The 72,089-nt window shown below is 37.8% G+C and overlaps 1 protein-coding gene across 1 annotated transcript; it reads right to left on the bottom strand.

The window, feature by feature from the left end:
• Positions 1–18,421: 18,421 nt before the first annotated feature.
• LOC145998706 (uncharacterized) lies at positions 18,422–69,174 on the bottom strand. The gene is made up of 9 exons (XM_083135196.1): positions 69,089–69,174; positions 61,789–61,912; positions 58,866–58,967; positions 55,947–56,024; positions 46,808–47,119; positions 38,036–38,130; positions 37,201–37,321; positions 30,757–30,977; positions 18,422–21,775 (listed from the first exon to the last, which is right to left on the bottom strand). The coding sequence occupies exons 1-9, from the start codon at positions 69,116–69,118 to the stop codon at positions 20,585–20,587; spliced, it is 2,274 nt and encodes a 757-aa protein (XP_082991322.1). The 5' UTR covers positions 69,119–69,174; the 3' UTR covers positions 18,422–20,584.
• Positions 69,175–72,089: the final 2,915 nt, after the last annotated feature.

The following is a 72,089-nucleotide window of genomic DNA, read 5'->3' as shown; positions in this document are numbered from 1 at the left end:
GATCATAAGCAGGAATTATTAGGTAAAATTGCGATTTCATTAACTTCTTTCGGTATAAGCAAGGCTGCGGAAGAGATATGGCATTGTTTGCATTATAATGTCCCTTTCCACATACGCGTGCGCTACATCAATCACATTGACTCACTGCTGTCATTATCTATGTACTTCTATCCTAACAGATTCTTTATCATTTAAGTGATGCAATTTGTATCAATATGTACTTTAACATTTGTGTATTCAATTTGTATTATTTTGGCTTATGTTGTTAGCATTACGAATGAATGGGGTTAGGTAGGTGCGAATTAGATTTTGGTCCGGTCAGGGGCGGCCCAGGTGGGGCGCTTGTGCATCCCGTTTTTTAAACCAATTTTCACCCGAAAACACTATTAACTCTTAGTGTTATCACATTAAAACCACATAGTCATACTGAGCACAGGTGTTAGGTATTGCAGTGAGACCGCTATTATTGTATACAAGAGGCACGTAACGTCAATCATCCTAACTGTATTTCCTGCATTGAAAGCAGTCTTTACAATATATTCTTCAGTTCCATTAGCACATTTTCACAGAAGCCTACTAAAATTTAATTGGAATTTGATGTAGTGGTTAAAGCATGTATGCATGCATGTTTAATGTTTTCTGTATTTTCAGGGCCTCCCGATGGCGCAGTGGTAGCGTCGTCGCCTTGTAATCAAGGGGTCTCGGGTTCGATACCCGGTGGAGACACAAGTGGTTCGGATCCCACTTTAAACTGTAGGTCCAGTCCCAATTAGCCTTACTGTGCATAAAGTGGGCTTAAAACAACAAATCAATCAATCAATCAATTTTCTGTATTTTCAACATTGCACCCCCTAAATTTCATTCCGCATCACCTCAGCACCCCTAGGCCTAGATGATGAATCCTGGCGCCGCCGCTAGGTTCGGTAGAGGGAAGATGTTGATAAATATGGTGTATGTAGCAAAAATAATATATGCTGCATCTTGGAGAAATACTGCATTTTGCTTATTTGTTGGCAGCTCTACGTATGTCTACTATGCTATATCAGTATGGACATGTGAGGGATGGGGCTGAAGAACAACGCGACATTTTCAATTTCAAAATTGACCCCTTGTACAGTCACGGACACTTCTGGGTTGTAGCAATTCCATTGAAAGTATATGGGGTTGTTACAACCCAAATGTGTCCGTGATTGTACGTTTATTTCTTCAGGAAAGCCACAATTTGTTAGTTATGTCAGTGGCGGCAGTCACAAAGGGAGACAGGGGTGCCCACAGGGGGGTTTCATGACGTGCCTGCGTCATCGGAATTGTTTGGGGGACAAAATTTTATACTAATACTAGTATATACGATTCTATATTCTCGTATCTTCACACAAAAATGGGGGGGATAGTATCGTTTGATTGACTTGTTATTGATTTTTAGTTATGGTTATTATGTATAATTTTTCAACCTACCTGTGGGTGATCGCGGCGATAGGGTTGAAGTGAAACACCACCTCTTATGCCTTTAGAATCGGTTTGGATGGAGGGAGGGAGGGCGTGGTATTCGCATTAATATATGGTTTACTAGCAATGGCAGTGAGCCTAAAGTATCTAAAGTAAACATATATTGCTTAAATATGTCTGTATTATACAGTGACGCAACCACAGGGGGGTCATTGCCCTTCCCAACCTTTGACGGAAGTCAATTCTAGGGGGGGAAAGGGGGGACAAACATTGAAGGCCAAGGGAACCTGCAGGGGGGCACAGAAAAGCAATTACCGCTACGATTTCAAATTTTATGCAAATAAAAATAAGTTTTGTAAAATTTTCTTGATTGCTTCGCTCGCATTATCCGCTTTTCTCGTTTTCGTCAAGTTCAGAGCTGTAGCTAGGGGCGGCGGGGGTCGGCCATGGGCGCCGAATGATCTAAAAAAAAAGTTGTAAAAAAGAGAATGCCATTGCGTCCAGTGAAATTATTTGCGCCCTATTAAATCAATATTGCTTTTAATTGCAAAAATTCGATCTAAATATTTTATTGCTCGCTTCTCTCGCAATCTACTTGTTTTCTGTAATGTAATGTAATGTATTTAAATAATATGTGTTGTATATTTGTATTGAATAAGCTTTGAGTACGTACACAATTTAGTGTTAGCTTGTTGCATATGTATTTTCTATTTTATGTCGCTCCATATTGCATATGTGCAAAACTTATGTTGTACATCAAAGTTACACATGTATCTTCGGAATATATTTATCATTCATTTTCTGCCATTCAAAAATACAGTTTGTGCACTTGATTTCCATTATTAGCTAATGTGAAATTGACGGTGTTGAAAAAATATTTCAAATTGTTTGTTACAAACAAATGCTTTAGCACAGACTTGTACCCCCCTTTTTGCGTAATTTATGAGGATAATAACTACTACTACTACAACTACCACTAGTAGTAATAATAATAATAGCAATAATGTCATTATTATTATTATTATTATTGGTACGTATATTCTGGTACTTGCCCCCCCCCCCCCAGGCAAAAATTCATGGTTGCACCTCTGGTATTATATTTTTCTGCAAATTTTGTCTCAAAAAATAATTTGAGTGATTAATTCGGCATAAACGGGGGGGGGGGGGATGTTCTACCTTTTTGGGGGGAGCGCGTCATGGGCCTTGGGGGGGGGCACCCCTGAAGGGAGACAGTTAATTTAAACTCACAGTAACATGCCCAGTATCGAATCATAAGACAGGAATGTCTGTCGAGTCTTGGTCGACCCTGTGTTTAACCTTGAGTTCTTTGTTGTTGCATTGAATCCCCTGAACAAAACAATATTCATCTAAGATTGACTTTCTCAAACTATTCCAAACGGGGCAATCACAATTGCTGCTTCCAGTCAACGAACTTCTCTCATAAATTATTAAAGCCATTTCTACACTCCGTGTCTTTCTTCATCAAAGTTTTGTGATCCATATGAACGTTAAGGGAGAAGGGTTAATTGGAAAATAAAATTGTGTGACGCCGTACGTCAAGTATCTGGACAACGAATGGGATCCCTTTCTAAACAAAATGGATTGGTTCTTTGAAAGGAGATACGTTTTCGAGACTTGCACAAGGTCCAGTCAAGTCTTGTGTAATCAAAAATTTGAAATCTGCCCGACCAAACATCAAGCAAAATATAACAAATTCTTACCTTATTCCATGTGGAAAAATTGTCTTTGTCCGTACTCGTTTTTTCTCGGACAAACTTGTGCGAAACGCACAGTACTTTTCCACATTTATAAACTTCTAATTTTCTCTTACGATAAACTTTACAATCTTGTGCTGTCCATTTCCTTCGTCTAACTGTACTTCCACGTGTAATCATATCTTTCATAGTAATCGTATAAACTACCGAACTGTACGTTGAACGCTTTCACTTTTGTCACACTGATCAGAGAACGTGAATTATGTTGTTTTCTTGCTGTTAACGCAAAAACAGTAATTATTGATACAGTGGCGTTTTTCTTTTTCTTCATTCAGCGTAATGTTTAAGAAAGCTTACTATTTAACTGGCTCAGTACTATCACAGTACACTTCCGGGTTTATGAGGTGCCATTATTATACAGGGTGTATCATAAGTAATAGCGCAAACTGATACAGTTGAAAGTACACGATAATAGAAGCAAAAAATTCTCAGTAAACATGGGTCTGCAAACGAACAGTTTTCTGACTTCATTGTTTGTAAACGTCGTCCTAGTTGGTAAAATGCTAATAATACAGTAATATTAATAATAATAATAATAATGTTCTCTGAGGCGCTGATGTACCCTTGTAAATGTGCGACTCTCTGGGTGCCTTCGAGCAGGGTATTTTTCTTGGTACAAGCATGCAGCCTCCCGTGCATTGCCGTTAGCCAAACCATACATGAAATGTATATCCGCATACTCTTCGTTGTTGTAAACAAAGAGCAAACCTCGGACCGCGCAAGGAGTAAAGCACTCGGTGTTTACAAAATGCAATTAGTGACGGCTTCTAACCACACATTATTAGCATTTTACCAACTAGGATGACGTTTGCAAACAATGCAGTAAGTGGCGGCTTGTAACCACACATTCGCAATTATCTCGTCTGCAGACCCATGCTTACCGAGACTTTTTTTTGCTTCTGTTATAGTGTACTTTCAACTGTGTCACTTTGCCCTATTATTTATGATACACCCTATATATATCCATGTATGCCAAACGTGCGAGTTGATCTTACAAGCCAGGATCGACAGATTTCAGCAACTGTAAGTGTATACACAAGAGGCAATAATAGATATTCGACGTGAATTCATTAAGTTTTGTTTTAAGTCCAATTTTATATGCAGATCGGCTAATCGGGACTGGATCTAGTTTAAAGTGGTATCCGAACCACTATGTGCCTCCACCATGTATCGAACCCTTTCATTACAAGGCGACAACATGACCACTAATCCATCGGAGAGGCCTTCAGCGTGAATTGTATAACGTTGAATCATTTGTGTTATGTCCAATGATAGGTACAGGCTTTAAGGAAAATAATCTTAGATGGTGTAGCGGTAAGGTCGTAGCCTTGTAATCAAGGAGTGTGGAGGTACATAGTGCTTCCGATCCCACTTAAAACTGTAGGTCCAGTCCTGATCAGCCTATTTGTGCATATCTTCAAATTCAAACTCAGCAGTGATATCTGTATTACAGAACAATGGCGTGCTCAAGGAGCAGGTGGCGGGGTCATACCCCCCTTTGTCCGCTATTCCTAAAAAAATGTCAAAGGCATGAATATATGTCAAAATGAGGACCGTATACGTAAGCCCTTTTTCAAAAATCCTGGGCACTGTTACAGAATATGAGTATTTTAATTACTTTCCAAGTAAACTAGTTTCTGAACTAGAAGATAAGTTGACCTCTTCTTTTTCTGGAAGATTATTCGAACACAAACAATATGGTTGCTCAACGTGTTTAAGTGACAAATCTTCACAAGAGGTATCTGGAGTTCTCAGACTAAACTGGTACTAGAAGAGAAAGTTTCTTGAAAAATAATCAATAATGTTTTAGGCAAGACGTGCCTGTAATGGTATTGCTTTGGTAGGTATTCTTTTTGTGATAACAAAATACAGTCCTGTGTTGGCTTTATCTCCTTCAAATTAACTTACTGCGTGATGGGTTGTAAACACAGTTTCTAAACATGGGTAATGAACGTTTCCGAAACACCTAGGAACATCTGCTACTATATAATTTTGTTTACTGTGTAACGTAGAAAATTTGCACCCAATTTTTTCGTAAATAATTTCATGGTTCTGCAACTCTCACTGTAAAGCTGCACCTGATTCTGGTGCAAAGAAAGTGGTGAGGTTCAATTAACAACTCTTCTCAGGCTGACTCGGTAGCGTTCTTCGAGATTTTCTTTCAGGTGGACTTGTCCTGGCTGCAGAGATTCTCTTTGCCTCAGATACTCTCAGGCCCTCCCTGATGGCATGGTAATGTCGTTGCCCTGTAATCAAAGGGTCCTGGGTTCAGTCCCAGTGAAAGCACATAGTGGATTGGAGCCCACTCCGATTAACCTATTTGTGCATATAGTAGACTTAAAAACTGAAACTCCGTTACTTTAATTAGCTTTTTCTCTCTTCCTGTGTTCCTCCCTTTTCTCATCCACCAATTTAGTTCTACTGTATCTCATCTCCCATGTTCTTTCTTCTCTTTTTCTACTTTCTTGTTTCTTCATCTCTTCATCCCTCATTCAATCCATCTCTGGACCTATTTATACTCCTGTGTGCAGTGCAGGTTTTTTGCTATAGGTCAGTTGCAATCAACCTTCCTGAGCTCGCGGCCCATAAATTCGTTTTTTACGAGTCTATGCCCCGATCCCAACAATTTTACTCATAAATAGCTTTCTATTTTTTAATCTTTATGGGTTAATTAATATGTATCCTTGAAATTCAATATTAATGAATAAATTATAGCATAATCATAGAGAGTATTATTTCTATTATGTCTAGGCTTGTTAACAAATACAATATTTGATTTAAATTAGTTGACGACTGGATGTAATGGAATCTTTTGGTTTCCTCTGGCCAATATAATTAAATTAATTTGGTAAGTGCTGGTTTTCATTGGCACGTTCCATTTCAACACCACAAAATTCCAATTAATCAGAATATTTCAACTTAAAATATATTTGTTAATGAAAATTGCTGCATCAACTAAATTGATCGCTCACTACCACCGTCATGATAGCATTTTCTGCTATTGCAGTGGAACCTCGGACGAAAGGCCATCTTTCCAGGTACTTACCAGCTTGGGCTGCAAGTCTCTCCACCCTTCCGGCCATAAGCTCAAGAACAATCCCACAGTTGTAATTCGAATCTCCTCTCAGCAGCTTTGATTTCTTACCAGCACTAGCCCCATCTTTCCAGGTTGTTTCCAGCTTGGGCTGCAAGTCGAAGGGTACATGAAGGACATGAAGGACTTGAAGGGGGGTACGCGATCAGCTCGGAGGAGAAATGTCGAGAATACCTAAATTACAATATTTTTGTTGCAGATGTGTGGAGCAGACTTCATAGCATTAACACTCAACAGGAAAATAAGGTTGATTTTTTTTTTTTTTGCCACTGATAATTATCTTTCGTTTCATTCGTTTTTAAAAATACTTGTTCGAAGTCTACAATGGACTAAATTTGGAGCTGAATCTCCAGTTGAAAGTTTCACATGCACGCCAGACATCAAGAAACTGTGTAAGGTTATGCAGACACATCCTTCCCACTATAAACTCTGAGGATTCACAATAACAAACTCAAAAATTGTTCTTCACAGTTTGTTCACAAACTTATTTTTGTTCAACAACTCGGGGAAAAAAAACATATGAAAATTACGTTTTCTAATATACTTTTTAGCATACATGCGTTTCACATTTTTATTCTTGTATCTAATCATAAAGATTGTAAGCGTAGGAACACCCAATAGAATAATAAACGTAGGATTCTAATGTTTATTTGTTTACCATCTTTCCACATACAGTCCGAATGCTATTTTGCTCTATTGCAGATACACGCCTCCAACATATCAAAAATGCTCCACCAATGGACATTTCCACTTTGACATGAAAAACGTTTTAAATCCATTCATTTGACAGATAATGACACAAACATGAGATGTGCAAAATATCTCGGCGATATTTGTTTCGGTTCTCGAGAAACACGCCTTCAAACACCTCTGAAATTCACCTACTACGTCACGGATTTGAAAACGTCCTCTCCACAGACAGGAGGTCCTCTGACGTCATCACTTAGAAATGCGTGCAGGCGGGGCTTCTGCTCGTCCTGTCAACTTAGCATGAGCCGCGGGAAGCGACAGAAAATGCACTTGTCACTGTGTAAAACAAGTATCTTATACTTCCAGTGCAAAAATCTGTGCTCCATTTCTTGGAGATGAAGTTTGCCCTAGCAGTATAGCAGTATTTACTATAATTCAGCCACTCGGTAGAGGGTTTTCCCATTAGGGTGACAAAGCAAACCTTGTAACAGTCAACGGCTGAACACGTGAACAGCCTTGTTCATTGCGAATACATAGGTTAGTTCTGACTGGCAAGAACTTAATGTTATAGGAATGCCTTTTCTGGAATTACAGTTATTTTCGTAATAATATTTTCTTCACAAATTTTAAGATAATACTTTTAGAACACACTGGTTTACACGCCAATTTCTGCAATATAGGAGGTGATACGGTATAAAAAGGTACGGTGAGTTTTTAAATTTCCTGCAGTAAATGACAGTTTTCTTCAGTTAATATATATATTGAAAATTTTTGTATTTAGCCTACTTTTACGTCGCTTTTCCGTTCACTTTGTTTAACCGCAACGATGAGAACGCATGGTTAATTTATTATGTATCATCTAACATCACATTTCTTCCCACTTTTGGCTAATCGCTACAATGAAGATGAATAACTACAAGCTGTATTCGAAGTCGGGGTGCAGGAGTTCACCCCCCCATCCCCCCCACACACACACTACCACCAACTGCACAATCTAAGTATCACCCAACCTGCCATGATAAGATACGAACTTTTTCTTCTGTCCCATCTCATTTCGAAAACATTCACTTGTCCCATCTTCTTTTATGAGACGAGACGGAACATGCCTCGTCTCGTGAGCAATACTAACATTAACAATAGAAGCATTCTCCTAGCTGTCCCCAAAGTCTCGAGCAAACATCCTCCCATGTAACAATTTCCAGTTCAATGAAATTTTACTCACAAGGAAACAGTCATGCCCAGGTCGAGAGTCAAACCTGGAATATGCGACTTCCTCAGATAAATCATGAATTTTGTGTATAATAATGACAACGCCAGTTCATTCATGGTAATTCTGAATCTGCAGTTTGGTTTGCATATACGAGTATAAGCAGGATAATATTTAGTTTCGAGGGCTGTACCGTCGAAACGAGGAGTCAAAAAATAATAATAATAATAATAATAATAAATATTAAAAAAGGTTTTTTTTTGTATTTATAATGATAAGCCTCTGCATACGTTGTTAATTCTATATTTTTCTATACTTGAGACGAGAACGAGAATTGCCCTCCCAAACCGAGACGGATGTTTATAAATTGAGACGAGACTGTCAATGAGAAATTTACAAATAAACACGAGACAGACAATTACAACTCTCAACGAGAACGAGACCAAGGCTGCCATGTCTCGTCTCGATAGGATCCTTAGTGGTGAAATTGTGAACCAACCAATTAATGCGTTCGGGGTAACGAGATGAGGCGGCTTTTTTCGCAGTACAAAATTCAAAATAATTATATCGTACCATTTCAGTATGGGATATTGTTATACACATGGGCGTATATATAGTTCACGGGGGGGAGGGATGGATCATCTTTTGGTATGATTAGGGTTGCTTTATTTCGTAAGTGAAAATCCAGGACAGTGCTGGCCGGAAGCTTGTTGGGGAGCATGGGGGGAGGGGATGTTGGACCCGACAAAGTTGTGTGTTTGTAGTCACGAAGTATTGATACTTTTCTGTTCATCTTGTGTCACTACGTTTTTAAGAACCAAATTTCTTTAATATGATTTGAGGGGGAAAAATAACTGATTTGATAGTCTCAATGCAGTTTCTTATCGCAGAAATTCCGAAACTATCAGGAAATTGCAGATATTGGTCTGCAGTCCCATCTGGTGTGTGGAATTACGAAATTTCCTTCCCATCCGTATCCCGTCCTATACGTCTCTAATTTAAGAGAATGAAATAAGCCCGAAGGAATTTTTTATGAACAAGCGGATAGAACAAGGAAACTGGTAATTTTAGTGAACCAAAAAAAGAGGGGGGTTGGACCCGTTGAATCCCCCTTAAATACGCCCATGGTTATACACATTATTTCCTTGTAATAATTATACATAAACTAAGTATAGATTTGTACTGTGCAACTAATGTAATCTTCTCAGTGTATTTTCTCTTGTCTGCAGAAAAATATTTGGTCATAATTTGCACAACAGAAATGGAACACAAACCGAAATTGCTTTATGGAAGAGAAAGTTAAATAAAATAGGCTTTATAAATAAAGTGAAGAATGGGAAAATTCCTATTTTGCACTACATAGGTTACGGTAAATATCGATAAATATAAGTTTAAAAAAGATTTTTGAGTGTCTGGTCAGCAACCAATTTTTTAAGCAATATTTTTCGCATGGCCTGAGAACACACACGCAGCTGAACCCTTTCATTTATCTTGCACGTGAGCAGCACGGATATTTCATAGAAGAATGATCATTACAAAGCATAGCTTTCCTTTCTCCTATCGCTCCGTCTTCAATTATTTAAATCGGTACAGATTTGTAAAACTGCTGCACGTGTTCGCTCACCGTGGGCTACCCATCCGGAACTGGACGCTCGAAGCAGACGACAAACGAACTCTCCCTAAGGAGTGACGTAGTAACATGGCGGCGGCGTGTTTTCAGCGCAACGCTAGCCTCGCAACTTTTGAAGTCTCTTTTCTGCCTTAAACTGGACGCAGAGAAACGCGAGAACTTGCAGGGGTCATTTTTCCAGGGTATAGTTTTTAAAATTGTTGTTAAAAAAAATTGAGTGGAAATGTCCATTAGGCACCCCCAAAAATTCTTCCAAAACGCACTATTCGGAGAAAGTCTATGCTGGGGGTACATTACACGTTTAGTTAGAATTAAAGGGCACAATGAAAAGAAAGTTTAAGAACCACTGCTCTAGATAAATTATTCTGAAAATTGATCGTGTAAGCTGCTTGGGTGCAGACACTTAAGTTGTGACTCCTGCATGTTGGGTTACCTTATGGCCGGTTTTTCTCGGACATGTCCTACATTTTAGACTTATGTCCGGCGTCCGGGAGGAATTTAAAAAATATCATAAATGTCCTACATTTTGAGCGTCACATAATATTAATTAGGAAAATAGGTAACAGAAAGAAATCATGCAAGTTACAAGTCTATGGACTACGCTTCCAAACTCAATAGTGAAATTTATTTTGATTCAGTCATTGATGTCCGTTTGCTCGAACGAAGATCAAATTTTAAACTCGGATCGGGAAAGGATCACTGGAAAATTCCATTGCAGGAAGACGGTTCAACACTTGATCGCGATCTAGGAACATCAAAACGAGTTTATCTTCTAATCGGCCATTCGCCACCGTTTTGGTGTCTGATCCTGGTTCACGATACTGACGCTTCCACTGCAGACAGTTGTTTTTTTAATATAAAAACAGCGGAAAGTGATATCGAGGGCGTGCAAACGCTAGAGATGTTGGATGTACAATGCTGATAATTCGAGAACTATGTAAACTAAAAACTGCCAAAATAATAATAATAATAATTTGTGGTTCTGTGGTGCAAAGTCGTAATGTTTTTAAATACTGTACTTTCTATCCCAGAAAACAAAACATATATAAATGTCATATATTACGTGCAAGGTAAATTAGAACAGAGCAATGTTTACGATATTTCTACATGGTGTTGGAAATATGATTGTATAAATTTACGAAACATACATGTTACTGGCTATTTACACGACACGACAATATAAATATATAAGAATTAAGAAATGAAAAATTCGAATACTTACCACAGTACAGTAATAATAGAAATAATAATAATATATCTTTATTGCGGGCGAGGTTCAGCGTACGCTGTTCTCAAATCGAATGCATTTCGTAAGGCATTAAAGTCCCGTAGAAGAAGGTTCCATGCTTTCTCCTCCTTTTGTGTTGTGCCGTCAGTTCTTTTTTAATATCATTATTTTTTACACTCCACTACATCCTTGTACATATTGACAAGGTTGATTAGTACATCTCTCAAATTCAGAGAAGTTTGCAGCCCGAATTATCTTCTCCTACATGTTGATACTTTACATCACATTACTCTATGGGGTTCTTGATTGTCATTTGTTTCATGGCCGTGTGCACGAACGAAGATCAAATTTTAAACTCGGATCGGGAAAGGATCACTGGAAAATTCCATTGCAGGAAGACGGTTCAACAGTTGATCGCGATCTATAAACACCAAAACGAGTTTATCTTCTGATCGGTCATTCACCACCGTTTTCGTGTGTGATCCTGGTTTACGGTACTGACGCTTCGACTGCAGGCACTTGTTTTTTAATATAAAAAGAGCGGAAAGTGATATCGAGGGCGTGCAAACGCTAGAGATGTTGGATGTACAATGCTGATAATTCGAAAACTGTGTAAACTAAAAACTACCAAAATAATAATAATAATTTGTGGTTCTGTGGTGCAAAGTCATAATGTTTCTATAAACTCTACTTTCTATCCCAGAACACAAAACATATATAAATGTCATACATTACTTGCAACTGCAAGGTAAATTAGAACAGAGCAAGGTTACGATATTGCTTCATGGTGTTGGAAATATGATTGAATAAATTTACGAATATACATGTTACGGGCGATTTGCAGGACACGACAATATAAATATATAAGAATTAAGAAATGAAAAATTCAAATACTTACCACAGTACAGTGATAAATAATAATAATACTATATCTTTATTGAGCGGGCGAGGTTCAGCGTACATACGCTGTTCTCTCAAAATCAAATGCATTTTGTAAGGCATTAAAGTCCCGTAGAAGAAGGTTCCATGCTTTCTCCTTCTCATCTTGTGTTGTGCAGTCAGTTCTTTTTTACACTCTACTACATCCTTGTACACGTTGACAAGGTTAATTAGTACATCTCTCAAATTCAGAGAAGTTTGTAGCCCAAATTATTTTCTTTCCTACATGTTGATACTTTAATACATCAAATTTGTTTTAGCCAAGCAATCAGGTAGAGCCTTACATCTCTCAAATTCAGAGAAGTTTGCAGCCCAAATTATTTTCTTTCCTACATGTTGATACTTTAATACATCAAATTTGTTTTAGCCAAGCAATCAGGTAGAGCCTTACAAATTAATCTCGGATCAGTTGAACGGAATCTTGTGAACGTCGTTTTTCGTTGGTGCAATGCAAATCTTTAAACCAAGTTCATTTAGAGTGGATTAAAATTGATCTCGTTCATCTGAACTTCGAAATGATCGGCGTTTGTGCACGTGGCCATTAGCCAACCAATCAGGTATAGCCTTACAAATTAATCTCGGATCAGTTGAATGGAATCTCCTGAACGTTGTTTTTCGTTGGTGCAATGCAAATCTTTAAACCAAGTTCATTTAGTGTGGATTAAAATTGATCTCCTTCATCTGAACTTCGAAATAATCGGCGTTGGTGCATGTGGCCATGAGTCATTGTCCAAAAAGAAAAAAGTTTGTCCTGCTATTAAACAAACAGGAAAACGGAAGCACTTAATGAACAAAGTTTTGGGACCACTTTCTGATAACGTCACTGTTCAATGCCTGAGCAGAATTTCTTGCCTTAGGGTTTATACTGATGGAACAAGGTGTTGCCCATTCTTATTCAATATTTAATATAATTTGATTGTAAAGCAGGGGTATAGAGAACAAAATTATTCGTGTCTGCCAGTCAAGAAAAAGTAAAGAAATTAACAAGTAGGTCAAGAAGGCAATAAATTATTCATGTGGTCAAGAATTTTTGCTATCATAATGACTGATTGGTTGATTTAGTTTATTTTCTTCACTTTTTTCTGTCCCTTTGGTTAATCACAGGGATGAGGATGAATGGTGGCAAGATAAGATGGATGAAGGGAGTCACAAACATATAGGGACAACCGACACAAGCCCCACATAAGTTTATACTGGCTGTGAGTAGACACCAAAGCCTCGCTTATCTGCCAAACACAGTTCAGGATGGATTAATACGAGAAAGCAGATCTAATTCTCTTCTTAAATTCAGCTTCAGTTTTCATCCTAAAAGGCTCTTTGGTAGGGTTTTTCATTAAATAAATATTTATTTTCTTAATTACTAATTTTCAACTTTACCTAAGTAGGGGTCGAATAAATAGACATTAAGAAAAACGGAAAAAAGGCATAGAAAAGTCCAGAAAAAGTCAAGAATTCTGGATATTTTGAATTTGAATTTGAAATTAAAATTTTGGGTGGGTCAGCACTTACGCTATTTTGCACCATTCACATTATACGGGGGCCAGTCCCTTATCATTACAAATAACAACTCTAACATTGCATAACTAAAAATCTTAAAATCTTCTGACTTCTGTTAAAAGCTGAGGCTGTAAACGGGCACTCAGCACACACAAGGATAAAAAACAGGACAACACAAAAAATTATACTGGCCATAGTGCCAGTCGCCAGAGCCTCGTTAGTCTTCAGTCCAGGGTGTACTATGTGGAAGTGAGGTTGACTTTTGGGCGCCTACGAAAGAATTCTCAGTGTGTTATTTTGGTAGACACCTTGGACACTACTCAAGATGAAACTTCTCGAAGCATTTTCAATTACGGTAACTGCTGAATATTTGTTTGCCATTACAGGTCATAATTCAAATGTTGAGAGAGTACTTTCATTACCAAAAGCACAACAGACTCACGAGAGAAATTATTTTTTCATGAAGTCTGTAAAATGTTTGTTTGGTACTGGTGCCTATAATTTCAAAGAGTTTGACTGTCCACTCGAACATAAATATAGTTTGGCTAAACCTGAAATTTTGATAAAAATTGTCTCCTCTGAGAAGTACCGCTTAAATCATGTAGTGAGAGGTGCATTGATTAGTGATTGCAAGTTTTGAAATTTTGCATTTAAAAATTCATTTTTTTAAAACTGAAAAGTTCACTTTTCAACTACTTTCTAAAGTGTTCTATAGAAATATGTATTATTTATTGAGAATGTTTTGTGTCCTACATTTTGGGACAACATGTCCTACATTTCCCTTACAGCGATCTGGTAACCCTTCCTGCATGGCTGAGTTGATGAGATGAGTTTTAGGTTGAGAATTTCACCTCATGATGCATAATTGGAAGTGAATCTACAGTTGTCGACCATTAAGCTAGAGAGTTCATTAAAATATCCTTAATAAATATGTTTCAACTCCTGTGTATTCTGTATGAAGAATAAAAATGCTTGATATTAAACTTATAATTTTTTGTTAACAGCCAACTCTTCAACCTTTCATCTTTTCATCCGAGTGTTTGCTACATGTAACCTTATCCTTCATCTGCAGATACAATGCTTGGTCAAAGGAAAGGTAACTTATGGTCTTTTATGCATGGAAAAAGTTACCCACACTCCAGAAAGATGTGAAAACTTCGGCAAAACATCTAACAGCACCAATGAGAATGCTTTCTTAATTTAATACAAAACATGATTTATTTTATATTATATACATTCCATATGTTGCTACAAAAGCATTTAATAAACAACTAAACAAACGGTTCACTACTATTTGTACATATCGTAGAAAAATAAATATAGTTTAAATGCAGTTTACATGAACCAGTTGTGTGCTTTCACTATTACACTTTTTCTCTGTATACTTTATGTTTACGACAAAGTATTCTTTTCACTGTACTAGAAAGTGAAACAAGAAAAATACTTAATTTATTGTTCAGTTTGTGTTAACAAGAATAAATTAACAAGGAACACATTCAGAATAGTGATTGTATTCTGTCTCAGGTTTCATTATATATTATGGTTACATTGCCACTATAAACAGCAATTTGTCATTTGGGGAGCTTTTCTGCAAGGTAACAGTTTTAAGGCTCGGCTGGACCTTTGACTGATGCCAATTAAGCAGTTTTCAAATTTCCCCATCCTTACGAAAAACCGATATGATATTCTAAAATCTGAAAAATTACATTTGCTTTGAATTCATTCTGCAGCAGGGTTTCTCAACTGATGGCCCGGTACCGAACATGGCATCAATTATACCGGGCTGCAAGAGGTTCCCCTGAAGTTTACGACTTGCAGCCCGAGTTGACAACCATCTGGAAAGATGGCTTTTTGTTCGGGCTTGAGTTTGACTGCGATAACAGGAAATGCTTTCTGTTAATTCTGACCTTAGAATTTCACTCAAGATCAGGAAAGAAAAGGGCAGTATTGAATCATTTACAGAGGAAGGAAGATTTTGATTACAGAAAACACTCCTAAACCTTCTTCAGGAAATTAACTTTCGAGTACAATTTTGCAAAACAAGTTGCAGTAAACTTTTTGCTTCTCAGAATCCAAGGTTATGCCTCATCCAGTGTTCTCTGCTCTAGACTATCCAGCCAATACAACAATTTATTATGCCAAATAGACATTTTTGAACATCTGGCATGTTTTGAAAGGCTTTGTAAGGTCCTATCGGATGTAATTTCTGTTTCTGTTATTATTTTTGTTGTTTTTTTCTACTGCTATACATTCCAATGTAAAATGGCTAACGCTGTATTTGGAATTCTTTGTTAAATAAATAAATAATTTAATAGGTTTACATAGCCAAAAAAACATTGAGAATATCTAGGCAACAGAGAAAGCAAATCACATGGAGATTCACACGTAAATGTTCATGAACAAATTCTAAGCAGATTAAATTTTTCAGATTTTGAAATATCGTAGCAGTTTTTCGTAAGGAGAGAAAAATGTGAAAATGGCCCAGCCAAGCCTTAAAGCTGTTACCTTGCAATCAAGAGCTTCCCAAATATAATTTCAACCGAGGGCTTATTTCAGTAGTGCAGATCACCAATTTACAGTTTATTTCCTTTAAGTGGACTCTAAGACATTACAGATTGATTTCCTCAAAAGGTAAAGGTACAGTTCCCCATGCATATAGCATCGTTCCATGAAGGCACATTTAGGGGATTCTCGATCTTAGCCATTTTGGAGGTGATGTGATCAGCACCATGCTCCAGCCACGCATTGATTTGAGGCTGGGTGAGCCCGAGAGTTGCTTTACGTTGGGACAAAGCCAGAAAAATTCTGACCTTAAAATGCAATATCAGGAACGAAAAAGGCAGTATTGCATCATTTACAAAGGATGTAAGAGTTTGATTACATAAAACACTCCTGTTTCCTCAGTTTTTGGTCACCAATGGTAAGCATACGTCAGTAATTTTGATACTGGGAAATCTTGTGTAACATATTTAACAGATCTTGGCATAATATATTTAGTGTCAAATTGTATCTGAAAATGCCACAGCAACGTTTTGAACCTTTCAAAATACAGTTATAACCTCATGCTGTTACTCCCTCTAACCACCTCAGTGTAATGTGTGGACTTTGTGCAGTAGGAAAAACATGGGTATAATGAAACTCTGTTGTGTTTTAAACACAAAATCATGAAAATTCTGTATAAAAAGAAGTGTATGAGGTGGTATTCAAAATTTTTGGGAGTGGTGCTGTCATCTGGATGGCAGTTATAATAGTGTGATTCAACAGTAGATGGTAGTACTATTATATCTCGAGTGTCCCTGTACAAATTTTCATTCATGTAGATGAACAACCTGACCATTTACATCATTTTATTTCTAGTCGCGTGTGTGGCGTGCGGCAACTCTACGATGGATCTGAGAACGGAACAGCAAATGTGTATCAAAATTTGTGCAAATCTAGCGGAAAAGTGTGATGGAGTCCCTGGCAATGATTGCACTGGTGTTCTGGGGAAGAAAGCATGAACTGAGTGTTTGAATGGCATTCTTGATTCAGGGCTGATTGAACATCCATTGACGATGAACACACAGGGAGGTCCCTCAGATGCACAATGTCCAACGTTGCTCCCAACTTTCAACATTGTTCATGAGGAACCATTCATTACCTTTCTGATGAGGTAGGAATTGGTTGTGCGACATGCCAATGGATTCTGCCTGCTGAACTGGGCATGCACTGTGTCTGTGCCAACTTTGTGCCAAGGATCGTGACAGCTGATCAGAAGCAGCAGTGTTGACATTTGCAAGGAGCTTCATCAGGTTTCCTTTGATGATACAACCTTCCTGTTCAGCCTTACCATTGGTGATGTGAGCTGGGCACACAGTTATAACCATGAAACAAGCAACAACCCTCCCAATAAAAAAAAGTCCAAACTCACCGTTACTAAACAAGAACAAGACAGGTGCAGTAAGTAAAGAGAATGCTCATCACTTTGCTCTTGCGCACAAAGAATTCATCCCAGCAGGTCAAACAGTCAATTCCACCTCCTACTGTAACACTTTGCGGTGGCTGCATGAAAACGTGTGAAGACATCACCCTGAAGTTTGGTAACAAAAGAACTGGCTTTTGCATCACAACACACTGTGTCACACATCCTTGTTCATCAGGGACTTTTTGACCAAAAATAACATGACTGTTATCCCCATCCACCATACTTGCCAGACTTGGCCCCCCTGTGATTTTTTTTATGTTCCCCCGACTGAATATCAAGTTCAAAGGCTGCTAGTTCGACATGACCAAGATGTTCCAAGCAAAAATGGAGGCATTTAAAAAATAGCAGAATTACTAGGACTGATGTGTACATGCAAAAGAGGGTGATGGCGACAATTGGCCCAAGGTGAGTTTTTGACCGGACGGTAGCACCAGTCTCATAAATTTTGAACACCATCTTGTAAACTAGGCATTATTAAAAGACACTAGATTTGGACTTCAGAATAAGGATATAGAATACAAACAATAGACGTAATTGTATGTACAGTCACTAGTGGTACAAATTCGCTTAGCAATTGTTTGAAAAGTTTGTTTTTAGGTCCACTTTTTACACAGACAGGCTAATATGTACTGGACATAGTTTTTAGTGGAATTCAAACAACTGAAATATGCCCCTGGATTCAAACCTGTATACCTTCATTACAAGACAAGTTTCTTGTCTAATCACATATTCACAGATGATAGTTAAATAAAAAAGAAGGTATAAAACTTTGCTTAGCTAGAAAATCTGAAATTAGGAACTCATGACTACAAGACCAACCATGCTCTCCTGTCCTACAATTTCCACTCTAAACTCATCTAATGTATGAGGAACTAGTGAACTAACAAGACAATATGATATCTTGGTGACCCTACCTTCAAGGCTAAATGATCTGAACTGTGAAATTTAAATGTCCTATTAACTAATAAAGTGGTTAGCAAAAACGTTCCTGTGAAAATGTTCCAACAATGTTTCATATTTTGAGTTGTAAATCCTCTTTGATTCTAATATGCATAGTTAGATGGCTCGAAATGATATTACCTTGATAGAAAGGACATGGTGTGTTTGAATCACTTGACTTTCTATTCTACAAGTTCACTTGGTCCTGAACGGAGACAGATGTATCCTGTATCAGCATTGAGTACCTGAACTAATTATGCATGTGGTGGTGATATGATTTATTTTTTCAGTAGTAGTTAAACTCAATTCTCCATGCTGGATATGATATTTCCACAAGTCAATGTTTATTGTGATCAAAATGGTCACTTTAATATTGAGCAACAAGCATCAACCTTAGAATCTCTCCCCGAAGTGCCCAGCAGGAAAACAGGATTTTGTCAACATAACTGTTCTGAGCTGTGAATGGATGCCGGGAGTTAGCTTGGCTCAACTATACGTAACAGCACGATTGTCCTCAAATTGTGTGTGGGGGGAGGGGCGTTGAATCCCAGCTTGGGCATTGACGTTCTTTGTGAGTGTCCCTTCACCAATTTCATCTGTCAAGAGTGGCAGAAAAGCAACAAAAAAAAAAAAAAAAACCTAATTCAACAAACCAAATTGTGGGGCAGAAAGGGTTCAGTTGCCTACCAAGTTCTCTATACTGTGAATTATGATGGTCCAGTTGGTAGAATGCCTTGAGTGAAGGGAAAAAGGCAAGCGAGTGCAACAATGGTAGAGAAGGTGACATTGTTGCCGAAAAATGAAAGAAAAAGACGTGGAAAATGACTGACTGTGATATAGGACACAATGGTTTGATTCCAAGGGTGAGTAATCTCATGCAAACATTTTTCTTTCAATGTTCCTACATAAGTCGGTGCACCTGAAGACAGTTAGAGCACCGTGCTCATCTCAATATCTTCAATATGGCCAAAACGATGAAATGTGTGGAACCCTACAGCAACCCCTTCCTACGTGACTTCATGGCATGGTGTACAGAGAACAAATTTACGGTTACATTGCTGAATATACTTATATCCAAGCACAGCAAAGCAGTACATAAGCATGTAGCGAGACAGTGAAACGTGCATGATAATTCCATGGAAAAACAAACTATTATAATTATCTTCATTAGTTGAGCCATTTGGGAGTCGTATGGGTGTTGGATTTTTCCAATAATGTCGCTGCATAAGTAGTTCTGGAACGCACTCAACGTCTCAACGAGTACCAGAAGCAACCACAGTGGAAGGAAAGTAGGCAGAAAGAGCATGGTGCTGATCACATAAAAGATTGGTCATTTGTGAAACCTTACCTTCACAAATAAATAAATAAATAAATAACACAAAGCTGTCCTTGCATGTTTTAAAACTACAGATTCCTTAAATTCTTAGCTTATCTGATGACTGACTGTAAATCTTAGGGGAACACAATAATATTCACCTTTTTAATACCTGCTGAAGGATGTTGTTTTTCCATTATCCTTACAATGTTTAATAATTTATTGCAACTTTTGGCTTTAAACATTCCCTTCATTCTAGTCATTGACTTGAACAAACCTTACAACACAGTGTCTATTCAGAATAAAGCATCAACAGTGTGTACCAGTGTCTCAAAGTAATGAGTTACTTGTATGCTAGTTACTTTTTCAAGTAATGAGTAACAAAGTTAAGAGATACCTTGAACATTAAGTTTGCTAAGAAAAAGAAATAACATTGTTAATCTTCATATATGCACATTTGTTGCAAGCAAACATATTATATCACATTTCTTTAAGTGCAAGGGGTTTACTTCTAATTTACTTATCTCGATATTTTCACATTTCAACATGTGGAGTTTATTATAGAAATTAACAACAAATAGTGTTAATTTGAGATGGTCATCAGTAAAGAAAAGACAGCTTGCTTACATGTCATACATCCAACTTATTCTGCATGAATAACAATAACCGTAACTCTTGTTACTTTATAAACACTGGTATCTGCACACCACATAACATCGCAATGCTCACATCATTTCATTGTTGACAGGTCTAATACTTTATCTGGAAACAGTACAAAACAAAATGTTTGACTTACTGCAAGACAGATTTCATGCTAAGTGGTGCATTATTCCTTGCAAGTGACCAAAACTGGATGGTTATTATGCAATAGCATGTTCATCGGGATTTATGATAACAACCAGAGTAGGCTGACCTGATTCTGCGTTATCCTTAAAAGGAACGATCAACCCATCTTCTCCAATGTAACCTTGAATCTCAATCTCCTTGTCTTCAACACTGGTAATTTCAGACGTGGTCCTATTTATTTCTAAAGTCTCCCTATTACTTTCCATTCGAATTTCATCCACTAACTCTAACCCGTCGTCGGTGTGGACAAACCAGTGCACTTTCTCATTATCTGGAACACTGTGAACGCCTTCAGTCTCCGATATAATAAACCTGTCGTCATTTAACAACGAAGTCTGAATCTGAATTATTTTGGTTGCATCGCCTGTCAGCACTTTAACACTATCGATATCCGATTGATGTACACTCTGAATGATTTCTTTAGGAATATTATCGTTGCCATCTAGTTTCAGTTTTGCATACAGGGCATTATCAGGCATTCCTACTAGTTTTGTGTAGTACGAATGTTCAGGGAAGTCCTCCGTTGTAGATTTCGATTTCGAATGGTACGAGTGTTCCGGCACTTGAGTCCTCGTGAGCCGCTTTACGGTAGCCTTCTGTATTTCTTCTTCGAGCCTATCCTGCTTCTGTTTCTCTTTCTCCTTTAGGTCGTCTATCGTTAGGTTCTCCCCCATTTTGGAGGAAAGTTCCTTCAGGTACTGCTCCGTAACTTTCTGTCCCTTTTGCACCCATTCAGGTTCAACACCTTTCTGCAAATTACTTTCCTTCTCCGCCTTCATTTTACGATACGAGAAATCCATCTTGTGGTGAATGCTCTTGACGTGTTTCGTAAGGTTCCCTTGGGTGTTGCACGAATACGTGCACAAGAAACAGCTAAACGGCTTTTCTTTCGTGTGTATGATTTCGTGGCGGTACAAATGGTGCTTTGTTTGGAAAACCTTGTTGCACTGAGAACACGGGAACTGGCGTGGATTGTGTACGCTCTTTTTATGAACCGTGAGTCTTCCCATGCATGCAAAAGAACTGTCGCACTGATCACACTTGTAGGGACGCTCCCCTGTGTGCCTACGCATGTGTTCCAAAAATGCTGTTTTCTGCTTTACACGAGCTCCGCAAACGGGGCATATGTGATTGTTGTATTCTCCATGATGCTTCATGCGCCTATGCACCTTCAGGTTATTGGCTCTATAGGTCCTAAAGCCACACTGGAAAGAAGGAAACAAATTAGATCGAGCTTCTACTATGGGGATGCTGAAAGCACAGTTTCTTACAAGCATGACAACACTTCACAAAGGGTTATTCCATACCATTTCAACCAATTTTGAATTAATTTGTCGCCTCACCATTTCTAAACCTTATTTCTTCATATTTCAAGTGTTCAAAACCTACATTGATTTTTTTTTTTCAGCCTCGCGTTTGGATCTGGCAACCATTTTCAATCAGCAACGTGTGGTGATTTTAGCATTTTCATACCATTAAGAAAATAGCTGAAATTTCTGTTCTATAATTCCATTTACTTTAAAAATAAAGGCCCTTCTGTTTTGCTTATTATCATTTTTGCTTCCAGACTAGTAGTTTCCATGCTATACTACAACAAACCCGATAGAATTTTTTTCAAAATTTCTCATGTTTGGGGAACAAAATAACCATGAAGGGGGCAAAACAATTACATCATATTTCTTATGTTTACTCTGCGGTGCCGAAAGTTGTTAAACATATGAGGTGCCTGGGCCCCATTGTTTCTATAAGCTCCCAAAAATTGAAAATTTTGAAAAATGAAAAGTTTGACGTAAGATTAAATTGACTCAAAAATAACCCCTTCACAATACTACATGAAGCACGTGTAGAACTGAGAAATGAAGAAACTGCAAGACAAAAGACAATTATAAATACATTTAAAATGTATACTTATTAAAATGTATATTAAATATGAAACTATATACTAAATGTAGATACAGGGCGAGTCAAAAGTTGTGAACCATGCAAATATCTTTAAAACTCCTGGGAGTAAAAATCTTTAAAGCATTATCATTCTGTATTAGATTAATTTTTGAGTGTTGAACTATGTAACCATACCATCTTGAACTCAAGGGTACCATTACACATCTAAGTATCCCCTTAACAACTTCAAAACTACAAAACTCGAACATCCAACACAAATCTCCAATGCCCAGCACTAGATATATATTCATGGACATAATTTCTTTCTATATCTAAAGAAAGGCCAATGTTGGATATTCAATATATATATTCTTATCTTTTTCAAAAATGGACATTAATATTTTACGTCATTTTTCAACATTAAACGTGAATTCTGATTGTAATTTATGTAACTATTGCTCAAATTACATATTATATGACGTGCCAGCATTTAAATCATTATATTTATCACATAACAAAATATTGCACATTGTATGTCTCATTATGAGCACTTTATCATTTGTTTATGAATGAAGTAAGTCTTATGTTCACTTATTTAAATAATAAGCACTCCATAATAATAATATAGGTGTAATAAACCTGTAATACAAAGATGTATTAAATTATAAGTTGCCAAAATATCACCCAAGAACTCAACAAGAGCCTCCCGGATTGGTAATGCTGTTGCATTGTAATTAAAGGTATCTGGTTTGATCCTCGGGGGAGACATTGTACGGTGGTTTGAATTCCACTTTACACTGCACGAGAGTGAGTAACAAAGTTGAAGTTGAAACATTCTCCACTTATCAATTAGCTGACTACTTCAGCAGATTCATTATTTTCAATTCCATCTTGCATATATATGGTCAAGTGCTTTCATTATGGCCAGTGTGCATGCTCCTGCATAAATATGAAGTATCTTTCAGAATTGTAGGTAAGAAAATGTTCATGGTTAAGCCAGAAGAGAGAATGTGTTAAAACAAAACAGAACGTGTTAAACAAAACTTACGTTCTTTTGTATCACACATTCTGATGAGATGCTTGATAAATCTAAATCTAATCGCAGAAATGTTTTCGTATCCAAATTATGTATTTAAATAAGTGCCCAGATAAAGACCTACTGTAGTGCAGTTGAATCACAAGGCTACCTATGAAAGGCTTTACAATGTCCAAATCATGCCTAATAAATATCCAGATTAGGTCCAGTTCTAAAGTCGTTTTCACGTTCAGAAGACACAATGGGCTCTTATGGGCAATGCTTTTCTTATGGGAAATACGAGCGCGCTGTTGTCAAATTTCTGGATTTACAAATTTAGCTTAAGTAAAATCGGTACCTGCAGTTTTGCAGGAAATTTTGTAGAGAATACGATGGTGAACACAAAAAACTGGTAACTTGCTTACATAATTTTAGATAAATTAAAAACGCAAATTTTCTGTGAAAACACAATTTTTACATTGTTTTCATTCCTAACGTTGAAACATGCCGTAAAATTGAAGCTTTCATTATGAAAAAAATTGACACTGTTTTTTAATTGTCATAGGTGACGGTGGTACTCAGAATTTATCAATACTTTAAAGCATATTTGCATTAAAAAATATTCAAATAAAGTATGTGGAGATTTTTTATATTCGTGCAGTAGAAAATGTCGTCGCTGGCCATTTTTTGTTCTGTAATTCCAAGTAAAAACTTCCAGCGACAAAGTTGTGGAGAAAATAATGAAATTATTTTTTATAACCACTCAAAGGTTCCCAGAAATATTACTTCCATGCATTTGGAGTTTCTTTTTAACCCGAACCGCGCGCGAAGTAAGGAGACGTTGTCTGGCCATCTTGAGCTGACTCACCGCAGCATTCCGGCTAATCACCACCAAGTTTTCCAGTTGTTATTTTATTTCCATTCAGTAAAAATATGAACTTCATTCAGTTTGTTATAATAGAATTGAAATTACTTAAATTTAATAATTGACAATTATTTCCAATGCTGCTGTTGTGAGCAACATTAGTGCTGTCGCAAATACACGTTGTTTTCGTTTACATTACTGTCGACATTAATACTGAAATGAAGATCACCTTTCAGTTTCCAACGTACACATAAATTCATAGACACCATATTAACCTTTGAAAGGCTTTCCAACACGTGACAAAATATGGGGCTTCAAGATAGAAATATGACATGCCTTGCTTGAGTCATTCACGTCTTATCAGTTCACGTGGGCCATAACTTATTTGTTTGTTTGGGTTGCAACTTAATCTAACCCATGTGCCAGGTTCCCCTTATTTGAGTGAGAGATCTGCTTTGGTCTGTTTAGACTTTTTCCCTCTCCCGAAAAAGTGTTTTCAGTTGTGTGAGCTCTCAGTGATTTTTACTTTTTTAAGTGATTTCTGAAGTCATATTCGTGCATTACACTCGCGTGTGTAGTGATCGCAATGGATCATAGTAAGTAAAAAGGGTAACTGTAACGTTCACAGTATAATATTAATAATTACATATAATTATCATTATATATACAAAATATGTAACACCTTCATTGTGAAGGAAGGTCATCATTTCCCGGCGACATGAGCTAGCGCTGTATTGGCAACACCGTGCGGTTTCTCCATAAGCGCCGTTGTGTCTTCTGAACGTGAAAACGACTCTAGTCCAGAATATATGTTTTCTTATCTAGATGTAGCACAGTTCTAGTCCAGAATATATATTTTCTTATCTACATGTAGCACACAGCATATCTGAGCCAAACGAAAGTGTCCATATGAGGTCTTGTTCACGTATCAAACAAATAAGTGATAACTTATACGTATATAACAAAAAGTGATCCCAAAAAATGTTGATTGCAGATCCAAACATGAATTCAATGAATATCTTCTACACTGCATATAGATATCAAAAAAATATCCAACGGTTCTTCCATTCCAGAACTTCGCCACAAATATCCAACATACGTCAAATGCTATCAACATTTTCACTCGAAGAATTTTCAAGATATTCACGAGGTTCACAACTTTTGACTCACCCTGTATCTACATTTAGTACATAGTTTCATATTTAATATATATTTTTAATAAGTATACGTTTCAAATGAATTTATAGTTATCTTTCATCTTGCAGTTTCTTCATTTCCCAGTTCTACACATGCTTCATTTAGTATTGTGAAGGGGCTATTTTTGAGTAAATTTAATCTTAAATATTTTTCTTCTTTGGAAAAACACCTTCACCAAATTTTAATATTATGTTGAGCCTAAAGAATTCTCACTGTGGTTGCAAACTACAGATTTTTAATTTTTCCCCCATTTGAGGATACAGAGCGTGAAACTTTTGATTTTTTCAAAATTTTCATTTTTAAGAGCTTATAGAAAAAAATGTGCCCAGACACCTCATATGTTTAACAATTTTTGGACTTACCCGGCACCGCACAGTAAACATAAGAAATATGATTTAGGTGTTTTGCCCCCTTCATGGTTATTTTGTTCTTCAAACAAGAAATTTTGAAAAAAAAAATCTATTGGGTATATTGTAGTATAGCATGGAAACTACTAGTCTGGAAGCAAAAATGATAATAGAGAAAACGAAAGAGCCTTTAATTTTGAAGAAAATGTTTTTGAATTATTACATTTGGAATAATAGAACAGAAGTTACAGCGATTTTCTTAAAGGTCTGAAAACGTTAAAATCACCGCATGCTGCCGATTGAAAATGGCTGCCAGATCCAGTGGCATAGCGCAGTTGTCTGGGGTCCCCCCTTACTGGAAAAAAAAAAAGATTGAGATGATGCCAGAGTGGGTCGGACGCACAATAGTTAGCTATTCCCCCCCCCCCCCCTTAGTTGTAAAATAAATAAACTTTTCCCGCAAAAAACCTGCCTTCCCATTTTTTGTCATCGACTTAGGCTACATATCAGTGTAGTCATTTCTCGAAACTAAATCAGGGTAGTCTGAATCTCTGAACAATCAATCTTACTTCAACGCAGTAGCACAGCCAGGATTCTTTTTTGGAGGAGGGGGAGGCTTCACACGGCCAAATATTTTGTTCATGATCCTTTGTAATTTTGGTTCGAAACATTTTATAAAAATTAGTTTACATATAATAAAAAAATATTTTTAAAAATACTGTTCTGGAAATTGTTTGAACTTTAAAGGATAGTAAACACTCCCTTTTGGACTTTGAGGTGAATGCACCTTCAGCTTCAAAAGCCATCCCCTGGCTGCGCCAAAGATTCAATGTAAGAGCTGCTCATATTACGCTTCTAATACTATAACAGTGAGGTATATGCCCAAGCAAACTTAGATTTCAGTCATGGGAGTTGAACTGGACCTCTAGATTGTCGATGCTGACTTAACATCAAATAACAGGGGACTCCAGTCTTGAGAGATAGATAATGTGAACGGCGATGGGACTTTATTCACTGAAAATTTGTCACGCAAAGAAATACCGATTGGAAAACTGAACTTCCCCCCCTAAAACAAAAAGGCTGTTGCCGCAAATAACGGTGTTTAATTTTGGTGTTAGTGGACCTCAATATTATAATTCCTCATTTTAACAATGCCATTTCTTTTCGATATCCCACTGATATTTCTTAAAGACTTCTTCATGAAACAAGAACCATTTTGTTAATAGATCATCAGTGCTCGAAGAGTGGGTGTAAGAGCAGGATGTAAGGGATGCAGGGGAATGCTATCCCCCAGCTAAGAAAAATTCATAAAGCATCCCCCAGCTAGGATAATTTGCATAAGCATCTCCTCCACCTTCTGCACTGTCTCTATGTAAGGATCTATCCTTCTATCCCCTAACTCGAACAAGCAAATTCGCAGCTAGGAATTTCACTCCGAGCACTGTATACTCTGCGTGGTGGAATAGGGGCTCCTGGATCCAAAGGTAAAGGGATATTTGCCCCTGGGCCCCACTTCCTGAGTTTTTGGGGCCCTTTCGAAATAAACCGTAACATGGTCATCCGGAAGAGGGGGAGGGCCTAGCCATGCCCCCGAAAAATGAATATCCACCTAAAAATTATATATTATACACACAATTTCATTTAAGTCACAATAATTCATGTTAATTATTATAAATGCGTTGAAGGGACATGATAATTTCAGACTGAAATAGTGTTTTTTGATGGGGCATCACTACTATGGGTAAAAGTGTACCTCTTTTGCCCCCTGGACACAAAAACACACACGAGAGAGAGAGAGAGAGAGAGAGAGAGAGAGAGAGAGAGAGAGAGAGAGAGAGAGAGAGAGAGAGAGAGAGAGAGAGAGAGAGAGAAATGAATGAATAGCAGGGCGTGGCCGCTACGCCACTGGCCAGATCCAAACGCAAGGCTGAAAAAAATTTCAATGTAGGTTTTAAACACTTGAAAGATGTAGAAATAAGTGATTAAAATATTAATAATTTTAAAAATGGCAATGCGACACGTGTTCGTTGAAATGGTATGGAATGACCCCAAACGAAATGATTGCAAACTGCATGTTTGAGCACATTGAATCCCACTGTGAACGATTTCAGTTACTTTGAAAGTGTCCTTTCATCAATGTCATCTCATTGCCACAATTAACATACAGAAAGAGATGAAAATAAGAAAAATACAAAACACCTTGTAAGCTATAGAATGTGGGCAACCAAATCAATCACAGACAGTAGCGTATTCTGAAAATTTGACTTCATTTACTGCAACAATTCTTATTTATTGTACACATGATTTTACATTCTCCCACGTTATGCATGAAATCTTAATGGCCCCATAGCAAAATATTATAAAATTTTCCTATATTTTGCATTTTCCTGTATTTTAAGTTTACTTTACCTCAGTACCCTGAAAAACGTAAAATTGAGGTTTAATTGTATATTTATTATAACCCCCCCACCTAGATTAATTAGATATAATAGAAATAAAACACCAATGTAGGCATGCAACTAAAACAAATAAAACACCAATGTAGGCATGCAACTAAAACAAAGAGAGACATCAACAACTTCAGCAATTTCTTTCGTTAAAATAAAAAAATCAGTTTTCACCAAAAATTGGATTCGGAATTCACAAAGGAAAATTTCCCTTCATGCGGCAAAATGCAGCACACAAACAAACATTTCTCTCCCGCTAACACAGTTTGCAACGTTGAAACTCTCATGTAAGGCGAGTGCTCTTAAATAGCCACTTTGTCTCCCCTATTTAAACCGATCATCAGAAGGGTGCGATGGAGAAAGATCAGTAACGTATATTAATCCATCTTAAAGTTCTTTAAATAACTTACTTAAATTTGGGTTTAAAAGCTTGTTTGAATAGTTTGCATATATAATGAGTGATTTCCTATGTATATAAAAAACATGAGAAAATTTGGGTTTACCAGTAGTAAATGTGGTAATATGGAGAATATGCCACTGGTCACAGAAAATAATTGATTTCTGGGACAACAAGCTGTAGGTTCTCTCTGACAGTATAGTAGCTATCTTGCCATAACCATAGGGCCATAGGCTTTATTCCCACTGAAAGTAGAGCAATGGTACAGTATGACAGAGACACAGGTTCCAAGCCTGGTCGAACCTACATTTCTCACCATTTATACGAGGGCAATTTTTTTTTTTAATTGAATACAACAAAAGGAATAGACATTTTCTTATCTCCCTGTTTAGGAAATATAACATTTTCAGTGTGTTTTCCATTGTAATTTTCAGCTTCCAATGAGGATTATTCCTTCCAATCTCTTGTGGAAAACTTTTAAACTTCAATTTTTATTACATCACTGACATAAAGTTCGAATACACTGCATTTGTCTCCAGAAGTGTTGCAGCTTCCAACTATCAAGAACTAATATTCAAGGTGATTTACCATGGATTTTCACATGAATTTAGGATTTAATTCAGTCACTTATCGTTTTTTGTACTCTTAAAATAAATTAAAATGTTACGATTTGTTCTACTATTCCAATCCACATTCATTACACAGTACTTACTCACTGTGATAAATGAAAGCATTCTGTAACACTGTTGCCCAATCATTGTTTCAAGCCCTTTTTGGTATTGTTAGGCACTACCATTGAAATAGTGTGTTGACAAAGTTAATCCACAGGAGAAGAAATTTTAAGTTAAGCTACCACAAACTGAAGATGTCTAAAAGTAATAATGAATGTTCGATGAACATAAAAGATGAGTGGGTGAGAGCTAACGTAACTCACCTTTCTCTGAGAGAACATCATTAACCTACCACTGGCTCAATCAGGATTTTGAAAGTAATAATACTTAAATACGGAGAAACTAGTAACCACTTTATCCGCAAAACACGGTTTTTCTTCTTTGTTCTATTAATTTCAGTGGCCACTGCCACCACCCTCATTTGAACTTGTTGTACTGTTGCTTGGCGTGCTTCTATTGTTCGTAGTTCTCTAGGTGCTCTGTTGTTAATTGTACGTCTGCATCCGTGTTGTCTGCTACGTCCTGGCACTATCGATGTTTAGCTCATGTGGAAAGTGCATTATGGTATGTGTTTCTTTTATTTTGGTGTCTACGAGTGTGTGGGCGGTGCGCTTGACTTGTACCTTTTGTATTTTATGGCTATTGTATATGATGTGTTTAGCAAGACCAGTAGTGGGTTGGGCTTTTTTTGCATCTGTTATTGCCCAAAATAGCTGTTAAACTAAACAAACACAAACGGTACTTCCCCCCCCCCCTCCTTTGACGTGTATATGACGGAGAGTATGAGTGCAAGGCACATTATATCAGCAATTCCATCAGATCTGTCAATGAAAGAATCCAACAACACCTAACAGATGCAAAAAAAGCCCAACCCACTACTGGTCTTGCTAAACACATCAAATACAATAGCCATAAAATACAAAAGGTACAAGTCAAGCATACTGCCCACACACTCGTAGATACCAAAATCAAGGAAACACATGCCATAATACACTTCCCACATCGATAGTTGACAGGCACACCACACATGGATTCCTCTACTACAGGAGTTAGTGCCAGGAAATAGCAGACGACACGGATGCAGACGTACAGTTAACAACAGCGCACCTAGCGGCGGTCGGAGAACGACAAACAATAGAAGCATGCCAAGCAACGGCACAACAGGTTCCAACGAGGATGGTGGCAATGGCCACTGAAATTAATAGAACAAAGAAGAAAAAAAAAGTTTTGCGGATAAAGTGAGTACTAGTTTCTCCGTATTTATCTGCCACCGCGTCTCTCTTCTCCTAATTATGAATAACACTTACAGTAGAAAATTGCTGCAAGTGCTACACACATAAGACAACATTTTTCACAGGTTACTTACCTCTTCACATTCGTGCACTACACTCCTCTCATGGATGCTTTTCACGTGTTCACGTAATGTTGAATCCTTGGCAAAAGCCTTCCCACAGTATTCACAAATCTGGTTCCTTTCACCTGTGTGAATAGTTTCATGGCGCAGCTTATCTATTTTTGTGTATGCTTTATAATCACAGTACTCACAGGGAAAGTCACGCTGGCCACGGTGCCGCTTCATATGAACATCTAAGGGAGACAAAATTGTTTTAAATTATCTCTATTATTGCCTCAGAAACAACATATTAAAATAACTAACACAAAATGTAACCTTGTCAATATGCTTTTGTGCAATGGTCACAAAGAAAGACATACCTTTACTAACATGGTATTTTTTTATAGTATGTTGCACTTCTGTCTTTTTTTGGCTAATCGCAACAGTAATGACGAGATACAGTTACTTCAAGGGGTATTATACAAGGTGTCCGGCTTAGAGCTTTAACATTACAAAAAGTATAACTTTAGTTACATTCAATTTAAAATGAAACTTATTGTTTGTATGGGGCTGGCAACTGTGGCCATTTGCAAGAATCACCAGTACTTCGAGTTGACTTGATGCGCATGCGCGTGTAACGCATAAATTCCAAGATGGCCGAGTGGACAGTTCAGCAGAAAGTGTTCTGCATTCTTTCATGGGCAGAAAACAAATCTGTCAAGCTTGTTCAATGTGCTTTTCGGCGTGAATTTAATCTTCAACATCACGACAATGTTCCTTCCTATGTGAGTATTGTTAAGTAGGATAAACAACTAAGAGAAACTGGAAGTGTTGTGTCAGTGCACACGAAGTACGCAAAGCAGAAGGTATTCAGAGGAAAACATTGAAGAGATTCGCACTGCATTCACAAGAAGTCCAAGAAAATCGAAAAAACGTGCAAGTTTACAGCTCAACATTCCTCGGTCTACTATCCATGACGTTGTGCACAAAAGGTTATGTCTACGGGTATACGAGATCCAGTCACATCAACGAATTTATCCTGATGATAAAAAGACAGACGTTTTCGGGCAAAATGTTAACCGAAATTGACAACAACAAGGCTTTGCTGGACAAGGTGTGCTTTTCTGATGAAGCTTCATTCCACACGTGTGGCAAAGTTAACAAGCAAAATTTCTGTATTTGGAGAAGTGACAATCCTCATGAGTTTCGTGAAATTATGAGACACTCGTGTGGCGTGGTTTAATGAAAGAGAAGATAATACGCCCGTTCTTCTTTGCTGAAGAAACAGTGAGAGGAACGAATTATTTAGACATGCTTCAGCATTACGCTCTGCCTCAAATGCCTCCAGAAACCATTTTCCAACAAGATGGAGCCCTGCCATATTTTGGTATCATTGTAAGAGAATTTCTCGATGAGCATTTTCCTAGAAGATGGATAACAAGAGGATCTAAACCACTTGCTTGGTTTCTGCGCTCACCAGATCTTTTCCCCCTGGACTTTTTTTTGGAGGGGGTTCATCAAGGACCAAGTCTACAGTATGCCTGTCGAGAACTTGGAAGATCTGCGTAACAGAATTTGTCAGCCGATTAACAATGTGACCCCTCAAATGCTAGTGAATACCTGGACGGAATTAGCATGTCGGTACGACATTTGCCCTACCACAGGGGGGGGGGGGGGAGGGGGCTCATATCGAGGTTGTGTGAAGTGCTGGTGATGGGACAAAAAATTGCATGAGTTTTTCTACGAAAATGTAAATTTTCATAATAAAATTGTGTTTCTCTGCAAAATTATGCTCTTTGTAATGTTAAATTTAAGCCAGACACCCTGTATAAAAAACACTTAAATAACTGTATATTATTTTGCAACTGCAGAAAGTGGTTATGGGAACCTTTAAGAAGAAAAATGATGATGAGTGATGAATAGGTGAAGGGACACTCACAAAGAGCAGCCATGCCCAGACTGATACTCAAATCTAGAAATTTTGGGGAACTGAGGTCCGAGAGTTATTTTTTTAGTATTCACTAATTATAACTGGGCAGTTTCAGGTTAATTACAAACGATTTTTTGCAGTTTATAACAATAAATGAGCTAATTTTATGTAAGCATATGTTCACATAAGTTTGGATATTGCCTAAATGTTTATTATGTTCCATTTTGATCAGATTTGTAGGCTTTGAGTACAAAGGTATGTTCCAGAGTAATACAATCACTACATATGAATTCTATAGTGCCTGAAATAGCCTATTTTGACTGTTAGTGCCTGTTGACCGTTTCATTCTCTTCTATTATTTCAGTTAAGAAAAGGTAATTTTTAAGATTTCTTTCTGTTTTGGAAATAAATAATGTGTAAATATATAATATTGTTCCTGTTAATGCAAAATTATACAATTATTATTCATTCCTGCATGTATTATGGAATTAAGCCATTAATATTATGGAAGTAGTAAAGTTTGGAAGAGAGAATTTGCATTCAACGCTTTTCATAATGCACTACATTAAAAGTGAATGCCTATTATATACCTTTTTTAAATTTTGGGTGCCTATTGTGTCTACTTTCCAATATTTTGTGCATTTTGTACATTTAGTGCCTACAAATCCAGGCTCTAGTAATGACTAAGAGAAAGGAACTTCCTACACCAAATGGTTTGATTAATTGATTGATTTGGTGTTTTAAATACACTTTACGCAGAGTAAGGCTAATCGGGATTGAACCTACAGTTTAAAGTGGGATCCGAACCACTATGTGCCTCCATCAGGTATCAAACTCGGGACCCCTTGATTACAGGCGACGACGCTACCACTGCACCATCAGGGAGGCACCTACACCAAACGGTTGGTTGGTTGATTTGGTGTTTTAAGTCCACTTTTTGCACAAAAATGCTAATTTGGACTGGAACTACAGTTTAAAGTGGGATTCGAACCACCATGTGCCTCCATTGGGTATCGAACCCAGGACCCCTTGATTACAAGGCAACAACGCTACCACTGCATCATCAGGGAGGACCCTACACCAAATAGAAATGATGTCATGGGAAAATGCCAGCCATGTATGCCATAACACAGCCTAGATCCCAAAGAAGGTATGTCATGTTGAACACTGAGTGGATCGATGTTTGCAGAAATGCCATGCTCTCTTCTCTTCAAGTACTGAATTGATTGATTGAAGATAATTTATTTTACTTTGCATTTCTCCCACTTTTTGGCTAATCATGAAGATGAGGATGAGTGATCATATGATGAAATTGAAGGAGGACACTCACAAAGATCAGAAGAGCAGGAATGAAATTCAGTGCAGAAAAGAGCAAGGTGCTAATAACAACAAGAAACAGTCAGAAATGAACCAAGAATAAAGATGGATATGGAAGAGTCGAGGGTAGTGGAGAGCTTCAAATATCTAGGAAGCATAATTGAGAGAAATAGAAGAATGGATGAGGAGGTAAATACAGAGGTTGTTCAGCGTATATTTGACCAAACGTGATTCCTCCCCCCTGCACTCAGAATGAACTCACCCAACCTTGGTCAGGCATGTTTGTCAGTGTAGTGTGTGAGCTGTAAAAGAGTGGTTGTGTTTTCTCACTGGGCCAAAAATCCTGCCCAAACTGAGCCGCTTTTTGGGAGGAGTGCGTTGTATAACTTTCCAAGTGTTTCAGTTTTCTCGCTTGGCCGAAAATGCTGCCAAAACAGTTGCTTTTGGGAAGGTTATGTTGTAGCCTTTTATGATGCAAAGTTCAGTGTGTCAATGATCAGGAAGTAGTGTAAGAGCAAGAATTGTGATGTTAGTTTGACTTTATTCAAGAATGTGATCGGCAAGTATAAGGATTGCATGGCTCCAGCGTTCGGTTCTCCAACAAAGGGAAAGAGAACACGTTCCTGCACACAAGCCACCACCAGTATGCAGGTGCAAGGTGCAGTTAACAGTTTCCAAAGACATATTTAGATGATTTTCCATCTGTCTTTGGGTCGGTGGATTCTCTTGCATGCCCATTCTGCGAAGTTTCGCCTGCATACTGGTGGTGGCTTGTGTGCACGGACGTGTTCTCGTCCCCTTTGTTGGAGAACCGAACACTGGGCCCATGCAATCCTTATACTTGCCGATCACAGTCTTGAATAAAGTCAAACTAACGTTACAATTCTTGCTCTTACACTACTTCCTGATTATTGACACACTGAAATTTGCATCATAAAAGGCTACAACATAACCTTCCCAAAAGCAACTGTTTTGGCAGCATTTTCGTCAAGCGAGAAAACTCAAACACTTGGAAAGTTATACAACGCACTCCTCCCAAAAAGCGGCTCAGTTTGGGTGGGATTTTTGGCCCAGTGAGAAAACACAACCACTCTTTTACAGCTCACACACTACACTGATAAACATGCCTGACCAAGGTTGGGTGAGTTCATTCTGAGTGCAGGGGGGAGGAATCGCATTTGGTCAAATATACGCTGAACAGCCTCTGTAGAAGAGGGCAAATGGATGGTCTATATCAAAGCATTTGAAGTTTAACATGGAACAGGGATGTACCTATGAAATGCAAGAAGGTAATATACAGAAGGTTGTTCGCTTTATATCCGACCATGTTTGACGGGTACCCACCTTAAGAGATACCGCGCCGCCACCACCGATATGTTCTATTGGACCCCCAGCATTGTGGACTATCGCCCGGCATCGCAGTTTCCATTGCATCAAGCTCCAGCACAGGACAGGCATGGGAATTCTGCCCCACTCCTCCCTGCAAGCTTTGCATAGACCATCCAGGGTGCGTGGGCAGTTACGTTGAAGACGTCGTTTCAAGTCCAAATGCGCAAAAATCCATTGGACTGGCATCTGGGCTTTTCACAGGAATGTTTTCAAACTGAATGACACGAATTCCTAATTCCTCTGCCATTTCCTGATAAAAACGTAGTGATGTTCTGGGGGTATGACTCAAAGCCTTGTCCATATGGACCATCACCTGGTTCGCGTCCATTCCATACAATTTTGGGATGTCTCTCCGATATATAGGTGTCAGAATGGAGTCTTGGAAGTATCTGGCAGTCACCTTCACATTTTTGTCCACCTTGCGTATCATCAACTTACCCTCATATCCGAATCCCGTCACAACCATAAAGCCACAAGGGAAACTTTCCCTGCACTGACGAACAAAGTTGCTGCGCCCCTTGCCGTCAATGTCACGGTATGTGATCGCCCGAATGTGACCACCAGCAGTGAGATGGACATATGATTCATCCATTGTGACAACTTTCTTCCATTTGGAACACGCCAGGTACCTTTCATACAGGTTCACAATGCGTAAGTATGAAAACTTAGAATGGAAAAGGGCCATTACGTAACCCTCCCAATACCGGTTGATTTTCGGCGCCATTTGATAACATTCACTACCAACACTCATGCACCTACAAGGTCAGACACAACACTGCTCCCGCCAGAAGACCCATAGTTCCAGCATGATATGCCAGGTGGCAGCACTGAATCGACAATGGTCGGATATAAAGCGAACAACCTCTGTATAACATATACTAGGATATAAAGCGAACAACCTCTGTATATATTGTCACATATACTATGTGACAATAATTGCGTACGGAGCAGAGACTTGGACAATGACAGAGAGACAAAAGAAAGATGCAGGCAGTGGAGATGAAATGTTTAAGGAGTATATTGGGGAAGACTAGAAAAGATAGAATAAATAAGGAGATCCAACAGCCAGTGGGTGTGGTGAAACTTCAGGACAAGATAGATCAGGCACAGATGAGATGGTTCGGACACATGAAGAGGATGGATGCAGAAAAACTACCAGTAAGAGCTTCCAATGCACAAGGAGTGGGAATAAGGCCAAGGGGGAGACCAAGATGTCGGTGGAAAGAGCAGATCGGAGAGTGTTAGGAGAAGAGGATAAGATTGAACACTTTGGAAAGAGAGGAGTGGTGGAAGACCAGGAAAAAATGGAGAGGTTTGACTTCTATGCCGACGCAGCCTGAGGCAGGAAACAGCAAAGGATGAGAACACACATGCCCAGGGCAGGATTCAAACCCAGGATCACTGGTGTCGTAGCATGCTGTGTTAACCACTTTGCCAAAGAGGCTGGCTGAATTGGAAACATCCCAGGAGTGTTCCGGGAGAGGTGAATGGAAGGGTTGAAATTTCACAAGTAGTGCATTCTTGCATGGAAAATTCTCATTTCTGAAACCTTTTGGTAGAATATATACTCATAAACATCATAGAATACCAGGTGTTAGTCATCCCCAAGTATACACGTCATCACCAAAGGCTATAAACTGTTTCATATTAAAAACCTTAAATGCACATTTCATGTAGTTTTACACCTCTTTAAGCCTGCCCAAAGTCCCACAAAGCCAATATTTGAATGTTGAAAAAGCCACCAACTACCTACCTTACTGCTCCTGCTTTGCAACTTAAAATATATGAATCTCTATGAAGACAATTTTACAAGTAAAATCAATCGTTTGAAGAGAACTTACTTAATGACGATGACTGTGGGAATGCCTTGCCACATTCTGGACATCCATATGGTTTTTCGCCGGTGTGTTTACGCATATGCATCTTCAAAAAATTCTTATGACTAGTACGAAAATTACACACCTATAAGAAAAGAAAAAAAATGTAAAAATCCAATCATATTGCATTCCTACAATCAACTGAATGTAATTCTGTGCTGTACACACGTAAGACATGCATATTGTTACCATTATAAATACAAATACAAGATTACCTAATTTTTACATTGTTCTACTGGAGTATTTATTCAGTTCACTTACATAATAAAAGTACAAAATAAAGTGATATGAAATTGAAAATAAAATCAGAAGGATAAAATAAATTTACTCAACACTATTTTAATTTGAAATTAAACATTTTAATAATATATTTCAACTGTTATTTATTACAATGGAAACCATAGAAGTAACTATAAATAAAAGTTATATCCTGGAGCAAAACTGATTTTTCAGAAATATTGCACTTCAAAAACTAATCTTCAACATTTAGCAATGTCTAATCAGGTCTTTATAGAGATGACTTTCAGAGAAATGAATCAGAAAATCAATTTCTGCAGAAAATTTTTAGTAACAACATATTTACAACAAAATAAATCAACACACATAGCACACAGTTCACTTTTCATTTTTCCGTGCAAATTTTCTTTGCGATTGATTTCGCCATCCGTCTGGTGGCTTTGTCAGGTGTGTTTTGGCTGCAAGCGACGGTTCATTCTTCTTCCACATGTGTTCGTGGTGGTGCTAGAACCACATCAACTAAATAAATGCAACTTCACCACATTACTCAATATCTACGTACCTTACAAACATAATATGCACTTCTTCCCTTCCTTATCATCTGAGCCTTCACTCCCTGAAGTTTTATTTTAATCTTCCTATCTTCATTTGCATTTTCTGTAATGTAAACAAACAAATTAAATTTACACTATGATCTGTTAAAATGAACAAACATATCACAATAGCAAGAAAATTGAATAAGACTTTGTCAATACATAACAAACCCTGCTTTTATCTTAGGCATTGCCAGTTTCTGATTGACAAAGAGAAATACATTTTACTTAAACTGTCATATCAATGCATGGGTAAATTATAATTGTACGTCTTTTTTTGTTACTTCAGATATAACAATGGAGCTTCTTTGTGACTAGCTACCAAACAAAACTTTTTAAAGTACAGTTACATTGTTATAAATAATTTCGAAAGTAATTTATTACTCTACTTTTTCTTCATCTTAATGTCCTTATCCTACGCTTGTGTAAAGATTTAGTGTAAAATGAGTTTAGTTACATTTATAAGTGTAACATTAATCAAACAAACAATAAATCTCTGATTACACTGTGCAACAATGAAAATTGCTGCAGAACGAAAACATGTGATTCCTATGGAGTTCAGTGCCCTGATGACGATAGCGAAAACAGTTTTTCGCTATCACCTAAACTTTTCTCTGGAAACGCAATTTTATCAGCTCACGACTGCATGTTATTGTTGTCGTGGCACTTATCAGCACAGGCTGCATAGGGGAGGGGGGTGGAGAGGGGAGGGATATATAGCCACTTGGTTGAGGTATAGTAAGGTATAATGGAGTTGCAGTTATTTGCATCAGTCATTTGCTAGTGGGATCACCCAGTGTCTGTTCCTGCAGTGTGTGTCATGCAAAACCCCTAATGTGAAGAATACTGTTTGTGCGTGTTCGCATGTTTCTTGTGTTCAGCGATGGCTAGGAAGTGTGTTAATTTATCAAACCTTTTCTGTTATGTGTGCGGTGAGTTTACGACGAAGTCCCAAAGACATCCCATTTCCCCACTTGTCAAAAAGGCGCAAGAGTTGTATTTTGAATCAAAGGTAGATGAGGGCACCACAGAACTGTTGCTCACGTTACTCTTGCTATTTAAGAGGTTGGTTGCATGGAACCAACCCACATAAGCCACACCTGTGCCATTTACCATACCACAGTTGTGGAGGGAACCTAGAGACCACATAACAGATTGCTACTTTTGTTTAATAAAACTAACTGGAATCTCAACACACAGTTTCATATCCAAATTTGGAAACTGCAGTGTGGCCAGTTCCGCATTCAGATTCTCTCCCAGTTCCAAAACCACCAACGGAATGGACACTGGAAGATGAAACAGATGCTGGTAGTGACCAACCAATAGATCACGAAGATCTTGATAGCACGCCATCTACATCACAGGCAGAATTGGCATAAACCTGTTGTTGACAAAGACAGTGTGCTGTTACCACCGCTCCATCTGAAATTGGGCTTCATGAAGAATTTTGTGAAAGCAATGTACAAAGATGTCAGGGTTTTAAATTTTTACTGTCCAAATTGCCTGCGATTAGTACTGCAAAAATTAAAGAAGGTATTTTCATTGGTCCTCAGATTCGTGACTTGATGGATGACATAACCTTTGAAGAGATGCTGAGAGATACTGAGAAGGCAGCTTGGCTTGCCTTCAAAGATATATGCAACAATTTTTTGGGTTACATCAGGTCTGACAATTACAGGAAACTGACAGAACACATGCTGGACTGTTACAAGGCTATGGGGTGCAACATGTCTTTCAAAATACATTTCCTGCATTCTCATTTGGATTTTTTCCTGCCTAATCTCGGGGATGTGAGTGATGAACATGGTGAGCGATTTCACCAAGATATGCCATGGAAAGACGATATAAGGGAAGATGGTCACCAAACCTTTTGGCAGATTAGTGCTGGACACTCCTACAAGAAGTTTCACCATCCACCCACAAATGGAAATTTCCAGGACATGTGTCTAACTTATAAATACATTTCAAGCTTTTTGCAGCTTTCTCGTACCTTTTTTATGTTTTGTAATACAAACAATTAATTTTGTTCAATGATCTGTATTTTACCCAGCTACAGGTTACTCCTGTACTGTAATGGAGTCATTTCCAAGTGTCGCGAAAGTTGTTACTTTGTTTTTCATGACTTACAATATATTGTTTACTATATGAAATATAGGCTAAGTGGTACATATAGCATATGCTTTTCCAGAAAAATTGGTACGTGATGGAACATTTCTGATTTCATTTTCGTAATCAGCGTATCTCATTTAGTAAAGAACACCTTCTTTCATCTCGTGGCAAGACACAAATTTCAAATTTGTTGCACTGTGTTATCTTTCCTCTAGTTTATGGCTGTAACAAGCATAAAAACATAGTTTTTGTTGTGACATTTTGGGAGAATACTAGCTCCCTTCATCAGATATTTATATCTAGTTTGATTAAAGATACATACATATATATATATATATATATATATATAATGGATAAAAGCAAGGAGGGCCAAAAGGGCTAAGTAAAAATCAAATAAGGTAAAAGGAAACACTCACCGGACAGTAGGAAAATTCAAAATTTTCGCTAATTTATAGCATCATCGGTGTGAGAAGAAACAGAAGACGGAACCGGAAGTTGGGGTCCTGCAGAGTTGCCAGGTCCCCATTGAAGAAGAAGCGGTGCGTAGAACGAACCCATGCATGCATGCCCAACCCTCACCCACCCTCCCGCCCTCCCAACTCATCCTACCCACTCGCAGTTTACGACGAGCCTGGTGACGAAACAGTGTTTTTTTCGTTCTACGCACCGCTTCTTCTTCGATGGGGACCTGGCAACTCTGCAGGGCCCCAACTTCCGGTTCCGTCTATTTCTCCTCACACCGATGATGCTATGAAATTAGCGAAAATTTTGAATTTTTCTACTGTCCGGTGAGTGTTTCCTTTTACCTTATTTGATTTTTACTTAGCCCTTTTGGCCCTCCTTACTTTTATCCATTATATATATATATATATATATATATATATATTAATAACTTACGTTTTGCGAGTATCTCATATGTATCCCATATGTGACCTTAGCTTTACTTAAATTCCCCCTTTAACTCCTCCTCTCTGTATCTGTTCCTCTTTCCCATTCTCATTATCCATTCGATTTCTTTACGCAAATCAGCTTGGTTGTTACATAATCTGTGAGTCCGCAGGAAGAAGTTTTGAAATAAGTTATTCTTTGTCTTGTTAGCATGGGCCGATTCTTTGTTGATATATAGATCTCCCGATAATGCCTTATGATGAACCCCTGTGTAAATTTTCTTTCCCTCCAGTTGAATTGCCAGGTCTACGAAACTAATCTTATGGTCATCCATCTCTTCTTTAGTGAATTTTATCCTTTCCTCTTGTTCTCCTAGGATTTCAAATAGTTTCTCTACCTTCTCCCCTCCCCAATAACAAGGATATCGTCTACGTATCTGCCGTAGAACTTCATTTCCCTGTCTATGAGGCTAAGTGCTGGAATACGTAAAAATAGGATTTAACATAACCCTGGAAGTAGCACGCCAAGCTCAAATGGAAGAGGAATTCACGCTGGACTTGACGTGAACTGGCATGGAGGAGGAGTGGGGGGAAAACTTGCAGGGGAAATAGAGGAGAAAGAGAGGGGAAGTGCCTGACCTCCCACTCTACGAGGAAACATTGAAGTATTGCAGCACACGCAGACATTGGCTATTCACAGTTTTAAAGTTTTAACATTCCAAGGAGCAGTTTCTAATCGGGGAAACAGCATGGTAGTCTGACGTGCACCTGTAATGGGTTTTAGATTTTTATTGTTTTTTAACCACACACCTTTTACCAATCCTATATCCTGTACCAATGGAGAGTTCGACGTGGTTATGATCTATACATAACCTAAACGTGAGCAGCCTGAGGAAGGAAGCAGTTGCGTCCCGAAACTTCGCAGGAGTTACCTAGATACTCGCAAAACGTAAGTTATTAATATATATATATATATTAAATTTGTGAATAATTCGCACAACTTTCACCATGAATTAAAGATACAGTTAAAACAATGTGATAAGTTTAACAAAAAAGAGACAGTTATACAATGGATCTTGTCAATGTTACACTGTTGTAAAATAGCACCTTAGCTGTGAAACAAGCAGTCTGTTTTTGTTCTTAAATGAAGATTTTTATCAATTTTTAATTATAGATCCCAAATATCATCATCTCTTTCACAGAGATTCTTGACGTCTTACCACACTTGTGAAAAATAAAACTCCATAGTGGGTGTACAGGGTGAGTCAGAAATATCGCTACTCGTTTGAAGTACAGAAGGTTGTTTCATCCTTATGGTAGCATTGTCGAAACGCCACCAGAAGCGCTGTAATTGAGGCAGCATTGTCCACATAGCATCCAAAGGCCAGACAGATAATTGAACAAATGAGGGAGTGAAGAGTTATGCGTGATCAACATGCCTCCGAAACTCCACCCCTTTTGGGAGGGCTATATCATAGCCCTTTCCAACATAGGCTACAGCTATAGCCAAATTAAAAAGCAGTGCCAGATAAAAGGTTTCGCAGTGTCTGATAAGCGAATCCATGCAGCAATCCATCACAATGCAAACCCACCTTCAACCCATGCATTGCCAGGTGAAAAGCGGCAAAAGAGACAACCGGCTCCACAACGCAGTCAGGACGTTGTTGTTAAGGTGCAACCCCACTATGCCAGTTGGCAACGCCTGGCAAGGCCGCGCGTAAAAGCCAAGCAAGTGGGTACGTGTCGTCAGCCTCTGTCGACAGGCGTGTTTCCAGGCCGAATCCAACCCGACTAGTAGTGGTTTTCTTCAAAAGGAAATCGTGCCAATGCTCGAAGTAGAGGATGCAACGATTGGAGCTGAGCGTGTCTGAGGAAGGATTAGGTCTTGTTTCTTCAAATTTTGATCATGGAGTGGAGTGGATGAGTGGACGGACTCTCAAGTTACAGCATTATAGAAATATAGAACAATATATAACTTATTTTAAACCTTTAAAACTCATGTCATTGTTTTTTACAAACGTTTAAAACACAGTGTTGTAACTGTTTTTTAGATTTGATTAAAACACATTTTGATACTTGATATTTGATTCTCTGGTAATTTGCGTGTTTTGTCTTTTCATACAATCAGTGTAATTTTGTTTATTGTGCACAGAAGTATGTTCAGTGGCTGAAAATATATATTCAGTTAACAAAGAAACATATCGTAATGAGTACACATGGGTCACGTTTAAAACACCTGGCTCTGTTTTCTTTCTTTTCTTTTTTTTTTTTTTTTACAAGTGTTTAAAACACTTATAAAATTGAATAGTATATGTATGAAAGAGATTTGTCCCGCACTGGACACTCTGCACATAGCTGTTAATCAAGGGTGTACTTAGGGGGGTGGTCCAAGAGGTCCGGATCCCCACCTCCCGAAAGACTTACTAAGTACAAAAATTAAATAATGAAAATATACTTGTTGTTTAATCCAAGGTTATTTATTTCCACCAAACATATTGGAAGGCAAGGATTATATTGGGATCATACGACTTTGAATGATAGTACCAACAGTGCTTTTCTTTCCCCTTTGGGTGCCTGACGGCCGCACGTTCGGCGGCCGTCCGGTCACCAACTCGCATGCAATATCTGTGCTATGAAAACAGCTAGCTTCGAAATGACTTCAAGTTCTCAGAATTACAGTTACAATTACAATCAAAATAAGCACGTCCCTTGTCACAGGGGATGGTGAAAATGGTGTCCTCGTGTATCCACAACCTTTTGGCATGTTTTTACGAAATTTCTCGTAGCTTTGGTAACAAGACACGCTAAAAGAGCACTTATGTTTCTTAACAGCTTGCGGCGCAAGAGTGGCAACTGAAACACATGGCTTTGAGCATAACTTGTGGATTGGATTTCCTTCTTAACCCCTTGTGATTAAAACAGTCACAAAAGAACACTATACTTGTGAAACATGAATACCACTCACTCTGGCACATAGTGGTTCGGATCCCACTTTAAACTGTAGGTCCAGTCCCAATTGGCCTTACTGTACATAAAGTGGACTTAAAACACCAACTCAATCAATTAATCAATACCACTCAGAAATGTCCCGAGACTGTTTTTAAACATAAACATCTACATTATCTGGCCAAAGAACAAGAAAAGGCATTTAATGCCAAATCGTTAGCCTATTATTGCATAAAATTTAAAACAAATCTCCAGGATCAGCCCACAAATTTCCTAAAACCATGCCAAAAACGAGTGGATGCACGAGGACAACATGTCCAACATCCCTCGTGATAATTAATGTGCTTATCTTGAATGTAATTGTAACTATAGTTCTGAGAACTTGAAGTTATTTCGAAGCTAGCTGTTTCCATAGCAGAGATATCACATGCGATTTGACGGGACTTGGCTTCCGGGTGGCCTCCAAGCTTGCCGCCCTCAGGCACCCAAAGAGGAAAGAGCAAGATTTATTACTACTTATAATAACATACATAAAATACTGTAGTTCTTCGAATCTAAGGTGCAGGTTTTTGTCAGATTTTACACGTCCAAAATTCAGGTGTGCCTTAGATTTGATGTATATAATACAATATACGTATTTCATGCATGTGCAATATAGAATCTACTGCAGTCTCTAATATTGGTAGTTACAAAGAGTAAATTTTTTTTTTCACTTTCTTTAAAATTACCATTAGCTGCAATACAACAAACAACATTTTGTTTTCCTGATAACAAAATGCTCAACGAAATGTTTCCCCTTTAAATTTGCTGTGTTAGGACAACAATGAACATTTTACAACAAATAGTCATTCAATTGTTATCACTTTCGTAATAGGAAAAGCGCGAGAGATAGAATCTTGACGTTTCCCAGTACATACCGGTAGTCAGGTTTCGTTGATGGGACGCGCTTGTAGTGAGGTACCGGTAACAGGATAAATATGGAGAAGCAAAAGCGCTGATGGTGAGAGTGACGGTGAAAGTGAAGAGACTGATTGACAAAAAAATTGTAAAAACAGACGTTACCGATGTTGCAAGGTAAAGTACCGTATAGGTATTTGTAAACAAATAAACATGTCGGGTGCAGTCTTGCCAGCTGGCATAGTGGGATGACCTTTAAGGTACGGCAGTGTCTCTCCAAGGAGAATCCACTCACACATCGGGACATAGCCAGACGTGTACAACGGTCAACAGCAACTGTAAACCGAATCATACACCAGAATTTGGGGCTCAAAAGTGCACACAAGCGGCAGGTTCACGTTCTCACAGCCAAAGCACATTGCACAACAGCGGGTGGCATGCAAACAGCTGTATGAAGGCAAACTGGCAGGCAACATATGGCGTTATGTTATCACCTTAGATGAGGCATGGGTGTATTTGACGGGATCCAAGCAGATACGTGTGATTTACTACCGCTCTATCGATGAGACGGATCATGCAAAGTGGCTCTGCTTCTGCAAAGAAAGTTTCCCGAAAGGGTTTATGGTAGTGACAGGTTTATGTGCAAATGGTAAGCTTCCTATACACCGTGTGTCATCGAATGTGAAGGTGAATGCAGCCTACATCGAGCACGTATTAGACCCCATCTACCACCAACATGCTCGTGCTTTGTATGGTAATGACATTGACAAAGTGCACATCCACCATGACAAGGCCAGCAGCCGTACTACGAGAAGAACAGTGGCCTACATGTCCTATATGGAACAGGAGACAGGTGTGAAGGCTATCCCATTTAGAGACATACCTGTCAAGTCCCTTGATGCAGCATCCAGGGACTTCTGTGTGTTTGGCTTCCCGAAACGGAACATCAAAAAACGTCACGCAACTACGCTTGGTGGTCTTTGGAAAGTGTGCAAGGACGAGTGGGCAAAACTTAATCAGGATGTGCTCAATAGATGTCTCCTAGAATGATAGCTCAATTGTTGTGCTATTGTTCATGAACCGGGCTCTCACATAGAACATGCTCGCTGGTGGAAACGGGGTTTTACAGCCTACTAAAATGGGGACAAATGTCACTACCATAAGGATGAAACAACCTTCTGTAAATGTAGTGTGTTACCGTAGAGGGAAATGGTGAATGGTATATTAAACTTGAAACTTCATTTCAGATAAGTGTCACACACCCAAGTTTATGTCATTAGCCAAGATGGCACTGAACATGCAGCAGCAATTTACGGTTACAAGATGGGCAATTGAATACCAGAATGATCGGAGACTGGCGAGACATGATTTTAACGTTAACATTGTTGCCGTTGACGTGGGAAAGTAGAGAAAATGACTTCTTACATCAATTTGTTGTTTAGTACATTGCTGTACACACAACCCTCACGATCAATCTGGTATAGAATTGCCCATGCCACAACTCTAACTTGCTGCTGCATGTTCAGCGCCATGTTGGCTAATGAGGTAAGCTCGGGCACTTGACACTTATATGAAATGAAAAAATGAAGTTTCATGTTTAATATACAATTCACCATTTTCATCTACATTTACTTCAAATGTGTAGCTATATTTGTGACTCACCCTGTATATTGCTATTTTCATTACTTAATTTCTTCCGGCGTGAACGAAGCCTCCCAGATATTGAAATCTACGTGACCTGTCACTCTTTTCTCCGGATCGCATGTTCTCCAGAAATGTCACAACAAAATCTGTGTTTTTATGCATGTAACACACGTAAACTACAAGGGAAATAATTCTACAATGCAAGCAATGCGTACATTCAAGAAGAAAGGTAGAAGTAGAGAAATAAAAATAAATTACCTGAACATTCATTGCTCACATATTCTTCAGTGTTGCATATACTTTCTAGTAAGTCAGCAGTTTTCTCTTGTGAAATCTTCTCGGTATCTTCCACGGTATCTTGCAAACACTCCAACATTTTATCACAGTCTGGTTCAACATTCAATTGCTCAGTTTTTATTGCATCGTTGCTTTCAGAAATATTTTTTTTCTGTGGGGAATTATTTTTACACTTTGTACTTCCTGTTTCTCGGACCCCTCCACTAAGTTTGGCATAACTTATGCGCTTTGCTCTTCTTCCTCTGCTGGTCAATATCTCCTCCACAACAATCTCTAAAATACAAAATATTAAAATTAATGCACATTTTTGTTACTTAACCCTTAAGTACCGTATTCTCGCATCTATAAGGTGCACTTTTTTTCCCCGAAAAGTGAACCAAAAAATGGGGTGCGGCTTATATACAAGAATGAGAAAACATTTGCGGCTTATACACGCGAATAAAGAAAGTGCAGCCACTGCTAGGATACTAAAATACGTACGTTGATTTGTTATCTTTATAACATAACGGATTCATTAACAGCAAATCCAACAACAATGCATTTGTAGCAGGCTTTGCAATAATATGATATCTTATCTTCAAACTTTTTTTTGCAATAATATGATAATATCTTATCTTTAAACACGAATCATCCTTACTGTCGTATTGATCTGGAAACCATTCAGTAAAGTGAAGTTGTTAAAGAAGGTTGTGGGCCTGAGGTCAAGGTTGGTACTATCAAAGGGAGGATGTCTGGCGGAAGAATCAGCGACGATGCTCATTTTAAACTTCAAGCGATACGATATACTGAAGGAAACTGCAACAGATCTGCAGCACGATATTACGATGTGGACGAGTCTAACATTCGTCGATGGAGAAATCAGAAGGAACAACTTGCTGCAACAAGTGGCAAGAGAAATACATTTCATGGAAAAGGAGCCATTTCCACAGGTAGAAGTAGTTTTGGCCTTTGTAAATGAGAGAAGAAGTGCTGGCTATGCTGTAACCGTAGACATGATACTTTTTCAAGCTCGTGAAGTAGCTTGAAAGTTAGACATCAGTCGTCAAGCTTTCCGAGCTAGTGCGGGATGGTGTTCACGTTTTATGCATAGGAAAAGTTTATCGCTTTGCCGTAGGACAACAATTGCGCAACGTTTCCCTGCAGACTTTGATCAGAAAATTGTTAAATTTCACAAATACGTGATTCGAATGCGAAAGTCCAATGATTATAGCTTGTTTCAGATCGGCAACGAGGATGAAACACCTATTTACTGGGACATGCCTATGTCCAGCACAGTTGCACCGAGAGGCTCGCATACCGTATCATCAAGACCACGGGTGGAGAGAAAGAAACAACGATGCACTATAATGTTGGGTGTTCTCGTGGATGGAAGGAAACTGCCACCGTATGTTGTGCTGAAGCGTAAGAATGTGCCAAAGGAGGCATTTCCGCCGGGTATTATCATACGTGCTCAGCAGAAAGGATGGATGGAAGAAGAATTGGTATTGGACTGGATAGACAAGTGTGGAATAGAAGGTCCGGTGCATTGCTGAAGAAAATGAGTTTGCTGGTGTGGGACAGCTTTTGTGATCACCTAACAGACAGAATACAGACAAAATTCCAACAGTTGAAAACGGATGTAGCTGTGATTCCTGAGAGTCTAACGTCTGTACTGCAGCCCCTAGACGTTTGTGTAATTCGCTCGTTTAAAGCTGCGTTCCGGCATCTGTATAATGACTGGATTAGTGCAGGAAACCACGAGCTTACAGCAACAGGAAAAATCAAATGTCCGACAGTCAAGCAAGTGTGTGAATGGATTCTGGCAGCATGGGAAAGTGTAAAGTCGGAGACAATTGTGAAGGATTTTCTGAAGTGCGACATATCCAATGCCCTAGATGGTACGCAGGATGAAATGTTGTGGGATGATGATGCTAGTCATGAAGATGACAATACCTCTTGTGCAGAAAATATTTCAATGAGTAGCAGCAACGGCAGTGAATAAGGGCTTTGAGGACTCAAACTGAATGATACGGTATTAATATGTAGATCATTGCGCTAAAATAAAGGTTAAAATACTTTTAAAATACTTACTTGAAATTGGCTACCTACTCAAAAAAAAAAAAAAAAAAAGTCAATCGTGCGGCTTATACACGAGAAATTTTATTTTCCTGAAATCTAAGGCCAAAAAAGGGGGTGTGGCTTATACATGCATGCGGCTAATAGACGCGAGAATACGGTAGGCACGCAGGCGTAAATTTGACCCCCACGTAGAAATTTTTTAATATACACACACTTGGTTGACCACACTGCAAGTTTGGCTAGTACCTTCCTAAAACAGTCCTTTATACCCCCACACACCTGGTAACGTATGTGATTTTTTGTTGTCCAGTTTTTCTTTAAACTTTGGCTTACTGTGTTCTGTGAGTGACATATTTTAGCAGCTTTTACTTGCTCAGGGGGTGTGTGATTAGATTTTAAAGTGGATGTTTCTCTCTATTAAGAAATACGAGGCACATGTAAAAAAAAAAAAAAAGCCAATAATTTTTTTACTTGGGACTGGCAACACTGACAAAGCTGCGCGTGCACAGCAGCATGCTTAAGTATTCTGTGCCTGCAACAGAGGTATATTTCTCAGTGTGGAGGTTCGTACGTGCGGGTAGCAGGAAGTTGAAATGGCTGCTGTAATACAAAATCCCATCAAATCCGAGGTGAGGTCGGTGATTAGATTTCTCAACGTAAAACCAGACCAACAGTAATGAGTGAAAGAAAGGTAAGAGAATGGTGCAGTGTTTTTCGGAAAGGACTTTCAAATGTTCATGATGAAGAGCGGAGCGGCAGGCCTAGTGTTCTGACGGACGACCTTCTGCAACGTGTTGATGAGAAAGTGCGATGCAATCGTCGTTTCACCATTACTGATTTGGGCAAGGAGTTTAGTGAAGTGTCAGCAATCCATGCAATGGTGTCACTCCGGTTCACCGAAACTGAAGAAATTCAAGGAAACACCATCACATCGCATGCTTATTCATGACATCGCCCGCCCACACACAGCTGACTGTACTGTTGTGACAATTCAAAAATTCCGATGGGAACATTTTAATCACCCACCATACAGTCCCGATCTTGCCTGAAGTGATTATGTTCCTTCATCTCAAAAAATGGGTTGCTTCGCATTTTTTCGATGATAGTGAAGTTCTCAAGACACCAGTTCTCGACTGGCTGAGATCCGAGGCGGCAGATTTCTACGCAGAGGGTCTACGTAAACTTGTTCCACAGTACCAAAAATGCTTGGAGCATCATGATGACTATGTAGAAAAATAGCCAGGGTATGCACTTGTATAGCATCAAAATAAAAAAAAACTCTCTTGATTTTATTCTCTGAAATAACCAATTGACTTTTTTTTTCTTTTTTTTTTTTTTTACATGTCCCTCGTAGTTCAAAAACATATAGTATAAAGATGGCATGAGCGTGTACGGTGGATGTTGGAGAACGTTTCATTCAAGAGCGACACTAGTTCATATGTAATGTTTCGAGATGAAGAATTGATTCAAGACGCAGATCATGATGATCATGTAAGTGAGTCAGAACATGATACTAATTCTGAGACAAGTGAAGATTATCCCAAGGAAATAATATCCCAGAAGAAGATGGATATTATTTCCTGGGGTAAAAAATGAGACGATAGAAAAAAGTTGCTCGTTCACGTCCAAACATACGCACAAGTAGTATGAATATTTTTTTATGAATTCCTGGACAATGTGCAGCTTTAAACAAATGCTAAATATGATATCGAGATGTTTATATATGACACTACTATGAGGATAATTGTGGAAATTATCAAGAGGTGCAAATATATAATACTGAGAGAATTTGTAAGGGAAAGAGATGCCAAATTCACTGGTGAAACAGAAGTTTAACAAACAAACAAACAAGGAAAAAAAATAACAAGTTTACGTGACAATATATGAAGTAGGAAAATAATAACAATTGTCACATTTTGCTAATTCATGTAAAACAAAGGAGATTGTGAAATTTTATATATATTTGAATTGTAATTTTTTAAATGGAAAAGGTTCTAAAAAAAATGTATATTTTTCCAAAAATTGGACTTTCATAAATTCACACAATTATTTGAAGTGTATACTCAACAAAAATAAATATTCTTGTATTACTTATTCCATATTTTGTTTATAATTAACATTTTATTTCACTACTGCAAGGAAAGATTATGTAATGGTGAAAATACAATGTCTCTATATATCATTTTCTTTAAAATTGCTTGACTTTTTTATTTAAAGTTGGAAATAGTAAATTTAATCACATAATAATTATCTTTGGTGCATATAAATCTTACTTTATTATAAATAATATTTTATGTTTGGGGGTCAAATTTACACCCACATGCCTACTTAAGGTGACGAAAGAGGCACGCCTGCTTAAGGGTTAAGGCCAGTGTTGAATCCAGCCACTTTCCTCCAGGGAAGGGGGATGTCACAGGCATCAAATTATAACACCAATAAAACAATACTAAAGGTACGGTAAAGGTACCGTGTGCACACATGGGGTGATGTGGAGGTAGAGCTTCACATATTCTTGATGTTGACCATGGGATGCTATATTTTTAAATTGCCCCTTACTTCTGATATGTAATTAGGTTTAAGTAACCATCACTTTAAGAATGAGATTAAATAAAAATAATATTATAAAATGCAATAATTTACATTTACAGCAAACTAAGGTGTTTAGGCTTTCTACAGTATATCTGTGGATGACTCACCAATGAAACTTTCTGTGGGTTCCTTGTCCCCCTAGCTGACACCTGCACACAAGCTTGAAGCGTATCCTAATCCATCATATTTCTTCATATAGCAGCTATCAAAATGGATGAGAATTAATTTTTGTTCATTATTTTTATTTTGACTCCTAATGAAGTTCCCCATGCACTTTGCACCATGCCATGAAGAATATATAGGATGATATGAGGGTAGGGCTCCACACATTCTATCAATCTTGACCATGTTGGAGGTGATGTGTTAAGCACCCTGCTCCAGCCACCTTTACCCTCTCCCCCAGAGTTGCCCCCAGGTACCCATTCCATTTAGTTGAGGCTGGGTGAACCCCAAGCTGCTTTGTGTGGGGGACAAGGCCCGTTGGATAACCCACTCTGGGAATCGAACGAACCCAGGTCTCCTGTGCGGCAGTCAGACACCCTACTGGCTAGAACACCTTGGCTCCTTTAATTATAAAGAGGACTGAAAAAAACAACAGAAAATGTATGTTCTGTGTTAAATTCAGCAAGGTTTCTACGATTTTTTGATTATGAAATTCCCTGACATTTCCAGGTTTTCCAGTCCAAGAATGAAATTTTTCCAGACATGTTTATCGTCATAATTTTTGCTTCTGAACCTTGTGTTTTTCAATTAAATATATAATCCGTTAATTATTATGAATATTCACTTTCACAACTTTTTTTTTTTTTAGCAAGTTTCATTCTACACACACAAGAACACGTGACAATTCGAAGAGTAAAATGTAAAATTACAATCGGCATCAATCACGTGTATCTAGCCTTCAGGCTAAGGTAACAGAGGTACATTATTTCACCGTAACAGATCCCCACAATGTAAAAACAAGAGAAAAAGTTCATAAACTATACACAATTTTTCGTTTCCTGGCAGATTTATAATGTCGTAGAAAATGTTGCTTTTTTGGTTACATTTATAGGTACACAGCATCTGGAGAAATTTTTGTTGCATACAGAAATACTATAGGAAATGCCAACAAGACTAAGATCTATAAAATAATAGACTATAACCTTGTCTTCACCAACCTTTCCGATAATTATGATCATATTGTCAATGTACTTTAGTTATCAATCAGATATCTGGACTGCAAGTTTTATTTTGATATTCTTTCCAATATTTAGAATTATAAAAGTGAAAATTTATTAGAGAAATTCGAAGGAACCATTATTTTGCACAAGACAGAGAATCATAAGAAAGAAAGAAAAGTTTCTAAACTGAATCGTTTTTGGGAGTGGAATCACAAGAACCAAATCCAGAAGTGGAAGTGAACTGCTTGTTCATCTTGCAAATTTTTCTCCTCTTGCAGACTCCAAAATGCACATAAATTCCAGACGATCTGCAAAATTCTCTGACATTTCCATGATTTTACCCTGGCAAGCCAAATTCCCTGACATTTCCCTGTTTTCTAGGTTTTCCAGACGAGTAGCAACCCTGTTGAAGTAAATGAAAGAAAGCCAAAATGAACATGGTTCCAAAATGCCTTAGCTATTGTCCAAAGGTTCTGTCAGGTTACTGATTTTTCTTTTTGGGCAGAGGGGGGTGGGGGAATCTTTAATTTCCAGGGGATTGTGGACAGTCTGGTACTTACAAATCTATTTTGTGATAGCTGTTTGGGATACATTTGGCTTTGGATTGGATAAATGATAACCATCATAAATTTTATTTGGCAGAGGTCGCTACTTCTTCATTCCAAGCATTACTGGACTAAAGAAGAATTATGCTTTTTATCTTCACCACTTGCTTTTTATCATCTTTCAATTCTCTTTCTTCATTCTTTCTTCCCATCTTTATTTTCACCTCTTATCATCATTTGTTTTTCATTTCTCTATTTTTTCTATATTTAACCTTCTTATCTCACTCTCTTATTCTTAGTTTCTTGTTTCTACCATACTTTTTTCTTCATGCCCTAGTTCATTTTTATTTTTGATTTGTTGTTTTAAGTCCATTTTATGCACAGATAGGCTAATTGGGACTGAACCTACAGTTTAAAGTGGGATCCGAACCAATATGTGCCTCTATCGTGTATTGAACCCAGGACTCCTTGATTACAAGGTAATGACGATAGCACTACGCTACAGCACCTTGAATACGTAGAGGGGAAAACGACCCAAGAAAATGATTCCCAAGACAGATGGCAACATAGATGGCAGTGTGATCAGTACAGCAGCTAATTTTCTTATGAAAGTAATGTGGCTTAGTTAGTTTTTGGAATATATTGAGTAGATTTGTTTGTCTTGAAAGGCGGTAAGTGAATTGATGGAAACAGTTATATTTGTGGAGTGATTTGCAGTCACGAAATGGCATTAATTTGGAAAGAAAAGTAAAATAGAATTAATAAATAAATAGCATGCGTAACACAAGAAGAAACATCGCAATGTGATTCCGGACGTCAGGTGTTGAATTGTGTACTAGAGTTTATTTTTCTATGTTATTAGAATATAAATAGTATTCTGAGATATTTCATATTGAGGCGACAAACCACAAGCATCACTAGGAAGTGAGCAGTCGGTAATCAATGCAGCTTTCCGAACTGTAGGGACACAAGCTCTGACTGCACCATTTCCTCAACGAGATTTTAGACCAAAGCAACATGGGTTCTTTGGCCCAAAGTAACTTTCATACCGAAGCAACATGCAACACATGTTGCTTGGACACGAGCCAATCAAAAGCAACGTTTCACACCGTAGCGTTCGGTTGGTGAAATCCTCAAGCGATAAGTGTTGCGTGCCACTTGTTGCTTTGGTGCGCAATCTCCCTAAAGCAAGACACTCATTGCATTACGCGTACAACAAACCATGGCAACACGTTGCAAGCTATTGAGAAAATGGCCCAGTTTGTGCGACACACAAGTTACAAAGCAACACGTGCAGCTTATCATGTCGCCTAGATCTGTTGTTGTAACGTGCAGTTTATCGTGTCACCTAGATCTGTTGTTCACACAATTAGCAGCAAAAGCTTGCTAATAGACTGAAGGCACCATATCGCTTGTTGTTTAGTTGGGAACTCGTCCTGTGGCACGTTGCTTCAGTCCGAGTATCCTTCCTTTAAGGAACTTTCCGACCAAAGTAACAAGCAGCATGCGAATACAGCATATGGACATGTGCTGAATGTGTCGTTTGCTGAACGATTTGCAATGAATAATATTTTAGTCTCGAAGTGTCTGTGTCACTAGTCACATCAGTGTGAACATCCCGTGTCGCTTGTCCCATTGGTCTGAAAGTTTCCTTACACTCATGTCGATGGCGCTAAGGAAGTTTTGTGGGTTTCCCCTTGTCATTTTATGCAATCATCATTATCATCATTGCCGCGATTAGTTTAAAGCAGAAGAAAAAATATAAATGCTTCAGTGTGTATATCTTTAAAAGAAACTATGATGATGATAATAATAATAAACCGAATTCATACAGAAAAATTTAGTTACCAAGAGCATACCACGCATATATTTTCTCCCATATTATTAATGAAAGTCACAACAGGACGTGGTTGACTGTCTAGAATGTTTGTTAATATCTTCACGACCACTGTACCAAATATCATAGCAATTATTACATTCATAGAAATGCTTCATGTAAAAGAATCAGATGTTGCAGCGAAAACTCCATTTACTTCCATTATAAGAAGACGAATACCACGTAGCAGGACCGACACCAGTGCCTCTAACGGTATCATATTTGAGTGGAACCCACCAGAGAGCCCAGAACAGTGATGTTTTCCACACTAAATATTCAAGGTGCTGTAACTACGCCATTTGGGAGACCTTGTATTGGGAATGATGTTAAACTTCATAAAAGGACTCCAATACTGTGTACCATCACAAGGTGACACTTGAAATACATTATTTTTGGTTAGTATGAGTTTCTGTGTGTGTGTGAATTACCTAATCGCCAAGAAGTGTAGAATTTATTCAATTTACATAACATGCTTTAGTGCAACGTGTTTGTTTTATTTCTATTTTAAAACAGCCAGGTAATTATGTTCATCCCTGTAAATGAACTGCACATTACTGATCCTTCTTTGTCGTAGATTTCAAAGACTCCTTGTAAGAGCTTACTGAAGGAGAATTCAACTATATTATACACAATTAAAATCTTCAATGACCATTGTGTTGTGGTTAAGTCTTGCAATCAAAGGGGTCCTGGGTTTGATACCCAGGAGAGGCACAAGTGGTTCGGAACCCACTTTAAACTGTAGCTCCAGTCTCGATTAACTTTCCTGTACATAAAGTGGACTTAAGACCAAAACTCAAACAAGTTTATCAATATATCATACAGCATTATATATGCCATTCATAATAAATTCTACAATTATTTGTACATACCTGAATCACTGGGCTCAGATGCATTACCAGCTTCGATTACGTCGCAGGCAACATCTCCGATAATGTTAACTTCTTCAGCTGGAAGAAATAAGTACTTTTAAAAAAAATCCACATGGAAAAGCAAAATTCTCAAAAGGTAAAGCTATATCCCGTGCATTTCACCATGCCTACTAGGCATACAGGATGTGTGAAGTAAGTCCCCAACATTCCCAAACAGTCTGCACCCTTTACCATCCCCCTTCCTCAGCAAAAACAAGAACAATTAGTAAATAAATGCTTTTTCAACCCAAATATGGATGCATTATGGGTGCAAAGTTGACCAGAGCATGGTGCCAATCACAACACCTCTACTGTATCTAATATCAGGAAAGTGTGGAACTATATGAGGCGTGGTGCAATGTAGAAGAAAAAAATAACTTTCACTCACTTAAAAATAGGATTAGAGGGGCTTTTCCTCAAATAGAAAGGCATTTATACAATGTCACTAATAGGGAAGTAGGATGAATATGAAAAAACAGCATGGTTTTAGCTTGAAACATATGGACATCACCAGGTATTCAGACAAAGATACAAAAAGTCAGTCTAGGAAAAATTAAATAAGAAATGCTTCCATTTAATTGGGCTATCAAAAAAGAAATTATCAATTTCAAATTTTTGGCACAGTAAAATAACAGCAACAGCCATGTATTAAAAGTACTCACTCTTAAAATTAAACACACAAGATCCAAATGTAATTTCCTTGATGTTTCCAGAAGCCTCATATTTCTTCCACAATATATTACCATTTTAAAGGGTGTTATTATTATTATCTGGATTAACAATATTTGGTACTTTAGTATTTAGACTACCTCCAAATCGTATTCCGTCAAATATGATTCCCACTTATGGAACCTAACCTAATCGAATGACTCATGTTTGCGAGGGAAATATAATTTTACGTAGACAAATGAGGTAGTCCGTATAATACTAAAGTACCCAATATTTATAGTTGGGGTTGGAGCTAATTTTGAATATGAATTATTTTACAATGGCCTCCCTCATTTCCCCTCATAGCCATACCATCCTCACCTACTTTATTATTATTATTATTAGAGATGATACACATTAAACAGTACTCAGCATAGGCTGATACAGGTATCACTACATGGTCAGTTTGATACATAATACTACCTATCTGATAGATTTACAAGCAGCCTGTAATTAAATTTTGCTATATTCTGCAACACTGTTGTTATTTCTATAAATAATGGTGATGCCTCCCCCCACACTATACAATGTGGAGGCAGGGCCCACACATTCATAGCTCTGCAAATTTTTTGAGATGATGATGTCGGCACCATGCTCCGGCTATCTTTACCAGGTACCCATTTACAGTATGTGGCCTGGTGAACCCCAGAGTTACCTTATGCAGGGACAAAACTGGAAAAATTCCAACCTTAGATTGGCCATCCCAGGAACTGAACCTTGGTCTTACGCAAGGCAGTCAGCTGACCTACTGACTACAGCACCGCAGCTCCCAGCTTATGAATAGTAAAGTAAGGTAAAGTAAAGATCCCTGTGTGCTTTGCTACATGCTATGAGGCATATATAGGGGGATAGGGCCCCACAGATTATTCGATCTTGGCCATACTGGAGGTGATGTGACCTTTACCCCAACCCCAGGTACCCATTGACTTGAGGCTGGGTTATCCCCAGAGTTGCTTTATGTGGGGACAAGGCCAGTAAAATTCCAACCTTAGATCACACAACCCAGGAACCAAACCTGGGACTCCCAGGTGGCAGTCCCAGACACCCTACCACTTACACCACTGCAGCTCCAATTTTATGAATAAAAGCACATTCATAATTAGAAGATTAGTGCCGGGAAATAGCAGACGACACAGATGTACAGTTAACAACAGCGCACCTAGCGGTGGCCGGAGAAGTATCAACAATAGAAGCATGCCAAGCAACAGCACAACAAGTTCCAAGGATGGTGGCAGTGGCCACTGCAATTAATAGAACAAAGAAGAAAAAAACAGTTTTGTGGATAAAGTGAGTACTAGTTTCTCCATATTTAAAAGCACATTATTCATATACTATGGTTTTGTAAAGTAAATGTCTAAATAGGCAGTTCCTTTTCAAAGGAAAACCCTGCTGCAATCACATCATTATATGCACTAATTAAGGAGGTGAATAAACAGTTCATGATCTTCGAGGAACATTTGCAATTTTATATTGGATCAGTAAAATATCAGTTATCAGTATTAGTAAATTTATATCATTAATTTATCTGTATTGGCAAAAATTTATATCAGTTCACTTACAAATACCAATAAACCAATTCAAGAATAAAATACCATATCTGAGCATATAAATAAATACTACACTGCACAAAATAAAATTTCAAACATTACATATAGAACAAATATTCTCACACTTTTGACAAACAGAAGTTTACAGATGAACACAATAATTTTAATCCGAAATGCAAAATAGAATAAACATGTGTAAAATTATATTTTCAAAGTAACTTATGCAAAGCAAGTTACTGAAGTTATATTGATTGATTTTACTTAGCCTTTCTGCCACCTTTGGCTAATTGTGAAGGTGAGGATGAGCAATGATGAAGGGACACACTCAAAAAGAACACCCATGCCTGGGTCGGGATTCGAACCCGGGACCTCTAGAATCATAGCAAGGTGTGCTAACCACTCTGCTTCAGAGGCCAGCTACTGAAGTTATAATTGTTAGTACTTATTAGTTGTAAATATTATTATGATCAGCATGCAGGGGCAAATCCTAATCTCTCAGATGTGCTCCATTGGGACTTATTGATCAATTAGATGATCTTCAATGACAATTTTTCTTTAATTCCATAAGATTTCCAGGTTCTCCAGGTGTGATGAAACCCTCTTACACTAATTGCACTATACTTACAATTGCTGTAGACCTCATAGTCCACTGCTTTTCTTTTCCTCTGCCTCTTCTTTCCAACATCTGTTCTTGGCTGAATTGAAGTTTTCTTTGAACTCTCATCACCTGAAAATGGAAGTGTATAGGTACTAAAATGACTGTGGTTGATTGATTTGCTTTATATTACTTCGCTTTTTGTGCCACTTTTGGCTAATTTGCGAAGATGGGGATGACTGATGACATGATGAAATTGATGAATGAACACTCACAAACATGCATACCCAGGCCGGGATTCGAACACGGGACCCCTGGCATCGTACCGCGATGTGCTAACCACTCCGCTACAGAAGCCAGCCCATTGGAATGGTATTTGAATTGACAAAAATCCTACATTTAAACTAATTCCAATATCTCTGAATGTAATGTATTTTGTCCGTATTTCATACAGTACAATGTTGCACTGTTCTGCTGTAAGGGAAGATATAAGGGAGATGTTTATAATATACAAAAAGGAATTTTTATATTTTTATTTCGAATGCTGGAAATGCAGTATGTTTTAATTACTTACAGGAAAGTACATGACATGTCCTTCCTCAGACCTCCCTGTGGTTGCACCGAGATGTTGAGCATGCTTTTCCACTACAGACTGATGAACAGTGTTCCTTTTAGTTGGAAGAAGTTGCCCTTGCCTGTTGTGTTTGTGTAGGTGCCGTATCTGTGTGTGATTAACACGAACACATTACTCAATGTGTAAAGTTGACATCAGAAGTTCTTGTGACATGTTTGGTGATTCACCATGGAATCGTGTGTATGTTTTTCGGTGGAAACGAAAGGACATATCCAGTGAACAGTTTTAAGCACACAAAAATCTATGGTAGTGTTTTTGTGTAATTTACGTTCTGTTTGTGCTACAGATTTCAATTTATTTCTATGTTCTATTTATTTTCAAAATATTTCAGTGATGTCAGCCTGTTGAAGTACACAGTCTTGCTTTGTATATATTAATCTTGTTGCTGATGTCACATTATAAGTTTTACTTGTTTTATGGTAAAGTTTTGGCTTACTTAAAGAACATTTTAATTGCAAAATGCATTACTTAATTTTGTGCTGTAACCGTGTCTTTTGTGCATTTTGTTATTATATATTAATGTTTCTACATGCTTTTACGTATATAATTTCCGTTCCGATACTAGTTGTCTGTGATGACAAAGAGTATAAATATGGGCCAGTTGGCCCAGATTCTGAACCATTTTCACGTTGAAATGTATAGATGTTTAATGTGCTTTGTTTAGATTCTCCTTGGTGCTCGTTGGGGTGTGGTTCGTGTGGAGGACCTGTGTAGGGTGCAATACACCTTACGGCCCTCTTGTTCCATACGCAACTTGTTGCACCCTGGCACTTGTTGAGGGTCTCTGTGAGGACATATTTGTTTGATTTATTGTTGTTGGGTTTCGAACCCTAAACCCTTGATGAGACCGCTGTCTCGGGGTGTGATATTATCTACATATTTTTACTTTATTTTGCCATTGTGTGTCTAGTTTGACTGACAAGCAGTTTGAGTTGATATATTTTGTTGACATCATCTTGCCCTTGTACATTTATGTACATTTTCTTTTATTAACTGCATAATCGAATAATCGAAATAAACAGATTCCTGAATCTATATGTCAAGTTCTGAGTTTTGTTTTGACTTCAAACCTTAATGTTTTCCCATACTCTGAGAGGTGTCATTTGTATACCATTATACAGTTTCATGTTGTTCATGCATTAATGTGTTGATAGTATTATTATTGCTACTAATAGCCTATTGTTAAACCTTGCACAACCGTGTCATACATGAGAATGTGTAAATTTCATGAATCATCCTATCACCAGTGTATACAATTCCATATCAAGGTGTCTACCAAAATAACAAATCTAAAATTCTTTACTTTTTCCTTCATCTTTTTCGTTTTTCTTAACCATTATTTATACAACCCATTCTTAGGAAAAGTTGGAAATTATCAATTAGGAAAATAAACATTTATTTAACGAAAAACCCTACCAGAAAACAAGCAAAAATAAGTGCAAGCTGAATCACTAATCACAAAGAAGTATTAAATCAAAAGGCCAGTCAAGATGAAAATTGAAGCTGTATTTAACTTGCTTTATCTATTAATGCATCCTGGACTGCATTTGGAATAGCGAGGCTCTGGCATCTGGACTCTCAGCCAGTATGATCTTAGGTGGGGCTCGTGTGCCATCCCTATATATTTGCGACTATCCCTTCATCCATCTTATCATCATTCATCCTCATCTTTGTGATTAGCCAAAGGAGCAGAAAAAGTGAACTAAAATAAACTAAATCAATGAATCAGTCATTGTGATAGCAAAAATTCTTGACTACAAGTTTAATTCCTTGGCTATTTATTGATTTCTTTACATTTTTCTTACTTTCATGACACTCTTGACTGGTACACACCCTGTGTATGTGGACTTCAAACATCAATTCAACCATCTAACTAACCAAATCACCGTGTGTCTGCACGAGGTATTAAACACACAGTGTTGTGCAAATTGTTACAATTTATGTGATCTCTATTAAAGTACTCGTATTTGATGGTTTCTGGTCGTTTGTCATTTAAACAACTCCATTCTTGGCATCTTTTCAACTTGGAGAAAAGTGCAAAAGCACTCTGGAACATATGATATTTCAGGACTAAATATATTGCTTACTTGAGGTTCAAAGGTCTTAGCATAACACATCAAAATCTATTAATTATAAAGAAAATCAATGTCATTTTTGAGAGGTTTACACTTAGTCCCACTCATGAATACTGCCCAGACATTGCGTAGTCTGAATTATTATTATTTTACCACTGTCAAGACTTCAACTATGGGGAGGTTTGTGAAAAGGCCTTTCTATGTCCAAGTTATTTCTTATTTGTTCTAAATAATTAGAACTTACCTGGATCTTCATCGTTTTTTGGCTCTTCGACTGGTTCTGAGAGAACAAGCTTCTGAATTTTGTTGACAGCTGCCAAACGAACATCATTTGGCAATGACTGAAGCTTCTTGAAAAGGGCTTCAACCTGTAACAAAAGCAAAACAAGACATAAGTATATTGACTGGGCATTCCTTCTTTATTATTTTATGCATAGTAAAATTTTACCCCGTTCCCCTCCACAATACAAATATCATACACAGGGGTAGACTAGGGATGGCCAGATCCGGATCCATTTTGCCATCCCACATGCGCTTCTTTGGAAAGTAAGAATGTGTTTATAACATATTGTTACCTGCTAATATACACATATATATAGTGTGTGTGCGTGATTTGTAATTAATTAATACACTTACCAGGGAGGTCTAAGTCTCCCCCTCCGATTTCCACGAAACTTGGCAGGTGTATAGAGGGGCCCAAAGGAAGAAATACATGTTTTTGTGTTTCAGCTAAAAAAAAAAAAAAACTGTTTTAGGGGGCAACCCCCCCCCCCAAAGGTTAAGATGAAGACAAATTGACGCGGGGATCTGACAAGTGTGTGCCACTCCGATTTCCATGAAATTTGGCAGGTGTATGGAGGGGCCCAAAGGAAGAAGTGCGTGTTTTTGTGTTTCAGCTAAAAAACGGTTTTAGGGGGCAACCCTCCCCCTCAAATGTCAAGATGAGGATAAATTGAAGTGGGAATCTGACCCCGAAACCACGTAAATATGGCATAGGAAGAAACTGGGGGCATAGGGCCTCTCTATACACCTGTCAAATTTCATGGAAATCGGAGGGGGACACAGGGGTCAGATGATCCCCACGTCAATTTGTCCTCATCTTGACATTTGAGAGGGGGTTGCCCCCTAAAACAGTTTTTTAGCCAAAACAAAAAAATCACGTATTTCTTCCTTTGGGTCCCTTTATACACTTGCCAAGTTTCATGGAAATCGGAAGGGGACTCAGGGGTCAGATCCCCACTTCAATTTGTCCTCATCTTGACATTTGAGTGGGTTTTGCCCCCTAAAACAGTTTTTTAGCAAAGAAATACAGGGTGCACAAATTTTCGAATTCAGTTCCAAAAAAATGTTTTTAATATTTCAAGTTCTGGGAACTTTCATTACCTAAAAAAATAATGAGTACAATATGTGTATGATTAACCCTAGAACACTACCGTATGTATATGTATGCTTTGCACTCAAATTCCCTCCCTTACCTCCCACTCACTCACCCCTCCACCTAGCAGTGCTTCGGGTATTCTGTTCGATGCGAGGCAAGGCAGTACTGAGGTAAGGAGGGTGCAAGCATTGAACATCTTTACTTTGTTCGTTATGCTGGATTCTGTACGTCAATTTTACGTAGCTCTAGTAAAACAAGATAAATCTTTCACGTAAGTTTGACATTTCGTAAATTTCATTTTGATAGTTAGATTTTGAAAAACAAAAGTTTAGAAGCATGCACTATTTCTTGTAAGACATTAAAATTACATTCATTCCTATTTACAGTATTATAAATATTATTATTTGTTTTTCATTGTTTGAACTTTTCGCCTTCATTCTTAATGTATGTACAGGCTTGTCATTCAAGACATTGTGTGTTTCATAAAACCATGTTTACACATTTTTAAATGAAGAATAAAACCCCAATATAAGGAAAATAAACATGATGCAGAGGTTCTGTCAATTTCTTCACGTATGTAAAATTTACATACCGCTAGTTACAATGTAATATGGGGACACAATAGTGTTCTAGGGTTAAATCAGAATAACAAACATGCCATTTTTTTTATTTTTGCACTATTGCTAGCTGAATTTTAAAATCTGCAGCGATATGGTTAAGTCAGCCCTTATATTAGAATTTATTGCATATTTATTCATGCTGTTACCAGTTGAGCCTTCCTTGGGAAGGCCACTCCAGGGCAAGAATTAATTACTTTTAATCCAATCTTGCATTAATTACTAAAGTAAATGTCTTAAGATCACATTTCAAAAGTATAACTTTACCTTACTTGGATTTGTGGCTTTCTTAGCCCGTATTTGCAAAAACAAATAAATAAATAAAATATTTAAAAAAACTGGCTTTAGAGAAGGGGCTGGCGCCTGAATTATTTTAATTTTGTCTACTTTGACCATATATAATATCCACATGAAGTATCAAAATATTGACTTTAAGAAGATTCAATGTTACATGTTACGTAACTCATAGATTAAGTCACTCTAGTAGTAACAGAATTTCTCTGAAACAGAGACCTCCACACTTACAAGTGGTTCAGTCTAACACTACAAGAAATCAAGAACTGACAATGATGAAATTTTACATGCAGCTAAGAACAAAATGGCAGCAGATCGCCCTGATGTCATCCTACAAGTTGATGGTTAACTAATGATGAAATCTTGATTTACATTCTCCAATAAACTATTATATACCCTACTACACAATAAACTTCACCCATCTTTCTCTGGATTATTTATTCCTACAGTACTTTAGATGGTAAAAATCTGATATTCCCCAGACACCTATAACTTCTTTGTTTTGTCAATTTTTGACATTTGTACTTACCTATCTGCTTCGCGGAACATTCTTTAAGGTGTATTCACGTTTTTCGTCCCGGAATCGGTGGGAAATTTAAACTAAAAAAATATTTTTGTTTGAAGTTTTTGAATCCAAATTTCCCACCGATTGCAGGCACCGCCCCTGGGGTAATTGAACTACCGCCCCCAACCGCTAATGTGGCCCCGCCTCCGCTCCTGCTCCCCTGCTTTATCTATAGTCCCTGTTAAGGGGACGTTAGAAATTGTCCGGAGTCACCTGCCCCCAAATGAGACCCAACTTTTAAATTTGAAGAAATCTGTTACATCACACAAAACACCTTCCAGATGTTAGACAATGCTACAGGAACTTATTACCGTAAGTAGTTTCTTCTGTAAAAATGAAGAAATCTGTCCGGGGAATATCAGATTAGTACCCTTTAGATATTTTCCACCTATGTTTTGCAGGATTTAAATGATGATGAAAATATAAATGAAACAGACGTAAATAAGAATTGGGAGCACATACGTAATGCAATAGAATCAGCAGCTAAAGAAAGTATAGGATACCATAAACCGAGAAAAAGTAAGCCATGGTTTGATAATGAATGTCATAATCTAATAGAAATAAGAAATCAGGCTAGACTTAGGTGGTTAAATAACTCTGATGATACAAATCTAAACAATTATAACAGAATAAAGCGAGAAGTTAACCGCACGTTTAGAAGTAAAAAAAGAGATTACTTGAAAAGCAAAATTAACGAAATTGAAATAAACAGCAAAAATAAAAATATCAGAGATTTATATAAAGGTGTAAATGAGTTTAGAAAGGGGTGGCAACCTAAAGTAAACTTGATAAAAGATAAAGACGGTGATTTTCTAGCTGACCCAAACGATATTCTAAATAGATGGAAGAACTACTTTAATGACCTTTTAAATGTCCATGTAGGAGATAAATCAGAAGTAAATGAAGTACACACAGCAGAACCTTTAGTTCCAGAACCTAACTTGACTGAAGTTAAAGATGCTATTAAAAGGCTAAAGAATAACAAAGCACCTGGCATTGATTTAATACCAGCTGAGTTAATTAAATATGGTGGAAATTCATTAATATGTCAAATTCATAAATTAATTTGTTTAATATGGAATAAAGAAGAAATCCCTCAACAGTGGAAAGAATCCATAATTGTTCCTGTGTTTAAAAAAGGTGATAAAATGAACTGCAATAATTACCGTGGAATTTCTCTACTCTCAACAACATATGGTAAATGTTTACTATCCTTCGGACACTTATAACTTCTGAGTTTCGTCAATTATTGACATTTCTACTTACCTATCTGCTTCGCGGATCATTTTTTAACGTGTATTCACGTTTTTTATCTTTTTTTTTAAAAAAAAGTGTTTGTAACTGAAGAACGTACGTTTCCGCAAATGGTTTGTGGGGCTATGTGTCAACGGTTCGTGGGGCTATGCGAGAATGGTGTGTGGGGCTATACGAGAATGGTGTGTGGGGCTACGCATATTTTTTTCGAAACCAATTTTTAACTATTGTAACCTATTGTGACCCTACCTAACCTAACCTTACCGGAAATGGTTCGTGGGGCTATGCGTCAATGGTTGAATTTCCGCTATGAAACATTCCCACATCACACAAAACACCTTCCAGATGTTAGACAATACTACAGGAACTTATTACGGTAAGTAGTTTTTTCTGTAGAAATGAAGAAATCTGTCCGAAGGATAGTAAACTAGTACCACAACATATAAAATATTATCTAACATTCTTTTAACAAGACTAACCCCATATGCTAATGAAATTATAGGTGATTATCAATGTGGATTTAAACGCAACAGATCAACTACAGATCAAATTTTTCACATCAGACAGACACTTGAAAAAAAGTGGGAATATAATCAAAATGTCCATCAGCTATTCATTGATTTCAAAAAAGGATTTGATTCGGTCAAAAGAGATAAATTATATAATATATTAGTAGTCTGGAATACCTAAGAAGCTTGTTAGTATGATAAAAATATGCACCAGTGAAACAGAAAGTAAAATTCGTGTGGGTATTAATATGTCTGACAAATTTACAATTCATGATGGGTTAAAACAAGGAGATGCATTATCTCCATTGCTCTTTAATTTTGCCTTAGAATATGCTGTTAGGAAGGTAAACGAAACTAAAGAAGGACTAAAATTAAATGGTGTGACTCAGTTGTTAGCATATGCAGATGATGTAGACTTACTGGGGGATGATGTGAATACGATTAAGAATAATGCTAAAATATTTTTCAAAACTGCTAAAGAGATAGGTTTGGAAGTTAACAAAGAGAAAACTAAATATATGCTTACAGGCCGAAACCAAGTGTTAGGTAATAATCAAAATCTAATTATTGATAACAAATCGTTTGAAACAGTTTCCAAATTCAAATACTTAGGAGTAATATTAACAAATGAAAATTATATTAAAGAGGAAATAAAAAGTAGGCTTAATTCAGGAAATGCATGTTACTTCTCTCTTCATAAACTTTTGTCTTCTCATTTAATATCTAAGAAACTAAAAGTTAAAATATACAAAACAGTAATATTGCCTGTAGTATTATATGGGTGTGAAACTTGGTCCCTTACATTGAAAGAGGAACATAAATTGAGAGTATTTGAAAATAGGATCCTTAGGAAAATATTTGGACCTAAAAGGGATGAGGAGACAGGTGAGTGGAGAAGGTTACATAATTTAGAACTACATAATTTGTATTCATGTCCAGACATTATTAGAATAATTAAATCAAGAAGACTTAGGTGGGCAGGCCATGTGGCACGAATGGGAGAGGAAAGAGGAGTTTACAGGATTCTTGTTGGGAAACCTGATGGTAAGAGACCAGTAGGAAGGCCAAGACGAAGATGGAGGGACAACGTGGAGATGGACCTAAGGCAAATCGGTAGGGATGGAAAAGAGTATATAGATCTTGCTCAAGATAGGGACAGATGGAAGGCCTGTGTTGCTGCAGCCATGAACCTTCGGATTTAAGAAGGCTAGAGAGTTAGTTAGTTAGTTAGTTAGTCATCCACAAGTCTGGAATTCAACATTCTATTTTTTAAACTACTTCCAAAACTATTTTCAATCAAAAGTTGAAAAATTATTTGAAGGGATCGGGTGTAAAACATGGTAGGCCTAAGTGACATTTTGGTAACTTTTGAGTTGCAAGTAAAATGTGCCATCCTTCAATTTTTGAGCAGAATTGCCATGTCATGCAATTTTCATTGGACTCAGTGAAGCCTTGTGAAATTGGTAAACCCAACACGAAAACAATTTATCTACAGTATAGTTTCTAATAGCCTTTTTTCTTAATGAACTCAGAAATAACCAAAATGTCACTTACAATGTTTTACACCAAAGTCATTTATTTTTAAAAAATAACGGATGGATTAGACAGGGCCAAGTTCCGGTACTATTATTGTATGAGGGAAACACCTACGAATCATATATTTCGGACTTCTTTACATTGCTAACGTGTTATTTTCGAATGTGGAACATTTCCTAAAGTGAAATAATCCATATCAATGTCTATTTCTTACATTTACGAGTACTTACTGTTACTTGTTGTTTCGAATCTTTAACACATTACGGCCGTGATAACGTACTGGTTTATGGGGCGTTCTGATAGTGTTTTGTCGATTTATGCAGTGTTGCAACCTCGTTCACCGGAAAATATCTACTTTCGTGCCCGGATTTGAAATTATGCTAATACGTCGCAAACCATTGACGTTAGCCTCACAAACCATTGACATTAGCCCCAAAAACCATTTTCCATAAGGTTAGGTTAAGTTAGGTTAGGCAAGCATAGTTAAAAAAAAAATACTAGACACGTCAAGTTCTAGTGACAACACGGCGAGGATGAAACACTGGCTATGGGGTTGCATCATCTTAACACACGGAACACTGCACTCTCATGCAGAAAGCAAATGGCGGGAGCAGAAACAGTGTGTCGGACAGAGATTTTCGCAGAAAACAACACGCATTCACATTAAAATGGATCAAATCTATATTCAGGGACTTCCACAACGCTAAAGAAAATGATTTCCGTAAGTACTTTCTGCTATAAATTTGAAGGAATCCGTTTCCCTCATACGAATATGTTACCCAAGTTCCTTTTGTTTTATTGCGATTTCATCATGCTACGAATGCAATTTTACATGGTTCGATTTCGATTTACTTCTGTTTACACATACTGCAGAGATTTAGCGATTACTTAAGATTTTGTTCAATATATGCTTTCCTAGTTAGGTTAGGCAGGCTTGGTTCTCTTAGCATGAACATAGTTCCTAAATGCATTCTACTAAGGTTCCGATTTACTTCTACATTAATTTCCACTAGTCTACGATACAGTCGCTACGATACTTTCAATTCAATACTACAGCTTCACGTGTATTATACAAAGGAACCATGCAGATTCTCATTACATACGTGAAGATGGTATTTATTAATAATAAAAAAATACATAATAGGCATCTCAATGGTAAGTCTCGTGTGCAGTATATAAAATGAGCTGAACTTATGAGAACTTTATAATTCCTAGACAAGAAACGTTGAATATTTCCACTAGTGTACCGTAAGAATAAATAACAATAATAAAAACTTACGACACGTTCGTTAGAAAAATACTTGGAAATAATACAAGGGTATTACAAACAATGGGGGAGGATATTTTGAAAGATATTTAACCGACAATTTTTCATAGTTTTCCAAAGATACCTCGTCAAGTATGTTTTCCTTCTCTTCCATACTTCGTTATGAAGAACTTACTCATTCAAAACCACCAATTACGACAAATGGCTGCTTCAAATAAATTTCAAGTGCAGTCAAATTGTCCAGGAGGGACCGAACAAGAGTTTTTTGTGGAAGAAATAAGGGGGGGGGGGGGTGCGGAGATAACATGAAATAATATGAGAAGTATTTTCATCCTGGATGACCGACAAAGAAACATTTCAAAGCGGTGTGCGAGATCCCAAAACGTCGGTACAGTAGGATGCATAAGTCACAGAATAAGTATTATCATACTATGGTATTATGTTTATTGAGATCGTCAGGAATTGAAACAAAATGTGAAACAAGCAACCTCTACAGTAGTATACATAAAACTCCAGTCCTTAAATTCACGTAGGATTCAAGACAAAATTTAATAAAAAATAGCCATGGACAATTTGCAGCGGTTGTTCCAATTCGCGATAAAATTAGGTAGTGTCTGCTGCCACGTTCTTTTTCTGCTGGAACCTCAAAAGAGATGCGCGTGGCAGCAGACTCGTTCTTTGTTTTATCGTGATTTCATCATGCCATGTATGCAATTACGTCTGTAACACATACTGTGAAGTTGTAGCGATTACTTGCACAGAAATGTTTTAAGATTTAGGTCCCTTAGCATTCTTCTAACAATAAGGCCGAGTCTGCTGCCACGCACGTGGCAGCAGTAAGAATAAGCATCAAATTTGCTGCTGCCACGTAATTCGTCTGCTAAGAGGATGTTACAAATCTTAAGAACAGATTAAGACGAGAGAAATGCAAGTTTATGATTAGTGGGAATGAATGTACAGGTAATTTAGAACCTTTTTCTTTAGAAAGCATTTAGCGATATTATTTTAATGCTAATAGAACTTAACCTAACTACGAGAGCATATAGGTTTATTATTAGAAGAATGCTGAGGGACCTAATCTTAAAACATTTTTGTGAAAGTAATCGCTACAACTTTACAGTATGTGTTACAGACGTAATTGCATACATAGCATGATGAAATCACGATAAAACAAAGACCGAGTCTACTGCCACGCGCATCTTTTTTGAGGTTCCAGCAGAAAAAGAACGTGGCAGCAGACACTGCCTAACAATAAACCTAAATGCTCTCGTAGTTAGGTTAGGTTCTGTTAGCATTAAAATAAGTAATATCGCTAAATGCTTTCTAAAGAAAAAGGTTCTAAATTACCTGTACATTCATTGCCGCTAATCATAAACTTCAGTGACGTGCGGTGACGTCGACACTTGGGGTAACAGTCAGTGGCGTGCTCAAGGATGGTGGGGTTGGTGTGGATCAGACACCTACATACCTTGTTTTTAAGATGTAAACATAAACATTGGTGAGGTCTTGCCCGGTCCCCCCGGAACTTCCGGTTTAGGCCAGTTCCCGTTGTTTCCAGTACAGATTCACCGGCATACGAAGTAAGAAATGAGCGCTTCTTTTCATTATTTGTGCGACGGTAGTCAAGAAAGGTATTTGTTAAAGTTCTACTATGATGGAGTGGACGTCTAGAATCCGTCGGATGATCAACTGCAGAGCAGATTATTAAAATATGTGGCCGCCAGTTGTATAGCACACTACGTAGATACAAACATGCTATTCTATGATACAAGTATCTCATGTACACGCACGACGAACGTTTAGATTACAGCGTTTAGAATAACGTAGTGTGGAAAACGGCATGGTTCTGCGCACTCTGGCTGGTTCCACTCGAAAACGATCCGCTAGAGGCGCTGGTGTTGACCCCGGTGCTTGGTGTTCGACTGCTTATAATGGAAGTAAATGGGGTTTTTGCTGCAACGTCTGATTCTTTTCCTTGTAACATTTCTTTGTATCAGAAAATTGTTATGATATTTGGTACAGTAGTCGCGAAAATATTAAAGAATACTATGAACCGTCGATCATGACCTGTCCTTGAGTTTTTTATTAACAATACGGAAGAAAACATAGGTATGGATTGTAACACGTAACATGACAATTGCTGCGAGAATTAGTATTGTGTATGCATTATCCTGAAAGGCAGAGGCGAAGATATAGTACAAGCAATGCAAGCACTGCTTGCATAATTCGAATATCATTTAATGTACTTAATGTTCTAACCGTATTTAGTTTCCATCGCACTCGATTTCGCGAAAAAATGCGGCCGCAAACTCCCCCAGCAGCTCTGTAGCAAGCACCAGCCTCAATGCTTGCAGCCGTTCTGCGGGAAAATAAGGCCTCCGAAGGAGTCACATGGCGAAGCGTGAAATTCTGGTGGAACCCGTCCACAAAGCTTCTACAAAAAGCTGTGCTTTCCGAGCTTGCGTGATTCCCGAAAATAGCCGAGTTCAACCGAAAGCAGAAGGATTCATCTATGGGTACGTTGCCAGCAAAAACTAGTAACGAATATTTGTCTTCATGAACACGTAAACAAGATCGCAAATATAATAATAATTGTTAGTCATAAAATAACTAAAAGAAGTTATTATCACTGTTCTAAATTCCATATATATCATATTATATTACAAATTATTTTAGATTTCGCGAAATGTAAAACGCGTAAAAAAAGTTGACATTGGGAGTTGGGGCAGTGGAATTTCTGCACCCCCGTGAAGAGTTTTCTCAGGGAGGGAGGGAAGATTGGACGGACCTTGGTCCTGCACCCTGCTTCCTGGTCGGTCCAGCTCAAATTACGCCAGAAGTGTTGACCGCTACCAGTGTTTGCAACTGCCAAATTATTTACGCAGTAATTCAAGTGAGCTCTTTCACAAATTTTACAATCAATAAATTGACTGCTTTTGAATAAAACTTGGGGTGAAAATAAAGCTAATAAAAGAAAGAACTATCTACTGATATTTGTACATGGCATAGAAGTAAATCGTATACATTCTGCATATTATGAGCACAAGAATATGTTTTAATGATTGATTGATTGATTTGTTGTTTTAAGTCCACTTTATGCACAGTAAGGCTAATCGGGACTGAAC

This window comes from Lepisma saccharinum, chromosome 14, assembly GCF_977018435.1.
Source record: "Lepisma saccharinum chromosome 14, izLepSacc3.1, whole genome shotgun sequence".
In the NCBI taxonomy this organism is placed as follows: Eukaryota; Metazoa; Arthropoda; class Insecta; order Zygentoma; family Lepismatidae; genus Lepisma; species Lepisma saccharinum.
This window is presented reverse-complemented; position numbering and strand designations above follow the sequence as displayed.

Excerpts from the sequence above, each read along its gene's own strand:
- LOC145998706 (XM_083135196.1), bottom strand. The coding sequence starts at position 69,118 with ATGGAAGAGAAGGAAAACATACTTGACGAG. Across the intron at positions 37,322-38,035 it reads GTGCATATTATGTTTGTAAG|GTGTGTAATTTTCGTACTAG; the intron begins GTACGTAGATAT and ends CTTTTCTTATAG. Across the intron at positions 30,978-37,200 it reads CCCACAGTCATCGTCATTAA|ATGTTCATATGAAGCGGCAC; the intron begins GTAAGTTCTCTT and ends TGTCTCCCTTAG.